The sequence below is a fragment of the Cervus elaphus genome, chromosome 5, assembly GCF_910594005.1.
Source record: "Cervus elaphus chromosome 5, mCerEla1.1, whole genome shotgun sequence".
NCBI lineage: Eukaryota > Metazoa > Chordata > Mammalia > Artiodactyla > Cervidae > Cervus > Cervus elaphus.
Window position 1 is genome coordinate 36,377,620 of NC_057819.1, and position 72,089 is coordinate 36,449,708.

The 72,089-nt window shown below is 39.4% G+C and overlaps 2 protein-coding genes across 2 annotated transcripts; one reads left to right on the forward strand and one right to left on the reverse strand.

The window, feature by feature from the left end:
- Nucleotides 1-12,500: 12,500 nt before the first annotated feature.
- Nucleotides 12,501-26,193, forward strand: LOC122694071 (calmodulin-1-like). Its single transcript, XM_043902349.1, has 3 exons — nt 12,501-13,122; nt 24,417-24,420; nt 26,178-26,193. Exon 1 carries the CDS (start codon nt 12,560-12,562, stop codon nt 13,007-13,009), a length of 450 nt encoding a protein of 149 aa, XP_043758284.1. The 5' UTR covers nt 12,501-12,559; the 3' UTR covers nt 13,010-13,122; nt 24,417-24,420; nt 26,178-26,193.
- Nucleotides 26,194-60,842: 34,649 nt separating this feature from the next.
- Nucleotides 60,843-68,146, reverse strand: IL21 (interleukin 21). The gene is made up of 5 exons (XM_043902351.1): nt 67,936-68,146; nt 67,792-67,827; nt 63,039-63,194; nt 61,127-61,204; nt 60,843-61,036 (listed from the first exon to the last, which is right to left on the reverse strand). The coding sequence occupies exons 1-5, from the start codon at nt 68,101-68,103 to the stop codon at nt 61,013-61,015; spliced, it is 462 nt and encodes a 153-aa protein (XP_043758286.1). The 5' UTR covers nt 68,104-68,146; the 3' UTR covers nt 60,843-61,012.
- Between the last annotated feature and the right edge of the window lie 3,943 nt (nt 68,147-72,089).

Sequence of the window (72,089 nt, forward strand, 5' to 3'; positions counted from 1 at the left end):
CTTATACTCTGCTTTAAGGGGCTTCCCTGGTGGTTCAGTGGTAAAGAATCCCCCTGCAATTCAGGAAACACAGGTTCAATCCCTGAGTGGGAAAGATCCCCTGGAGGAGGGCATAGCAACCCACTCCAGTATTCTTGCCTGGAGAATCCCATGGACAGAGGAGCCTGGCGGGCTGCAGTCCATAGTCTCGCAAACAGTTGGACACAAGTGAAGTGACTACAAATGCACGCGCTCTGCTTTGTATAGATTATTTGCTTCTTCTACATAGAAATGTCGCTGAGAATAGCTTTCAACCCAGGGTTGTTCCGGTTTCTCTGTGGATGTAACAATTGGTAAACATAATGCCGCTTTCAGGAAGCCAGTGAAAGACCTCCTTCTGCCCAGAGTTTGAGGTGGGGGAAATGGAACTGGATCCTCTCATGCTCTTCAGTCCCATCTTCCTCTCTGATGTAATCTCTTCCTTGTGCGGGCAGAACAGGATAAGGCAGCTGGGACCAACCAACTGCAGTGTGGCCAGGCTGGAGCAGGTTGGTGAGGTAAGTGGGACTGGGAGCTCCTGAGAGAGGACGCCACTGGAAGGTAAAAGACCTGAAACAAGGTAGACTCAGGGGACAGTGAAATGAGGAGGACACCTTGGATGCACAGAGATAGCATCTCAGGAGTTCACATTTAGGCTGGGTTTAAAGCAAAGTGTTGCCAGTAGCACTGTCTTATAGCAATTGGACAGGAGCTAGACTTGAACATTTTCCTTAAACCGGTCACCTTTCCATAAAGAAAATGCTTAGGTGGAGCAGAGGCTGGGGGCCTCATCCATCTCTCAAACTTAAAGGGAGCCAGTCCTGTAGGGATTTGCTTTGCCTCTATATCAGGACTGCGTTCTTCCTCATGTATTACTTGTAAGACAGACAGTGCAGCTCTGAACATCACATTCATGTTCATTCAAAACAGTAGGAGAGGGATTGGGAGAAGGGGCGGGTAATGTTAACAGATTTTCTCTAATGTCTAGTTGCCAGAATGGTATCACTTGGTAACACTTGGGGATTCTAGCAAGAAAGACTGGGAAATAAACTGTTTAACTTTTGTATCCTGTCAGATAGAGTCAGTAGAGATCTGGATCTGGGTGTTGGGGAACCAACATACAGTGTCTATCCGTGGCTCTGAAACACTCCTTACCACTTGCTGCCTTACTTCTCCCTCCCTCATTCCAATATATTTTTAAGTAGAGAACATTTATGAATGTTTCTAGTGGACATAGTCATCAGACTCACACAAGTCTTCATCTTGCATCCTCCCAGTCTGCTCAAGTATCAAGGAAACCTGTTTCTGTTATCACCTTTCAGTCTACCTCAGACACCCACCATAAACCTCTCTTCTTTCCTGCCCCTGAATTTACAGCAAACCCACAGTAGTTCATTGACCCACACATGTAAGCATACCAGAAGTACAGGAGGGTTTATTTTCCTGGTGATAACACTTCTCCAGGGGTAGACAGGAGTCAGTGTATCAATGCTCTGACCTTCTTCACTGAACCAGTCTTGATGGGTGTTTTACATGCTTCTTTAGAGTTAGGTGCTCACAGTGGAAACCACTCCAACAAATCCCTCTTTCCTGGCTTTTCTTCCTCTGCCTTACTCTCCCTTCTCCTTAACTCCTGCTTCCTGAGATCAACACATGAGTAGGTGATGAGACCTGTATCTGTGTCTTTGTCCCAGGTCCTGCTTTGGAGGCAGGCTAAGGCAGATCTCTTCATTGGGACTTCTTGACAGTTTTTACCTCTTGGCATTTCCACCATATCCTTCTCTTGACATACTCCCTTTTGAAGAGAAATAAAGCATAAAATATGTTTTATTTTTCTATAGAAACTAAAAATTTAGGTGTGTGATTAATAATCCATTATACAAATATAGATGTGTTTTTCTGTTGGGAGAAACAAATATTTCAGGGAATATTCTTCTCTCGGAATTTTTGGTAGAACCCAGGTATTAACTGATTACTGTGTATGTGTGCATGCCTAGGAGAATCAGCAACATGGAATTTTACAAAGCAGCCAGTGTGCCAAGTACCAGGTCCAGTGGTACAAGCTAAGGATCCACAATCAAGCAGAGACAGTTTCTGTTCTCAGATCACCAGGGAGTAGAGGTGGGGTATGAGGAAGGTCAGATCAGTGATAATCTGTGTGGTATGTGCTGTAAGAATCCACAGATTTTGGTGACCAATGAAATGGGGAATGGAAATGAAAAAGATGTAAGGATTTTGGATGACTCCAAGCTTCCCATGCTGGCCGACTTGCGGGGGAGGGGGGGCATCGTTAACCAAGACAGAAAATGTAAGCAAGTGTGAAAGTCATTAATCATGTGTGACTATTTATGACCTGTGGACTGTAACCCTGCCAGCCTCCTCTGTCCATGGGATTCTCCCACTGGAGTGGGTGGTAACCCACTTTTCCTACTCCAGGGGATCTTCCTACTTCCCACCCCATTTCCTAGTCCAGGGGATCTTCCTGACCCAGGGATCGAACCCAGGACTCCTGCGTTGCAGGCAGAGTCTTTACCGTCTGAGCCACATAAATTTGAAGAGAAAGACAATATATTGAGTTTTAAATATCTGTAAGTTGTTCAGGTGGAGATGTCTAGTAGACAGAAATATGCATCGAGAGTTAAAGAAGTCAGGGTTGAATGTAGATTTGGAAGTCATCAAGGCATAAAGGTAACACTTTACGATCAATATGAATAACTTGTTGTTGTGTTAGTCACTCAGTCGTGTCTGACTCTTTATGACCCATGGACTGGGGGCTGCCAGGCTTCTCTGTCCGTGGGATTTTCCAGGCAAGAATACAGGAGTGGGTTGCCATTTCCTTCTCTAAATGAATAACTTAGATCAACAGAAAAAGAAAAGAGAAAAGCAAGTGGAAGATGAACCCCAGGAAATAGCAAGACTCATAAATGGGTTAAGGAATAAGAACCAGCAAAGAGACTGAGGAGGACTGACCACAGAGATAGGAGAAGAATAAAATGAGAGTGTTTCTCAGTAGAAGGCGAAGCATCATTTTATCCTGATTTCTGTGTTATGGAGTGTTCAGGGAGAATGGATAAAGACAAAAACCTTCAGCATTAAGGACTTTAGAGATAGCAGTTTCAGTAGAAGGGTGGATGAAATATCTGCTACATTTTCCTCACCTCAACCTGTGTCTCCTTAGCAGGCATAAAGTAGGGCACCTACTAGCACCTCTATTTATAGTATCAGTTTCTACTGACAATCAGAAGCAGATTTCTTCACTTTCCCTTTTTCCTTCTTCCTTCTCCCCAAGCATATTGAGATTAATCTTCCTCCTATGTGAAGTATTATTCTCTTCTCCCCTACATATCCTATAGAAGATAACTACTGTTTCTTGGCTTTTTTTGCACAACAAATTCTAGTTTAAAAAAAAAAAAGTAAACACCTTTCTATTCTTACCTGAACAGAAGCTCTCTGAACAGCTTCATTGTATTAGTGAACTTTGCAAATAACATTCCTATTGCACCCTCCCTCCATCATCAAGACTGTGTGCACACGTCAGATGATCTGGTTAAAGACAATTTGATTTTTAAAAATTTGATTGAAAAGACAAATTGGTAGACACACAGAACTGGTTGTAAACTCATATTTCCAGTTACTTGTTTTGCATCCTTTGTATTTTGATGTTTATTTTACTTTATAATGCCAAGTCACATAAGGAAACAGTAACAGACCATAACGCCTGTGCCGCCCTTAGCACACCCCTGTTGCTGTTGTCCCACACCCCGTTACCAGGCAATATTTATTACTTGGAGACCACTAATGGTTGCTCGGCCATTGGTTGGTGCCACAATGTGCCCCTCCCCCAAGTGAGCAACTGCCAATGAGTGACCGTTAGTGGTCCTGCTCAGCCATTGGTTGCTGCTGCAGTGGGCCCCTCCCCCAAGCGACCAACTGTCAATGAGTGACTGTTAGTGGTTCAGCGGTCAGCCAACTTTCAGTGGAGTGGTGGTCACCAGGCAGGCATAGAGTGAGGTGAGAGACAGATCCCAGCCTTCTTCCTGGGCCCTCCAGCTCACCAGGCTTCTGGATGGGGGAGCAGGCAGGGGACTGTGTCCTGTAGGGCTCCAGAGCCCTCGCCAAGGCCCCCTACTGGCCCGGCCCAGGCTTTGAGGTGACGGTGAACCTCTCCCCCATCCCTGCCTGTGTAACCTAAGGGCAGCGACGTCTCTCTCTGGCTCACAGTCTGCAGGACCTGGCCCTCACCACCTGGGTGGCCTGAGGAGCCCAGGGCCACTTGGATCCTCCGCACCTGGTTTCCTCAGCGATGACAACTGGCCCTGAGGAAGTCACCAGCTGAGATCTGCTCCTTAGCTAGGACCTGGACCTTGGAGGGTGAAAGTTGTGTCTGAGGATCTGGCCTTTTCTTGTCAGAATAGAGAATGACATTCATTTGGTGAGATTTACGAGAACGCCATTACTGACCATGACCTGACCTTTAGAACAAAGGATTTGACACCCAAGAAAAACTAACCACAAAAGCTAACCACACCCTTTGCAAAAACTAACCACACCCTTCCCTCCCCTTTTCCTAAAAAAAGGGCTTTGCTGAAAACTTTTCAAGGAGTTTGGGATTTTTTAGAGCTTGAGCAGCCCATCTCATTGCATGGCCCTCAAACCTTTCTCTGTTCCGAACTCCGACATTTTGGTATTATTCAGCCTCAGTGTGTGTCCGGCACATGGAATTGTGTTTAGGTAACAGGACTAGTCCTGCATATATCAGAGGCTTTCTAAGTGCAGAAAAATTACAACAGCAATGGCAAAAAAAGAAAAACCTGAAATTTTTTCTTTTATAAAATGGTTATAGGAATCACATAAGATCAGAAATAAATTGTGATGTGAAGCATAATACAGGTCACAGCAATCTGTTTAGCCCTAAGGCAGTAAACACTAACAGAGACTGGAGAACTGCTTCTTAAGATATGAGCTGGTTGTGTGAATGTAAGCTTTAAGCTTCAGAGAACTATGTGGAAGCTGGTTTGGGGATTTAGCAAGTTGATTACAAAGTTGGTCCTAGACGTATTGAATTTAAGGTTCTAATCTAGAGAGAGGTCTGGATGGAAAAGCCAACCAGGAATGTGTAAATGTGAAAGGGAAATCTGAACATTGAGGCTGGAGTAGATTTGAGAGTCCATCCATGAAACTGTGGGGCTGGTTAAGATTAGCAAGGTAGAATACAGGCTGAGATAAAAGAAGATTTGATAATACCCATTTCCCAATCTTCTGCAATATAGAATGTGAACTTTTAGCTAGGCACATTACCTCCTGAAATCAAAGACCACACTTCTCAGCTCACCATAGAGCTGTTAACCACATGATCAAGTTCTTTTTGAATTATGTGTTATCAGGAATGTTTATAGAATGTCTAGGACAGAGCATGCCCTCTTTCTCCTTCCTGGTGCTTGGAATGCAGAGGCAGTGGCTGACTCTAGGCATCATGTTGGCATGGGGTGGCCTTGAGGAAGTCACATGCAGTGGGCCAAGTAGTAGAAGGACCTGTGTTTCTGTTGAAATTATAAACCAGTTATGTACCTACTCTGGACATTCTGTAAACTAGATTTTCTTTTACTGGAAAGAATAAACCCTTGTGTGTGGAAGCCAAAGTCTTCATTACTTTTAACTGAACGTAATCTAATATAGATTCAGGGTGTTAAAAAGGAAGAGGTACTAAAGAAAACGACAAAGAAGGCAAAATCAGAGAGGTAAAAATAGAAGGATTAGGACAGGGTATATCAGAGAACCAATGGGAAAAAACTTGGAAGGATATGAAGGTTTAATACCTTATGGAGGTTTTAAATACTGGAGAGAATGATCATATTTCTTTGTAATTATATTAAAGTTGTGAGAAAAAAATTATTAATCATAACTGATTGTGCATCATTTATTTAGTGTTGCAAAACACCTAGAGCTTACAATTTTCCATTATTCTAAAAGACTTTATAATTTACTTTATAATGCATTTCTTAACTCTCTTTCAATTGAGGCTAACCTGAGCCAGAAATCCTCATAAATTGTATTTCATGTTTCAATTTGACTATAATGACTGTATTACATAATGGATAGTGGCAGAGAAGCAACAAAAAATCTGTATGTGTTTGTATTTTGGATATAAACTCTTTATTGGTCATATCATTTGCAAATATTTTCTCCCATTTACTAGGTTGTCTTTATATTTTGTTGATGGTTTCCTTTGCTGTGCAAAAGCTTTTAAGTTCAAATTATGTCCCATTTGTTTATTTTTGCTTTTGCTTCTTTCACCTTGTTTATACTTGGTGTAAGAAAATGTTCTAATTCTTTTTTTTTTAACATGTAGATGTCCAGTTTCCCTAACATCATATGTCTTTTCCTCATTGTATATTCCTGCCTCCCTTGTCATAGATCAATTGTCCATGAATGCGGATTTGTTTCCAGGCACTCTATTCTGTTTCATTTACTTATGTTTCTGTTTTTGTGTCAATACTATACTGTTTTTATTACTGTAGCCTTGTATAGTCTGAATTCAGGCAGCATGACACCTCAAGCTTTGTTGTTCTTTCTCAAGATTTCTTTGGCTAAACATAGTCTTTTGCAGTTCCATATAAACTTAAAGATTACTCTAGTTCTGTAAAAAATGTCATGGGTATTTTCATAGCGATTGTAGTAAAGCTGTAGATTTCTTTGGGACAGCTCTTACAACTCAACATCAAAAAAAACACAAAACACCTGATTAAAAATGTACAGAAAGCCTGAATAGAAATTCTTCCAAAAAAGACATACAGATGGCCAACAGGCACATGAAAAGATGCTCAACATTGCTAGTCATCAGAGAAATACAAAATAAAATCACAATGAGATATCACCTCATACCTGTCAGAAAGGCTGTCATCAAAAAGACCACAAATAACAAAAACTGACAAGGATATGGGGGAAAGAGAACCCTCATACATCATTGGCAGGAAGGTAAATTGGTGCAGCATCTATGGAAAACAGTATGAAGGTTTCTCAAAACTAAAAACAGAACTACTATATGATCCAGCAGTTCCTTTCCTGAGTATATATCCAAAGAAAACAAAAACACTATTTGGAAAAGATCTATGCACCCAGTATTCATAGCAACATTATTTACAATAGCCACGATACGGAAGCAACCTGTGTCCATCGGTAAATGAATTACGAAGATGTGACATAAACACATACACACAGGAATATTAATCAGCCATAAAAAAGAATGAAATTTTGCCATTTGTAACAGTATAGGTGGACCTGGAGGGTATTATACTTAATGAAATAAGTCAGACAAAAAGACAAATAAAAATAACATATAATTTTGTGTTATCACTTATATATGGAATCTAAAAATTAAACAAATGAATATAACAACAAAAAAAGACTCACCGATACAGAGTCCAAACTAGTGATTACCAGTGGGGAGAGGGGAGTAGGGGAGGGACAAGATAGGGATAGGGAATTAAGAGGTACAGCTTCTCTGTATAAAGATAAGTAAGCTACAAGGTTGTATTGCATAGCACAGGTAATATAACCAATATTTTATAACTTTAAATGGAGTATAATATATTAAAATATCAAATCACCATATACCTGAAGCTAACATAATATTTTAATTCAACTATACTTTAATAAAAAGAAATCTCTGTGCAAAATGAAATTTATAAGCCTCAGAAAAGTTAATGGTAGTGAATACCTTAGGTATTCTGAATGATACAATTGTAGTGGATTTTTTGTGTAGAGTTTAGTATCTTTGTTCTGAGCCAGGAAATTTATATCTATCTTATTGATAATGTTCATCTCATAAAATGAGGACACTGATGAATATAATTTTATTAAAAGAGAGTTTCATATCAGTTCAGTCGCTCACTTGTGTCTGACTCTTTGCGACCCCATGGACTGCAGCATGCAAGGGTTCCCTGTCCATTACCAACTCCTGGAGCTTACTCAAACTCATGTCCATCAAGTCGGTGATGCCATCCAACCATCTCATCTTCTGTCATTCCCTTCTCCTCCTGCCCTCAATCTTTCCCAGCATCAGGGTCTTTTCCAATGAGTCAGTTCTTCACATCAGGTAGCCACAGTATTGAGTTTCAACTTCAGCATCAGTCCTGCCAATGAATATTCAGGACTGATCTCCTTTAGGATTGACTGGTTGGATCTCCTTGCAGTTAAAGGGACTTTCAAGAGTCTTCTCCAACACCACAGTTCAAAAGCATCAGGTCTTCGGCACTCAGCTTTCTTTATAGTCCAACTCTCACTCCATACCTGACTACTGAAAAACCATAGCTTTGACTAGATGGACCTTTGTCTCTGCTTTTTAATATGCTGTCTAGGTTGGTCATAGCTTTTCTTCCAAGGAGCAAGCATCTTTTAATTTCATGGCTGCAGTCACCATCTGCAATGATTTTAGAGGCCCCCCCCCAAAAAAAAAAGTTGGCTTAAAACTCAACATTCAGAAAACTAAGATCATGGCATCCAGTCCCATCACTTCATGGCAAATAGATGGGAAACAATGGAAACAGTGAGAAAAGAGAGTTTACAATCACTTAAAATCCAAAGTTGGATAAAATTTTCATGCAGGCAGAAACATAAAGTTTGAAAGGTTTTCCAAATCTGTAAGAATATTCTACAAAAGCATAATTTCATATTATCATTTGCTTTCTTCTTTTTACTGAAATATAGTTGACTTACAATATTGTATTAGTTTCAAGTATACAGCATACTCATTTGATATTTCTATATATTATGCACATAAAAAGTTACTACAATATTATTGACTGTATTTGCAGTATATTGACTATGTGTGTGTGTGTTCAATCACTCAGGGGACTTCCCTGGTGGTCTGGTGGTTAAGAATTCACCTTATAATGCAGGGGATGCAGGTTTGAACCCTGGTCAGGGAACCAAGATCCCACATGCTGCAGGGTAACTGAACCCATGCCCATGTGACACAACTAGAGAGCCTGTGTGCCACAACTAAAACCCAATGCAGCCAAGAAAATAAATAAACAAATATTTAAAAAAAAAAAATCACTCAGTAGCATCTGATTCTTTGTGACCCCATGGACTGTAGTCCACCAGGCTCCTCTGCCCATGGAATTTTCCAGGCAAGAATATTACAGTGGGGTGCCATTTCCTCTTCCAGGGCATCTTTCAAACTCAGGGATCAAACCTGAGTCTTTTGCATCTCCTGCTTTGGCAGGTAGATTCTTTACCACTAGTGCCACCATATTATTGACTATAATGCTGTACATTGTATTCTTACAACTTAGAATATAATGGTAGTTTGTGCCTCTGACTCCCCTTCACCTATTTTGCCCATCTGACTTATTCTTTATATTAACTTGGAGTTACCATATTTTAAATCCATTATAATAGTAATGACCTACTTCTGATAGTATATTAAACTTAGAGTATCTAATTAAGAAGAAATTAAGAAAATATCTAATTAGGAAGAAAGAAAGAATAGGATATTTTTTTTTTTGAAAGAATAGGATATTATAGTCAACTGAATTTTCTGGACAATCCACAATTAAAGAAAATGCTTTTAGTTTCAATTACTACATTTGAGAGAGTCACTTTATAATATATTCTTTCCAGTCTTTGTAATTAAGGTACAATATACTACAACTATAATTGCATATTTTGATGCTTAATTTTCAGTGTCTTGAGAACAGTTTGGAACTATAGCTATAGAAAGAATGGGGATTATATCCTGGGATTCAACTCTTGATATTATAGATAAGGAACTGAGGCTCTGAAAAGTCAAAGGCATATACACATGCATGCATCCACATATGCATTCATAATAGAATGCAGATTTATCCAAGTATCAAGCTAAACAACTGTTATTTTTATAAGATCTCAAGGTGAGTTTAGTAAAACACAAGAATTTTAATTTTTAACAAACATGATCATCATGAATTTTCCTCTACTCATACATACAAACAAAATTCATATTCATTCTCTTTCACATAATATAGCCAAAACTACCCATGGGTTGATGATTGTAGAGCTGGATGTTTGAACCTGTAGTATTTTGAAGTCTCTAAATAACCTTCTAGGGAAAGTCAGAATTATTTTTAATGAGCAGAGTAAGAGAAAAAAGAGAAGACAGTCGTGTGCTAATAATATTGATGCCTTCCAAGCTGAATTCACAACCTATGCGTTTGACAGGGAGGCTTCTCTGGCAGGGGTTTATACTTCACCTTTGTGGTAGGTTTCTGGAGCAGCCCTGTTTTGGTTAAATAGCATAATCAGTAGACGCTCTATAACTACCCAATTCATAGAATGTTAGGTCTGCACCTTGAGTTTTTTGATCTGCTATTGTTTCTGCCTCAGAATACACAATGCTGTGGTATGTTGATTTATATTTATGATAAAACTGTTACTGATTTCTTTAGCAGGTGAAACAGCATTGTTCTTCTTCCATTATTGCCCCAAAACACCATATTGGCCCTCCATCCCCCATGTCTGGATAATATGAGGCAGATTCCACTGTTTTCAAGTTATTTGGGGACATCAAAACATGCTATTTTCAGCTATAGAAGGACAGTCAATCTAATATCAAAATTTAAATCTTTCATCCAATTAAAGCTTCTCTATTCCCCTGCCGTACAGCTTGAAGGCATTAACTTATGGCTTTAAACCTGCTTTTGGGAGAGTGTGGTCTCCTTTCTCTTTCCCTGCAAACACACCTCTTTCTTACATTTGACTCCTTCTAGATCAGTGGCAGAGAAGAGATAAGAAGTAAAGGGTAGTGCTTTAACTGGTTGGTGCTGTTGACTCCACTTTCTCACACTGGGATTCAAATGATGGCTCTTTCCTGGTACATACTGGTGAATTCTCAGAGATGTTTGTCCACTTGCCCTGGCTCTTGACTTAGGCAATTCCTTCCCCAGATGACCTCTTGTGATACCCCGTCAGCTCCTACCCCTGGAGGTAACCCCATACAGCATTGTTCTGCCAGGATTCCCTCACCCCAGTGGACAGCCTTTGGGCCAGAGCCTTTCAAGGGTGGCTCTCACTTGGTCACATCACTGCCTGTTCACTGGAAATTGACAACCTGAGGGACATTTGGCATCCTTGCCCTGCTCCATCCTACTGCTGCCTTGCCTTGAGCTACTCTGATTTCTTCTTTGGATGTACCCTAAGCTCCTGGGATTTGACCCCCAAACTCATCTATGTGCTCTCTGGTGGTGGAGCACATAGTAGGGATGTTGACTCAGCCCCTGTTCTAGCTGACAACTGCAGTCTCTTGGAGAATTTCACCTGGTGTTTCCCTCACGCACTTAGGGGGCATGTAGCCTGAATCTTCCCTCACAGGGAGGATAGGGGAAATACCTTTTCTACTGTGAACTCTTCCCAGGGAATCCTTAGTTTGCTCTAATACAGTGTGTGTGGGTAAAGGTCACCAAACTAGACTGGATACTTCCCAGCAAGTCATGACTCTTTAGAATGTAGACGAATTCCCCATTATTTTCAGCTTTGTGCTTTAGTTGAAATTTTAAGACAATAGAAGAAGTTCTATTCCACTTGTGTTTGATTATGTGCAGTAATTTTCATGGGTTGTGTATAAAATGAAAAAGTTGATTAGCTCATTGTTCTGAAGTCACTGCTATTAATTTAAAAAAAAAATCCTAGTACTTATACTGAATTCCTTTCTTTGATAGTCTAGCTTCTTGAGAAAATAAATCAGGAAATAACCCCCTAAAGTCCTCAGAACAAATAGAAATAATATTTAAACCTCCCCTCTCCCCAGCACACACAAGCCTGAGTACTTACTTAGCAGGAAATTCCCCTGGGTCTTTCCTCAGTCCCTATTTACTCTGCCTTTCATATACTGCTCATATTTAAGTCTCTGAATACTACAAAGTTAGTGTTCTTTTGTTTGCAAATGACAGAATTCACCCCAAAAAATGCTTATCAGTTAGGATTCTGTTAGTTGTAAGCATTCAAAAACCCAAGTCAAAATGCCCTTTAAAAGTAAAGGAAATGTTTCATCCATGTAAGTGACATAGCTAGAGGCTTCCAGCAAAGTTGGATTCAGATTCTCACCAAGAACGCATTTTTTTTTTCTGCATGGTTTTGACTTTATCTTAAATATAACTTCCCTTTAGTTGTAAGGTGTCTGTCAGAAGCACCTGACACTTAATGTCTCCTCCATTATGTCCATTGAATATCTTTTTTTGCTAACTCCTAAGAATGACAAAGGGAACTTTCTCAGAAGTTTCCAGAAAAAAATCTCTTAATAGGTCATGTGTTCATTTCTGCATCAATAACCCTATCCAGGATAATGAGGCATGCTAACTGACTTCAGTCTGGATGCACTGTAGAACTGAGATTTAGGATCAGTTCTACTCAAAACATAGGATTGGAAGTAAGGCAAACTGTTAGGAAGGAGGAAGTAAAGAATGGACACTGGGGAAGCATCAAGAAATCAACATATAAGTCCAAGTGGAGCGAGTGAGCTGAGTGGTTGTGTGGTTGCGTCCCGGAGAATGGTAGCGCTTGCAGCATGGCTGACCAACTCACTGAAGAGCCGATTGCAGAATTCAAAGAAGCTTTTTCACTATTTGACAAGGATGGTGATGGAACTATAACAACAAAGGAATTGGGAACTGTAATGAGGTCTCTTGGGCAGAACCCCACAGAAGCAGAGTTACAGGACATGATTAATGAAGTAGATGCTGATGGTAATGGCACAATTGACTTCCCGGAATTTCTGACAATGATGGCAAGAAAAATGAAAAACACAGACAGTGAAGAAGAAATTAGAGAAGCATTCCATGTGTTTGATAAGGATGGTAATGGCTATATTAGTGCAGCAGAGCTCCTCCATGTGATGACAAACCTTGGAGAGAAGTTAACAGATGAAGAAGTTGATGAAATGATTAGGGAAGCAGATATTGATGGAGATGGTCAAGTAAACTATGAAGAGTTTGTACAAATGATGACAGCAAAGTGAAGACATTGTACAGAATGTGTTAAATTTCTTGTACAAAATTGTTAATTTGCCTTTTTTTTTGTTTGTAACTTATCTGTAAAAGGTTTCCCCCTACTGTCAAAAAAAATATGCATGTATAGTAATTCGGACTTCATTCCTCCATGTTTTCTTCCCTTATCTTACTGTCATTGTCCTGAAACCTTATTTTAGAAAATCGATTAAGTAACATGTTGCATGTGGCTTACTGTGGGTATATCTAAGCCCTTCTGCACATCTAAACTTAGATGGAGTTGGTCAAATGAGGGAACATCTGGGTTATGCCTTTTTTTTTTTTTTTTGAGTAGTTTTCTTTAGGAATTGTCAGCATGTTGTTCTTGAAGTGTGGAGTTGTAACTCTGCGTAGACTACGGACAGTCAACAATATGTACTTAAAAGTTGCACTATTGCAAAATGGGTGTTTTATCCAGGAACTCGTACACTATTTTTTTGTACTGCTGGTCCTATACCAGAAACATTTTCTTTTATTGTTAACTTGCTTTTTAAACTTTGTTTTAGCCACTTAAAGAAAATCTGCTTATGGCACAATTTGCCTCAAATCCATTCCAAGTTGTATATTTGTTTTCCAATAAAAAAATTACAATTTACCCCCCCCCAAAAAAAAAAGAAATCAACATATAACATCAATCAAGAAATCAACATCATGAAGAAATCAACAATCAGCAACAATCCACTACATCAACATAAGGGATAAAGCAGGACTTATTATCAGAATATGGAGATGTCTTAGAGAATCTGAGGACAGAAGTGTTCTGGGCCTGAAGAAGGAATTGAATTGGAAATAAGAAGTCCATTGTGAATCCTTGCACTTTTTTATTGCCTCATAATGACCCAGATAACCACGATGGTGTGATCATCCATCTAGAGCCAGACATCCTGGAATGTGAAGTTAAGTGGGCCTTAGGAAGCACCACTACAAAGAAAGCTAGTGGAGGTGATGAAATTCCAGTTGAGCTATTTCAGTCCTAAAAGATGATGCTGTTGAAGTGCTGCACTGAATATGCCAGCAAATTTGGAAAGCTCAGCAGTGGCCACAGGACTGGAAAAGGTCAGTTTTCATTCCAACCCCAAAGAAGGGCAATGCCAAAGAATGATCAAACTGCCACAGAATTGTACTCATCTCACACGCCAGCAAATTAATGCCCAGATTTCTCCAAACTATGCTTCAACAGTACATAAACAGAAAACTTCCAGATTTTCAAGCTGGATTTAGAAAAGGCAGAGGAACCAGAGATCAAATTGCCAACATCCGTTGTATCATGAAAAAACCAAAGAATTCCAGAAAAACATCTACTTCTGCTTCATTAACTATGTTAAAGCCTTTGACTGTGTGGATCATAACAAACTGTGGAAAATTCTTAAAGAGATAGGAATACCAGACCACCTTACCTGCCTCCTGAGAAACCTGTATACATGTCAAGAAGTAACAGTTAGAACCGGACGTGGAACAATAGACTGGTTCAAAATGGGGGAGGGAAGGAGTACATCAAGGCCGTATATTGTCACCCTGCTTATTTAACTTCTATGTAGTGAACATCATGTGAAATATCGGACTGACTGAAGCAGAAGCTGGAATCAAGTTGCCGGGCAAAATATCTACAACCTCAGATATGCAGATGACACCACCCTTATGGCAGAAAGCAAAGAGGAACTAAAGAACCTCTTGATGAAGATGAAAGAGAAGAGAGAAAAAGCTGGCTTAAAATACAACATTCAAAAAACTAAGATCATAGCATCTGGTCCTGTCACTTCATGACAAATAGATGGGGAAACAATGGAAAAAGTGACAGACTTTATTTTCTTGGGCTCCAAAATCACTGTAGATGGTGACTGCAGCCATTAAATTAAAAGACGCTTGCTCCTTGGAAGAAAAGCTATGACAAACCTAGACATTGTATTAAAAAGCAGAGACATTGCTTTCCCGACAGTCAAAACTATGGTTTTTCCGGTAGTCATGTACGGATGTGAGAGGTGGACCATAAAGAAGGCTGAACACTGACAAACTGATGCTTTTTAACTGTGGTATTGGGAAAGACTCTTGAGAGTCCCTTCGACTGCAAGGAGATCCAACCAGTCAATCCTAAAGGAAATCAACCCTGAATATTCTTTGGAAGTACTGATGCTGAAGCTCCAACACTTTGGCCACCTGATGCTAAGAGCTGGCTCATTGGAAAAGACCTTGATGCTGGGAAAGAGTGAAGTCAGGAGGAGAAGGGGACAACAGAAGCAGAGATGGTTGGATGGCATCACCGACTCAATGGACATGAGTTTTAGCAAGCTCCAGGAGATGTTGAAGGACAGGGGATCCTGATGTGCTACACTTCGTGGGGTCACAAAGAGTCAGGCACAACTGAGCGACTGAACAACAGTTCTTCCTTCTTATTAAGTGTCTGCTTTATAAAAGGCAGGCCATGTGATGGGCTTATATGGTAGCTTCTCAGTTCATGTATCACAGTTATAGACACACCGAGAATTTAACACTCTCTGTAGCTCCAGAATCCACATTACCCAAGAAGGACCCCTGGTTAACCTAATCAGAGGCACAGATCACCATTAAAAAACTTGCTTTTTTCTAGGAATCTGTGTATCAGGAAGTGTTGAGGGGACCTCAGGGATCTTGGCAGCTTTGACACGAAATGCCTGCCCAGCAGTAACCACCTGAGACTGACGCATCACTGTACCCTGTCTGCAGTAAGAGAAAGAAAAGGCATTTACAGATCAGACACAAGAATCTAAGAGTATGGCAAAGCATCAGAACAGACAGTTCCACGTAACACAATGGATCGTATTCATGATGATAATTCTGGGTCATTGTACTGGGTTCACTCTATTCTAGTTAAATTGAAATTTTACTCTTGTGGAATAAGATATGGCCATTATTATACTAGTTAGTATAACCTACAGCCTCCCTATTTGATTATTTCCTTAATCACTATACATTGTCCAGATTGATTGTTAAGATTCCCTTCATTATGTATATCTGCAGTTATTTCTGACACTGATTCTGAATCACTACAACTGTTTCTAACATGAATCCTTTCAACAAATATTTCCTTCTTACTAAACACTGTGCTTGCTTTCTCCCATAATGTATGCAGTTTTATCTATGTAATTTTGACTGGCTGATGAAGGTGTGTGTGTTATTTATCTTAGTTCCCAGAGATAGATTTGTTGTCAAACTGTTTATAGATTTCCTTATTCCCAGGTTCTGGTTACAAAACTCAATATATCTGCTGAATGATTTGTCTGTGTTGAAGTCTGATTCACTTGAGAAGTAATGTTGTGTCTATGCTGAAGGACCCTCAAGCACACAGTGCTGGAATAAACAAACAGACTTATTACCAGAGAAATTAAAATAAATTATTCTCATCTATCAGTGTGGCAGGAATGCTGATAAGCTAGACACAGGATTGCCTCCCTTGAGGCTTTGTTCTGCCTTTCCTTAGCTTGGCCTAGATTCACAGACCTTTCTGGAGAGAGGACAGCAGGGTGGGTAAGAATGCAGACTCTAGTGTCAGGATACTTGGTAGCAATCAAAAACATGAGCTGGCTTAGAATTTCACTTGTTTCTCTGAGAAAGTCTGGGAAAAGTATTTGCCTTTTTCTCACTCAATTTGTTCCTTTATACAAGGGTAATAATAATAGCGAGCTTCCCATCTGACTCAGTGGTAAAGTATCCCCCTGCCAATGCAGGAGATGTGGGTTCAATCCCTGGGTTGGGAAGATCCCCTGGAAAAGAAAATGGCAACCTACTCCAGTATTCTTGCCAGAATAATCCCATGGACAGAGGGGCCTGGAGGGCTATAGTCCATGGGGTCACAAAAGTCAGACACAACTTGGCAACTAAACAACAACAACAATTATAATACCACCTACCTCCTAGGGCAGTTGCGTGCATATTTGTGTGTGCTCAGTCATGTCTGACTCTTTGTGCCCCCTGGACTGTAGCCCACCAGGCTCCTCTGTCAATGGAATTCTCTAGGCAAGAATACTGGAGTGGGTTGTCATTTGCTTTTCCAGGGAATCTTCCCAACCCAAGGATCAAACCCACATCTCTTGCATCTCCTGTATTGTCAGATGGATTCTTTACCACTGTGCCACCTGGGAAGCCCAGGAAACCCTAGGGCAGTTTTAAAAATCCAAATTAAGAGCTTAGTATAGTGCCTATATTCAGTACATGGTGCTCTATAAATTTCTCTTCCTTTCATCCTCCTTCCTAACCTGTTTTCTTTTCTATTAGAAAAAGGAAACTTTTATTTTTGAATAGGCATGAAACCTGAATTTGATGCACATCACAGCTAGACTGCTAAAAGATTGCAAAGAGGTCAAGAAATCTCATCCCACTATATGGACATGCAGATACAACCAATTATATACAGGTTTTCAAGATAAACAATAACTAGTCCAGGTAAGATGATTTGATAGCATAACTGATTCACTTTACTATACCCCTGAAGCTAACACAACATTCACTGTAAATCTACTATACTCTAATCAAAATTTTAAAGCAAACAAACAGAAAACAGTTTCAGATGTACAACATAATGATTTGATATTTGTATATATTGCAGAGTAATCACCACGGTAAGTCTAATTCTTTTCAGTCTTAATGAATCTTTGTAAACCAGTGTAAGATATCTGCGGAATTTCACTATTCTTACACTTTTCTGGGAATCACCTCTGTTAGTGAAATCCTAAGTCTCTTGGTCAGTTCAGGTTCCTTTCTAAAGAGCAAAGGCCAAATTCCTTAGTGGCGACTGTTGCTTTCTTCTGATCTAGAGATGAGATTGCAGGCCTGTTCTTCCTCTCTGTTTTCTGGAAAATGCCCAGTAACCCTCTGATGCTAATTAAGAGTTAAATAGTAATCACAGCTTGAATTAAAGACTGAACTCTATGTGTCATAATACTTACCCTCCTTTGGCGTTACCTTTATTTATAGTGACAAGCGCTTATCATCAAAGTAGAGCAAATACTATATCCACATAATAAAAGCAAGTACTTAGGGATAATGGGATAAAAAAAAAAGCAGCTGCCCCTGAGACAGGGCCCGGGAGTCACCACGCTCCACATAGCCACCAGAGCCTGTTGGAGCTGACTTCAGGAATCCGACTCAAACTAACCAAACTCACAGTACACAGATCAAATGCCCAAGAACCTTTGTTTGTAATAAAGAGGAAAGTCACTCAGCAGACTGGATATTGTAGTTAAGTAATTCTTAGCTTCCTTTCAAGTTCAGAGACCCCCTTTACCCTGCAGCACTCTCACAGTACTCTCTGAAGGGATTTAGTTCTAAGAAATACCTCTCCATCATAACTTTGTGATTTGTATCCAAAGGAGGCCCTGATATAATGTAATGATCTCTGGGTCTCTATTTTATTTACATATCAGATCACAACGTGTTAAGTGGCATCTTAAGGTATAAAGGACTTTGATAGAATTCAAGACAATCCATATATAAAAACATTGATGTGAATATAGATTTACAATGTGCATCTCACCAGAATGTGAGTTTAAGGGTGGAAAGGGGGAAAAAAATCAAAGAGAAAGACAAGTTTCTGAAGCAAAATGTATGGAATGATTTTATGACTAAAACTTCTTAGTCCTAAGCGGCAAGGCCAGTTGGGTCCATAGTTTCTGTGATTGCACTGCCCCCTTGTGGTAAAATGGCTTAATTTGTTGGCTGAAAGGCTGGTTGGAAGAGGACAGAGGCTGGAACAAAAAGCAAGGGCAGTAGGTCAGATGAGAAATTAAAATAGAGAAGAAGCTCCCTGGAAGAGTGCCGGGAGATTCTGCCGTTGAGAATGTTGGGGAAGCTCCTGGCACCTGCAGGGACTGCTTTTATTGCCTATCTATGATGGCCAGCTGTCTCGAATTCCTTAGGACAGAAAAGATTTGACTTTGTTTTGCTTTGCTTTGAAGCCCCGTATAGGGTGGGTATTGTAATTCTGAGTCACGTTGCTCATCCACCACCATCTCCTACACTCATCATCTTGGAGAAACGTAGCCTAGGAAGTTAAATGACGCTAGACCAGAAGCATACGCTTGGCAGAGGAGATGGCATAGGAGCTCAATAGCCCAGAGGAAGGCCCTGTGCAGGGCATTTTACCCTTTTTAACTCTCTTGGAGGCTTGCAGCCAAGGAGGGGCTTGGCGCCTGTTTATAATTTATGCTCATCTAATTCTAGTGAGGTGAGGAGGCCTACAATGTATATGTCCTTCAGAGAGATGTTTGCAAAGTAAAGAAGACTAGAAGCAGTTGCGGAAGGAGCAGAGGATGCAGTGACTGTGGTACCAGGTGACTTCCACACTAACCGTTACATTTAGTTATAAATTTCTTCATAATCAAGCAAAAACTGGAAATGCAGAGTTATATAGTTTACATTGCCTGGAAAGAAAATATAACCCTCCTTCAGGGAGGCACATGATGGGATGGAGGTGTCAACTTCAGCTATGGTAGTAATCATTTTGCAGTATATAAGCATGTTATGCTATGTCTCAGAAGGTAAAGAATCTATCTGTAATGGGGGAGACCCCGGTTTGATCCCTGGGTTGGGAAGATCCTCTGGAGAAGGGCATGGTAACCCACTCCAGTATTCTTGCCTGGAAAATCCCATGGACAGGGGAACTTGGTGGACTACAGTCCACAGGATCACAAAGAGTCAGACATGACTGACCAGCTAACACACATACACCTTAAACTTACAGAATGTTGTATGTCTATTATATCTCAATGAAGCTGGACAAATTTTTTAATCATTTTAAAGAGAGAGAGATGTGTATTCTGGCATTACATTCCAAGAGGAAATAATCCAGTAATTTTAAACCTGTAAATAAACACTGAACTGAAGGACATCCAAATACACAGTCGATTTTCTTCCAAGGAAGCTTGCAGATCTGTTAAGTATTAGACATGCTGAGTAGTTCTTATTTACCTGCAGTTCCCAACCTCTAGTGGGACCTCTAGTGGGCCATGTAGTTATTGCAAAGTGTCCCTGAATCTAGATGCATAATTTCAGGAGTGAAAATGTTTTGTGCAAATGTACTAACACTTTTCATAAATACGAGGACAACCAGAACCAGAAAAATATAAAGGTATGTAGAAGAACTACTGAACTCACACTAGCTTTTAATTATTATTGTATTAACATATTTTCTTAATTTGGTTTACTAACAGTACAATTATTTAAAAGTTGATATTACCAGTAGGTCCTTGTGCTTTAAATTGCTGTGACCCATTACTGGCACAGACTATCTAGATGGTGTTACTGATCTGAGCAAAGAAGTCAGACCCCTCCCTACCCTCGCCCTAAACCACCCCCACACCCCTCCCCAGTCACTGCTCTCAACAACAGGTTTTTCATTTTCTGAGATGAAGTCCAAGGAAGGCACTCCTGTGCTCGGATGCTTGGGGGCTTTGTTCGGTAATCAGCTTTGTGGTTTCAGGAGGCCCAAAAGTACTTCAGGGCTTTCCACCCCGAGCACTTTGTTCAGGAAGCTTGAGAGACTTGTTGTGGTTTCAGAAATGACACATTTGAAGTTCTGGAGTTGGCATAAACTACTGCTCCTGCTTGCTCAAAGGTAGGAAGAGAGGCAGCCAGAGGGGCTGGTAGCCTGAAAACCGAAGCTGTGGTTGTCTCCACAAACAACTGCTCTTCGGCAAGCTTGCAATTGCTCCACACCCCTTTCATGTGGGCAAAGAAAGAACTTTATCAGACATTAAGTCTCTCTCCTCTTGAAATATCGGGGTGAGAGGAGAGGAAGTTGGGCAGTAAATCGGGGCAGAATTTACAACAGTGAAAATCACGTTTTTGGTGAGTTCTCCCCTTTCACACAGGAGACTCCAGCTGCTCTAGATGTTGATGTGCTAGCCCCCAGACTGTGACATAAGGCCCCCAAAGAGGGGAAGGCAGTGCTCCCTGCAGCGTGCCTAAGGTTTAAGCCTCTGTGCTCTGGGTTATTTGGCTTAGCTTGACTGTTTGAGGACATAGGACAATGGCAACAAGATCCCAGCCCTAAAATGGGCAACCAGAGCCTTGTGAGAGAAGAAAAGATGCACAGTATCTTGGCCTCTCTTATTGCAACAATGCCAATAAGCAAGCTAACCCATCACCACCCCAGGGATAGTCTGGAACATTTGTTAAGGAAAGAACAGGTCACAGATTGTTTTTAGTTGCAACTCTAGGGTACATATATATGTGTGTGTGTGCGCAGACTTGTCGCTCAGTTGTTTCCGACTCCCTGCGACCCCATGGACTATAGCCCGCCAGGTATATGTTTTGATTAATGGCCCCCATGGAACTAAAAAGAAATAGTATTTTTTGCTCTTTCTCACAAGTTAATGTGAGGGGTGGATGTGGTCTTTCTTGCGAAACCTTGGCCGTATAGATGGGTAGGCAGTAAAATTTCATGGATTTTTTCCTAGAGGACCTACTATCTGTTGAATGAGGTTCAAATGATTCCAATAACATCCCAATAGCTTCCTGCACTACAGACTCATGAGACCCTTTTCCTAGAGGCACAATGTTATAATATTGGGTTCTGTTATTGGAAAGCTATTTCATATCATTAAAATGGCTTCCCAGGTGGTGGCCAATGGTAAAGAATCCACCTGCCACCTCAGAGGACTTGGGTCCAATCCCTGGGTCAGGAAGATTCCCTGGAGTAGGAAATGGCCACCAACTCCAGTAATCTTGCCTGGAAAATTCTATGGACAAGGAGTCCTGGTGGGCTGCAGTCCATCAGATTGCAAAGAGTCAGACATGACTGAGCCCACATGCACATACACACACATATCTCATTAAAATGCCCTGATCATTAAAAATGAAAATATGTCTTTACAAATATTAAAAGTAAGCACAATGTAAAATGATGTTTTATATATATATGTGTTTATGTTGTTGTTCAGTCGCTAAGTTGTATCCAACTCTGTGACTCCATGGACTGCAGCATGCCAGGCTCCTCTGTCCTTCACTCTCTCCCACAGTTTGCTCAAATTCATGTCCATTGAATCAGTGATTGTCCTTTTTCTATGGCGTATTTAGGAAAAGAAAAATGTTTTCTATCAATATCTTGTTGGATTCGTATTTTAAGCAATCCAGATCATGTAGAAAAGTTCCTACATTTGCAGCCAACGAACAGGGATTCAACAAATTTTTATTGAATAACTACTCTGTGTAAGGTTCTATACAGCATCAGATCTGCAAGGGAGAATACATGCTCTTACAATTGGTAAGAACATGAGCTAGAAATTCACAAAAGAAAATTTCAAATAGTCCATAAACATTTAAATGTGTAATTCACTAGCAATCAAATATAAGTTAAAATGAGAAGCCTTTTTTTTTTGCTCTATTTGACAAATGTTAAAAACAATGGCTATTCCCAGTGTTAGACGGTATGGGTGACTTTTCTGTACTAATAATGAAATGTCATCTTTCTAGAGGAATTTGACAATATGTATCAAAATAAAAATGCTCATGTTTAACCTAGAGAGTCCCATTTTAGGAATTTAAACAAATAATAGAAAAGGGGCTCAAAGATGTGCATACTGAGATTTTCATTGAAGTGTTATTCATAATAATGGCTTCATATAGGTGTCACTTAACAGCATTGTTAAATAATCTATAGTAAATCCTTTCAGTACAGTTGATGATATGTGCCTATGTTAGTATAGCCATCCACAACATTTCATCAAGTGGAAATAGCTGAATGTTATATACACTTTAATTGTATTTGTTTTTTTAGAAAAAGTATACATACTTATATACATAGAAAGAAATTAAGAATGATCTTCCAAGATGACTAGCATGAACTGATCTTTCATTTTTTTATATGTACTTCTCTGTATTACTGTAATGGGCTTTAATTACTTTTTTTGCAGTGAACTTTAATTACTTTTATTATTTGAGAAAGAATATTAAAATATAAATACCAAGTACTGTGTCCTCAAGGATATCCCATTTGTATAATGAGCATATTTTTCCAAGCTGGCATGCGAGTTGCCTACTAATTCTAGAATTTAAGGAATTGGCAAAGCTTAGAAAGTTTTGAGTTCATCTGTTTTTCAAGCTCAAAACCTGGTTTCAGGAAGAGGGCAGAGAATTCAGACAAGTCCTGCTTCCCCATCCTCCAGTGAACCAGCCACTCCAGTCCTTTCCTCAGCAATTTTCTGCTTGTGTTAAATCAGATTCAGGTGATGTCATCTCTCTTGAGCAGGAAGGAACTAGTTTCTCAGAAGGTCCCTAAGTTCTAGGCACTCTGGTGGATGCACACATATCCTCCACTGATGACGTGGGTATTTTTAGACAAAGTAACTGGCCTCAAAATTAGCAGGGCCATGATTCAAATCTAGTCCTCTGATTCCAAAACCCATGCTGCTTCCATGGGTTCCTTAGTGTCTGCTTTTGTGTGTTTGTGTGTTCCTTCTTTAGTAGGAAATAGTTTGTGCCCTCAAATTTTCACTTAATTGGGCCTTTCTTACATTTGGCGCTGTTACCAAAAGAGTGTGTGTGTGTGGAATGTGGCTGCTCAATGCTCAAAAGCCAAAAAAAAAGGCCAGTATGGTGGAAAGGAAAGTTTGCTTTATTTCAGATGCTGGCAACTTGTGGGGAGGGTGGCAGACATCTGTTCAAAGGCCGACTCCCCACCCTGACAAGCAGGGGGGTGAGAGCTTCTATAGACAGAGTCAGGGGTGGGGGGCGACATGCAGAAACAGCACAGTCATCTCTAACAGTCATCCTCAGCTGGTCATCAGTGGCCTCACTAGCATCATCTTGGTTGTTTTAGGAACAGTTTATCTTCAGTTCCGGGGTGTGCTTGTTCCCATTTCTTTGCGGTCAATTCTCAGAATTGTGGCAGCTCAAGTCCTGGGTGCAGTCTGGTCATCATATAGTTAACTTTTCCACCTGGTGTTTTGGTATCTATAAGGCAGCTCACAGGCTATGGCTCAGAATATTATCTATAGCCCTTGAGAAAAAACTAAAGGTCCTTGACTATGCTTAATGACTACATTATTATTATTTAGTCTCCTTTGACTGCTTTCCTTTGTTTCAGCATTTTTCACTTTTCTGATTAAACTTATTCTTTGACTAAAGTTTTCCACAGCCAAAAGGCAAGCAGAGGACATGCTGCGGGGAGGCGGGGGGCAGGGGGGTTGGTGGAGCAAGGACCATATCATTCTACTCCGATTCAGCGCTAGTTGTGAAGGACCCACCTGCCAGTGCAGGAGATGGGTTCGATCCCTGGGTCACGAAGATCCCCTGGAGAGGGAAATAGCAATCCCCTCCGTTATTCTTGTCTGGAGAATCACATGGACAGAGGAGCCTGGTGGGCTACGGTCCATGGGGTCGCAGAGTCGGACATGACTGAAGCAGCAGGCATGTACAAGAGGCCTACAGTGGGCACGTTTTTCTCATGCCTTAGCCTTTAACTGTCTAGAGACATGCACAGTCATCCATTCATCCTTACATGGAGCACCACCGTTCATTCATCCTTTCATCTGGTATTTAAAAGCAACATGGTTTAGTTAAGAAACATGATCTGTAGAACCAAACTGGCCAGGTGTAAACCATGGCCCCACTGCTTACTCACTATGAGACCATGGACATAAATGAGACCAAGTTATATAAATACCTTTTGCTTCCTTTTTCTGTAAAATGGGAATAATAACAGCTCTTACCTCATGATGTCATGAACATTAAATGAATGAACCATTGTGAAGTACTTAGAGTAGTACATAGAATGTGATAAGTCCATCTCTATCATGATTAATATTGTGTGCCAGGCACTAGACTAGATGCTAAAATTTCAAAATGGAACAAAATAAGGTTTCTGCCCTCAAGGAGCTTACAGTCTAGTGAAAGGGACAGACACTCTCGTGACTGTGAGTACAGCATGCTGTGTGGGCAGCACTAGGGAGGATGGAGTCAAGGAGGCTTTCCAAGGAAGAGATTGTCTGCTTGAACCAAACCAGCCGACGGTGAGAAGAGCAGGGATGAAGACCTGGAGGCAACAGTGTGTGTGTCAAGTTTGAGGCCCTGGAGTGGTTCTGAATGATTGGGACATGAGTGCCAGAGGGGTTTGAGATTGAAGAGGTGAGGTCAGCTGCCTCTTTTTCTTTGGCAACTTTTACAAAAACCCCTTAAATTTAGTGGACTATGTTCCCCCCACCCGTTTACGTACATTTAAACTTTCCTTACTCTGTGTGTGTGTGTGTGTGTGTGTGTGTGTGTGTGTGTGTGTGTGTGTGTGTGTGTGTGTGTGTGTGTGTGTGCGCGCACGCGCGCACTCAGTCATGTCTGACTCTTTGCGACTTCATGGGCTGTAGCCCACCAGGCTCCTCTGCCCATGGAACTTCCCAGAATACTGGAGTGGGATGCCATTTCCTACTCCAGAGGATTGTACTGACCCAGACAGGGATCCAATCTGCGTCTCTTGCATCTCCTGCATTGGCAGGCAGGTTCTTTACCACTAGTGCCACCTGGGAAGCCCTTAACCCCAATAATTACCCTTAATTAATAACAACACATCAACCTAAAAGATAAGGTTGAAAGTCATGGGTAAAATCTCTTCTTTCATTATGCTTGTTGTGTCTGGGGTAGACTGACGGTGTTTCAGCTGTGTCTGTGTCTGGAAACCTTGCTGTATTTAGGCTCTCAGACTGTGTACCCAACTTTGGGGAAAACTGACTCTCCCAGCCATCTGGGTGTGACAGGCTCCTCTGGTGAGACCAGCTGCCTCCCAGCTCAGAGAATCAGACACGCCCCTGCCTTCAGTGGAAATCACAGCGTGCCTTTGGGGCAGGCTAAGCAGCCCAGGAAGGCAGTCATTTACAGTTCTTGTACTGTCCTTCTCAAAAATAATTATGTTCCAAGGATAGGACTTGAATGCCGCAACCCCCACTGACTAGGAGTTTTACGAGTGTCTTGACTCTTCTCAAGAACTACTCTGCCTCTAATTCTTTGTTCGCCTTTAAAGTATCAAGTTTTGAAGTGTCTTTTGATTAGTGAGCTTTAACCAGTGTCTCATTCATTACAAAAATCATTCATTCTTCTTTTTTGCCCTCAGTTGATCCATTCCATAAGTTTTCTTTATGAAATATGTATCTTTGGACCAAAACATTCTCATTCTATTTTGAGATTTCTTTTGACAGTAAAGGAAGGATGCTTGCCAAACTTGTTGTTATTTTCCAGAGGAGGTTCAAACTCTGTTACCTATATTTATCTTCAAAAGTATTTTTGTAGGTCTGTCATAACACCATCTGTGTTTCTCTTGTTGGCTTCTGCCTATTTTCTGGTTTTTTGTGTGTAACATCCTCCATAGGTTATTTTTGGCAACAGAGCTTACCTGAATCAGTCTCCTTTTCATTTCTGAGGCAAACTGGTGATTCATCTTTAGTATAGGAGGATTTTCACAAACACAGTTACACTGTTTTGTATCATTGGGGTTTGAGTTTGGGAGACAGATCAAATAAAGTTGTCTAAAGGGTATTCAGCTTTGCAATTAGTTCTTCACAGTTGCGCCTCTCAACAGCACCAGCAAGAATGTAAGTGCAGGGTAAAGTCTCCTTGGGCTTTGACACCACCCCTGCTGGGGAGATGGGTGGGATGGGTGGGATGGGTGGAGGGAGGAAGGCTGGGAGCTGAAGCTGTAGGTGCATTAAAGAGTAATCAAATCATGTGTTTCCTGATGTGTTCTACAGAGAAGGGCCTAGCATCACCTATATTGTATTCCTGCCAAAAACATTTAATTTGAATCTAACAATGAGAAAACAATTAGGTACATGCAAATTGTGAGATGCTTTGCAATACAATCAGCTTGGGCTCTTCAAAAATCTCAGTGTAGTTTCTTTAAAAAAAGATTGGGGAGTTATTCTAGATTAATTTTTTCAAAACCTGGTCCCAAGACCATCAACATCAGCATCACCTAGGAGCCTCACTGGAAATGCAGAAGCTTGGACCCACCCCAGACTCAGAATCTACATTTTAACAAGTTCCCTGGGGTGATTTCTATGTGCATTCAATTTTGAGAAGTCCTGATTTCATGTACAATTCACATTCAAATTTCCCAAACTGTCCCAGTAACATCCTGTTTTTCTGTTCCCCATTCCATCCCCACCTCAAATTTAAATCTAGTTAAGTATCATACGTAGCATTTAGTTGTGAAGTCTCTCAAATCTCTTTTAATCTAGAATTTTAGCCCTCAAATTTTATCAGGAACAGAAACATTTTGAAGGTTTGTTAAAACACAAATTTCTGTACCCCCCTCCCGCCCCCATCCAGTGCACACACCATCTGAGAGTTCCTAGAGATGAAATCAGATGCTGCTGGCCCTTAGACCACACTATGAGTAGCATGGTATTAAATAAGAGTATTAATTCAGTGTTAAACTTCTAAGTGTGATCATCATGTTTGTATAGGAAAAAAACCTTTGTTTTCAGAGTCTTAATGAACTACTTAGCAATGAAGTATCATGATATCCAAAGTAACTCTCAAATGATTCAGTAAAATAAATAAATGGCCAGATGAATGAACATGGATGATGGATGGATAGATGAATGGATAGAGAAAACCTCAAAATGTTACTTCACAATCAGTGAACACAGGTGAACATGGTGAACAAAAAAAATAATGAAGTAACACATAAACAAACAAACTGTAAAGGAGGAAAATTTCCTCTACCCTCTTGGGTTCATTTCCTGGGGCCTTGCAAATTAGATGGATTAGAGAGATTAAAAGAAGAAAAAGCATGCAAATTTTACTTGATGTTAATGTTTATAATAAATGGGGAGCCTTCCTAGAAAAGAAATGAAGACCCAAAGAGAACTTACATAGCATTTTTGTTAGAGAATAGCAAATTATGGATATGTGACAAGACAAAGGAAAAGAGTTTTGGGCTTTGAAGTGTGGAAAACTATGGAAAGATAAATATATGGAGAAAACTAAGAGACAATAAGGGCTATTTTAGCAAGGTTTGCCTGTGCTGGTCAATCTCCATACCAACTTTCCATCTTCTTAATGGCCATAATACCCCCCTTGGATAAGGGATTTATGGCAGTCCGTAATTCTCAGGAGTTTCTGCTTTTAGTCCAATAGGGAAAAATCTGTGATAGCTTCTTTCTACAGCTGTTGAATCTCAAGTATATTTAGCTCAAAATGATCTTTATGCCAAAGTGGAAAAAGAGCTCAGGACACATTACCCCAGAATATGGCACCTTGGCATATTGAATATTTTAAGATGAAGGACTCTGAGAAATGGCAGGTGCCTGAAGGACTCTCTGGCCTCCTCTCTCTCCCCTAAAGCAGGTTTTAAGACCCTCATGTGAGTGCTGCCCACCCTGTATCTGGAAAAAAAGGAATATGTGTATCTCTGAGGACAGAGGAATACCAAGAGGAACCCAAACCAACAGGCCTTGCCAAGTTTCCTCCAGCTTACCATCCTTAGCTCATACCCAGTATCCTATCACACTTTCCTGTGACTTTTACACTTGATCGGATCTAGTGTGAAAATGCTCAGGCTTAACCACTTCAGATCTTCATTTCCTTCTGAAGGGTCTCTTGTTACGTAAAACCTATATAGCATCATAAGTTTATATAATATGCTTTTCTCTTGTTAAGCTGCCTTTTGTCAGTCTAATTTATAAGGTCCTAGCCAGTGAACCTATTATAAAAAAGTACATTCTTTTCCTCTTCTATAGTGGCATATTTTGGGGTGGCACATTGTGATCTCCTTCAAAACAAACTGAGTGCCTACCTAGAGACTGTAGCTTCTATAGTCCCTATTAACGCCCCTGTAGAGCCATCCTGGAACAGACAACCTTGCCCATGTCCTCTGCCTGCCTCTTGTTTATAGAAAAACTTTGGCCTCCTAGGCCTGTCCATCACGCAACCCCCACAGATCCAGATGCTTTCTTAGCAGCACTCCTGCCACAGTGGACTGTCCCTTCAGACGGGCCCAGGTCTGCAGGCTGTCTCCCTGTCACAGAAGGTGATGGCAATGCTGGCTAACTTTCATCAGGGTCAGCATCTGCCCCTGCCACATACACACAAGCACCATTACTGGCTAATGGTTAGTTACCAAGGCAGAAATCTTAGGCTATTCCATTGAACACTGAAAAAAATATATCAAATTTCCTACTGTTTCAGCTTTACTTCAGCAGTTCAGGTTTTACCACTTCAGGCATAGGAAATAAACTCTTAACATGTTTGACCCACAGTCTCAAATGCTACATTAGGCAAGAGCTTGGTTATTTAAAGGAAAAAAAAAAAAACCACAAAAACAATCATGTTAAAGATTTCTTCTGGATTTGCATCTACCCTCACTTCTGCACTTTTTCTGGTTAACACTGACCAGTACAGTCTAGCATAAGTCACTGAGCCTTCCTGAGTCTTAGTTTCCCTATTTATAGGGATATATGGCCAGCTCTAGCATCCTAATTTACCATACCTTCTGTGGCTTGATTCTATGCTGTGGCCTCTGCCTAGACCAGCTAGGGGGTGATTTTGCCCTCAGGAGACATGTGGCAATGTCTGGAGACTGTTTTGGTTGTCACAACTTGGGGTTATGAATGCAACTGGTATCTAAGTGATATAAACCAGAGATACTACTAAATATCCTATAATTCACAAGAGAAGTCCACACAAAAAATTGTGCAGTGGTGTGTCACTAGTGGCCAGGTTGAAAAACTTTCTTCTAGACCTAGTAATTCCTACACATCACTAGCCTGCAATTTAAATTTCACTTCCCCCAGGATACCATGTCTAATGCCCTAAAATCAAACATAAAGTTATCAGAACATTTACTATATGCTATTCAGTTCAGTTCAGTTCAGTTGCTCAGTTCTGTCCAACTCTGCAACACCATGGACTGCAGCACGCCAGGCCTCCCTGTCTATCACCAACTCCCAAAGTTTACTCAAACTCCTACCCATTGAGTCGGTGATGTCATCCAACCATTTCATCCTCTGTCGTCCCCTTCTCCTCCTACCTTCAATCTTTCCCAACATCAGGGTCTTTTCTAATGAGTCAGTTCTTTGCATCAGGTGGCCAAAGTATTAGAGTTTCAGCTTCAGCATCAGTCCTTCCAGTGAATATTCAGGATTGATTTCCTTTAGGATGGACTGATTGGATCTCCTTGCAGTCCAAGGGACTCTCAAGAGTCTTCTTCAACACCACAGTTCAAAAGCATCAGTTCTTCGGCACTCAGCTTTCTTTATAGTCCAACTCTCACATCCACACATGACCACTGGAAAAACCATAGCCTTGACGAGATGGATCATTGTTGACAGAGTAATGTGTCTGCTTTTTCATATGCTGTCTAGATTGGTCATAACTTTCCTTCCAAGGAGTAAGCGTCTTTTCATTTCATGGCTGTAGTCACCATCTACAGTGATTTTGGAGCCCAAAATAATAAAGTCAGCCACTGTTTCCACTGTTTCTCTGTCTATTTGCCATGAAGTGATGGGGCTGGATGCAATGATCTTAGTTTTCTGAATGTTGAGCTTTTTTTTTTTTTTTTTGAATGTTGAGCTTTAAGCCAACTTTTTCACTCTCCTCTTTCACTTTCATCAAGAGGCTCTTGAGTTCTTCTTTACTTTCTGCCATAAGGGTGGTGTCATCTGCATATCTGGAGTTATTGATCGTTCTCCTGGCAATCTTGATTCCAGCTTGTGCTTCCTCCAGCCCAGCGTTTCTCATGATGTACTCTGCATATTATATGCTATATGTTATAGTTATTCTTCACCCATTTTTCTCTTTAGGAGATAAGGATATATTTCTTATTGAATGTTTTATATATCTCTTGAGCTTAGCATATATTATAGAATAAAGAGATGGATGGATGGATGGGTTGATGAGATGATCACTTTGTTAGAGATGGCATAGCAGAGTACCATAGTCTGGATGACTTACACAACAGAAATTAATTTTCTCAAAGTTTTTGAAGTTGGAAGTCCAATCAAGTGTCAGTAGGTTTGGTATCTTCTGAGGCCTCTCCATAGCTTGCAGATCGCTAAACTCTTCTTATAAAGACACCAATCAGATTGGATTAAGGCCCACTATAACCTTAAACTTCTCCAAATGGCAACCCACTCCAGTATTCTTGCCTGGAAAACCCCATGGATGGAGGAGCCTGGTGGGCTACCGTCCATGAGGTCGCAAAGAGTTGGACACGACTGAGTGACTTCACCAACCTTAAACTTACCACCTCTTTTAATTTAATCACCTTTTTGAAGGCCCTGTCTCCAAATGTAGTCACACCCTGGGGTGCTAGGATGGTTAGGGTTTCAACATATGAATTTGGCAGGGAGGACACAATTTAATACCTGTTAAGGCAGATTTTTATTATATATAACATTCCAAAATCAAACTCCAGAGGAATATGTTTCAGTTGGAGAAGATGATTCTCCTGATCCTTTTCCAGTTCTGGCTTCTGTTGAACAATCTTTCCACCTTATACCTCCAAATCACTGAGGGCTGTGAAATCAGAAATGAAAATCGCCTAATGTACCCTTGGTGCTTATACAGGTTTCCACAGTCAAATATCCATGTGGTCTTGGGTCTTGCCTCCATCACTAGTGAGCTAAGTGGTCTTAGGCAACCTCAGTACTTGCTCTGAAAAATGGGACTGTGGTAATATCAACCTCTTAGGATCTGATGCCGAGACCTATCAAGATAATGCATAAAATGTGGCTAACATAGTGCTTGGCACGTAGTAAGTATAATGTTAGCTTGATTCAACTTTTTTCTTTATTACACTTTGTTTTTTAGTCACAGTAAAGTTTTTCTTTTACCTTGGTAAAAACTTTGAACTTTGGAAGGCAAAACATATTTTTCTCTATGTCTTTCCCCTTAGCTGACATGTCAGATAAATTGAGAAACCCGCTTGTCATCCAGTTTTTACTCACAACTCCTACCCTGGTACCCTGTGTGCCACCAACTCTCAAAAGCTGATGACAGGCTAATGGGAAAACAAGAGGAATGGAGACTCTTGGGAGTCGTATTTCCTCTGACAATCTTTTTCTCTCCCTCTCACCATTCTAGCATCCACTCTTGCATTAAGCACGTAGATTCTACTTCCTTAGTCTCTTAAAGATTTCTCTGTCCCTACAGACCTCTCTCTGCCTTGGCTGAGCTCTCACCACTTCTTGTGTGGAGCCTCGTTAGAGCCTGACTTCCCTGACCCTGAATAATATCCCTTCACATCCACTCCCTACTCTGCCCTTAGTCTGATCTTGCAAACATAAAATGCCTCAGTGGCTTCCTCTGGCTTTCAGCATGAACTTCAAACTTCTTGATTCATGAGCATCTCTCCAGTTTGGCCCTCTTTCTCTTCTAGCCTCCTCTCTCCAAGACCCTCCTCCTGAGGGCACTGTGCTATTTCATGATTCTATGCTTTGCCACATTTCATACTCTCTACTTCAAGTTCCCTTCCTCCATCCTTCAGCTTACCAACTCGCACTTGCTTTTCAAACATCTACCTCTTCCAGGAAACCTTTTCTTCCTAGGCTTCAACTGTTCAGTTCTGTTCAGTCACTGAGTCGTGTCCAACTCTTTGCCACCCCATGGACTGCAGCACACCAGGCTTCCCTGTCCATCACCAACTCCTGGAGCTTGTTCAAACTCATGTCCATCCAGTCGGTGATGCCATCCAACCATCTCATCCTCTGTCATCCCTTTCTCCCCCTGCCTTCAATCTTTCCAGCATTAGGGTCTTTTCTAATGAGTCAGTTCTTCACATCATGTGGCCAAAGTATTGTAGTTTCAGCTTCAGCATCAGTCCTTCCAATGAATATTCAAGATTGATTTCTTTAGGATTGACTGATTTGATCCCCTTACAGTCCAAGGGACTCTCAAGAGTCTTCTCAAGCATAACAGTTCAAAAGCATAAATTCTTTGGCATTCAGCTTTTTTTATGGTCCAACTCTCACATCCATACGTGACTACAGGATAGCTTTGATTATGTGGACCTTTGTCGGCAAAGTAATGTCTCTACTTTTTAATATGCTGTCCGGTTTGTCATAACTTTTCTTCTAAGGAGCAAGCATCTTTTAATTTCATGGCTGCAGTCATCATCTGCAGTGATTTCGGAGCCCACAACAATAAAGTCTGTCACTGTTTTCATTGTTTCCCCATCTATTTGCCATGAAGTGATGGGACCAGATGCCATGACCTTAGTTTTGTGAATGTTGAGTTTTAAGCCAGCTTTTTCATTCTCCTCTTTCACTTTCATCAAGAGGCTCTTTAGTTCCTCTTCGCTTTCTGCCATAAGGGTAGTGTCATCTGCATATACAAAGTTATTGATATTTCTTCCTGTAATCTTGATTCCAGCTTGTGATTCATTCAGTCCAGCATTTCACATGATGTTCTCTACATATAAGTTAAATAAGCAGGGTGACAATATATAGCCTTGATGTACTCCTTTCCCAATTTGGAACCAGTCTGTTGTTCCGTGTCTGGTGATAACTCTTGCTTCTTGGCCTGCATACAGGTCTCTTAGGAGGCAGAAGAGGTAGTCTGGTATTCCCATCTGTTTAAGAATTTTCCACAATTTGTTTTGATCCACACAGTCAAAAGCTTTAGTGTAGTCAATGTAGCTACATTGCTATAGCTAAGAAGTAGATGTTTTTCTGGAATTCCCTTGCTCTTTTGATGATCCGACGTATGTTGGCAATTTGATCTCTGGTTCTTCTGTCCTTTCTAAATCCAGCTTGAACATCTGGAAGTTCTTGGTTCATATGCTATTGAAGCCTAGCTTGGAGAATTTTGAGCATTAATTTGCTAGCATGTGAAGTGAGTACAATTGTGCAGTGGTTTGAACATTCTTTGGCATTGCCTTTCTTTGGTATTGCAATGAAAACTGACCATTTCGAGTCCTGTGGCCACGGCTGAGTTTTCCAAATTTGCTGGCCTGTTGAGTGCAGCACTTTCACAGCATCATCTTTTAAGATTTGAAATACCTCAGCTGGAATTCCATCACCTCCACTAGCTTTGCTCATAGTGATGTTTCCTAAGGCCCGCTTGACTTCACACTCCAAGATGTTTGGCTCTAGGTGAATGATCACACCATCATGGTTATCTGGGTCATTAAGATTTTTTTGTATAGTTCTTCTGTGTATTCATGCCACCTCTTCTTAACATCTTCTGTTTCTGTCAGGTCCATACCATTTCTGTCCTTTGTTTTGCCTATCTTTGCCTAAAACATTCCCTTGGTATCTCTAATTTTCTTGAAGAGATGTCTAATCTTTCTCCTATTGTTTTCCTCGATTTCTTTGCATTGATCCCTTAGGAAGGCTTTCTTATCTCTCCTTGCTATTCTTTGGAATGCTGTTCCAAAGTATATCTTTGGATATACTTTGCTATTCTTTGGGACTCTGTTCCGAAATATATCATTGTATATATCCAAAGTATATCTGTTCCAAAATATATCTTTACTTTTCTCCCTTTCCCTTTTGCTTCTCTCCTTTTCTCAGCTATTTGTAAGGCCTCCTCAGACAACCATTTTGCCTTTTTGCGCTTCTTTTTCTTGGGTATGGTTTTGATCACAGCCTCCTATATGATGTTACGGACCTCCATCCATAGGCTTCAACTGTAGTTTTCATTTATTCAGGAAAATTTGCATGCAGTGTAATGCACAGATTTTAAATGTAGGACTCAAGGAGTTTTAATAACATATACACATCCATGGAAACTTTTCTGCAATCAAGATATAGATAATTCCCTTTTTCTCCCTCCCAGTTCATTTCTACTTGCCCCTCCCCCAACCAAATAGGCAACTATCTTAATTTCTGTCACCACAGATTATTATTGCCTATTCTTGAATTCCATATAAATGGAATCATATGGTATATACTCTTTTGTCCATATATGAGTGGGGCTATTTTCGGACTCTAGTCTGTTCCTTTCATCTATTTGTCTATTTTTATGCTAATATTGTATTGTCTTAATTATCATCAGTTCAGTTCAGTTCAGTCGCTCAGTTGTGTTCGACTCTTTGCGACCCCATGAATCGCAGCATGCCAGGCCTCCCTGTCCATCACCAACTCGCAGAGTTTACTCAAACTCATGTCCATCGAGTCGGTGATGCCATCCAGCCATCTCATCCTATGTAATTCTTGAATTCAAATTATATGATACTTTAAACACGGTTTTTCAAGAATATTTTGGCTAAGCTAAGTATTTTGCATTTCCATATGAATTTTAGGTTCTATCTAGTCAAAGCTATAGTTTTTCCAGTAGTCATGCATGGATGTGAGAATTGGACTATAAAGAAAGCTGAGCGCCGAAGAATTGATACTTTTGAACTGTAGTGTTGGAGAAGACTCTTGAGAGTCCCTTGGACTGCAAGGAGAGCCAACCAGTCCATCCTAAAGGAAATCAGTCCTGAATATTCATTGGAAGGACTGATGCTGAAGCTGAAACTCCAGTACTTTGGCCACCTGATGCAAAGAACTGACTCAGAAGACCCTGATGCTGGGAAAGATTGAAGGCAGGAGTAGAAGGGGACGACAGAGGATGAGATGGCTGGATCGCATCTTCAGCTCAGTGGACATGAGTATGAGTAAACTCTGGGAGTTGATGATAGACAGGGAGGCCTGGCGTGCTGCAGTGCATGGGTTTGTAGGGAGTCGAACACGACTGAGCGACTGAACTGCCTGACTGACTGCCGTCTTCTACCAAAGAAGTGTCTGTTGAGATTATTAATGTAATATAATTGCATTGAATTTATCGATCAGTTTTGGGTAAAATTGACCCTATGCAATATTCAGTCTTCCAATCCATGAACATAATATAGTTTTCCATTTATAGAGATCTTAAATTTCTCTCAACAATGTTTTTTATAGTTTTCAGTTCAGAGGTTTTACATGTCTTTTATTAAATATGTTGCTAAGCATTTTATACTTTTGATACTATTATGAATGAGGTTTAAAACTTTTCATTTCTCAGCTTTTGATGCTGGTATATATATATATAGAATTGATTTTGTATATTGACCTTATATATTGAGACCTTGATAGATTTACTTATTAGCTCTAATAGATTTTTTTATATTCCATGGGATTTTCCATGTTATCAGTCATGTCAGTCTGTAAATAGAAACACCTTTGTTTTCCCTTTCCAATGTTCATACTTTCTGTTGTCTCATTACACTTCTTGGATTTCTAAAACAGCTTTGAATAAAAGACAGCAGACATTCTTGCTTCACTCCTTCTCTGAAATGTAAAGAGTTTAATAGTTGACCTGTAAGTTTGTTCTTAGCAGTAGATTTTTGAAAACTGCCCTTTATCAGAAAAAGGAAGTTTTCTTCTGTTTCAATTTGCAGAGATTTTGTTGTTGTTGTTTTTAAATCAGAAAAAAATTTGAATTTATCAAATGCTTTTTATGTATCCATTGAAATAATAATTTACTTTTTCTCATCTATCAATATGATGAATTACATTGATTGATTTTTGAATGTTAAACAATTCTTGCATTCTTTGCATGAAGTACGGTTGGTCATAATCTATGTGTGTTAGTCACTCAGTCCTGTCTGACTCTTTGCAACCCCAAGAACTGTAGCCCACCAGGCTTCTGTGTCCATGGAATTCTCCAGGCAAGAATACTGAAGTGGATTGCCATTCCCTTCTCCAGAGGATCTTCCTGACCCAGGGATCGAACCCTGGTTTCCTGCATCACAGGCCAATTCCTTACCATTTGAGCTACAGGGAAGTCCCCAAAGTGAAAGTGAAACTCGCTCAGTCGTTTCAGACTCTTTGTAACCCCATGAACTATACAGCCCATGGAATTCTCCAGGCCAGAATACTGAAGTGGGTAGCCTTTCCCTCCTCCCGGGATCTTCCCAACCCAGAGATCGAACTCAGGTCTCCCGCATTGCAGGTGGATTCTTTACCAGCTGAGCCACAAGGGAAGCCCAAGAATACTGGAGTGAGTAGCCTATCCCTTCTCTAGTGGATCTTCCCCACCCAAGAATTGAACCAGGGTCTCCTGCATTGCAAGTGTTTTCTTTACCAACTAAGCTATCAGGGAAGCCTTGATATGGCTTATTTATTATCAAAATCTAATGAACATATATATTGCTAGATAAGATGTCAATTTTAAAGTATTTTTGCATTTATGTTTATGAAGACTATTGATTTTAGCAGTAGAATATTGCTAAGAATATTGATTTTATTTTTTCAAATGATATCTCTTAGGTCTTGATATCAGAATTATGCTGACCTCATAAAATGAGTTTGGAATTATTCTTTCATTCTCTGTTTTCTGAAAGAGTTTGTATAAACGATATAGCTTCTATGAAAGGTGGATTGGATTCACTAGGGAAGCCATCTGGGCCTGGAATGTTCCTCATGAGACAATTTTTTAAAATTATGGACTCTATTTCATTAATAGATATAGAGTTTGTCAATAGTCTATGCCTTTTTGTCGATTTTATGTTGCTTTTGATAAATTCATCTTTTAAGGTCTCATTTCACCTCATTTTTAAAAATTTATTGATATAAAATTTTTAAAATAATATTTACTTGTTATAATATCTGTAGAATCTATAGTGATGTCTCCACTTTTATTCAAATTGGCTACTCTTCTCCCTTTTCTGTTCATCAGCTTTGCCAGGGATTTGTCTATTTTATTGCTCTTTACAAGGAACAAATTTTTGGCTTTTCTTGGTATTCTCTATTTGTCTAATGTCAAAATACAAAGTCAGTTCTATATATACCACCAGCAAAAACAGAGAAATTATAGGTTCTAGTGTTTCATGCAAAATAAATCCAAAGTAGAATGATGAAAATAGTAATTACTGCTTACTTTGTATTATTATTATTAATTCAAAATATTTTCCAATATCTCTTGTGGTTTCTTCCTTGACTCATGGATTATTTAGAAGTCTCTTTTTGATTTCCAGATATTTGGGGCTTATCTAGATATCTTAGTAGTAATAATTTCTAATTTAATTTCATTGTGATTATATATATATATATATATATATATATACTCCAAGGTTTCGAGATTTATTTCTTTTGAAGTTTATTGAGATTTATTTTGAGGCTGAGGACATGGCCTATCTTGGTGACTGTTTCCTGCACACTTAAATAGAATATGTACTTTGAAGTTCTTAGATGTATGTTCTGTAAATAGAAGTCAGATCATGTTGGTTGATAGTGTTGTTCACATCTTTTATATACTCAGTGTTCTTCCAGTTACTGAGAGAGGCATGTTAAATATCTGTGGATTTGTCTATTTGTTCCTTTAGTTTTGTCCATATTTGCTTCATCTGTTTTGAAGCTTTATGTTAAGTAAATACACATTTCTATTTTTTTGATACAATTATTTAATGACACATGAAAATAACATGTTATGAAACAAGCTGGTTACAAGTAATGGATAAAGAGGATGACTTCCTTTTAATAAAAAAAAATTTAAGTACATATACAAAACACTAAAAGATTATACTGTTCATATTGTTCAACTCATGGATTGTATGAAAAGGCAAAAAGATATGACATTGAAAGATGAACTCCCCAAGTTGGTAGATGCCCAGTATGCTACTGGAGAAGAGCAGACAAATATTTCCAGAAGGAATGAAGAGGCTGAGACAAAGCAAAAACAACCCCGAGTTGTGGATATGTCTGGTGGTGGAAGTAAAGTCCTGTGCTGTAAAGAACAATATAGCATAGAAGCCTGGAATGTTCCATAAATCAAGTGAAATTCAGTTCAGTTCAGTTGCTCAATCATGTCCAACTCTTTGTGACCCCATGAACTGCACACGCCAGGCCTCCCTGTCCATCACCAACTCCTAGAGTCCACCCAAACCCATGTCCATTGAGTTGGTGATGCCATCCAGCCATCTCATCTTCTGTCGTCCCCTTCTCTGCTTGCCCTCAATCTTTCCCAGCATCAGGGTCTTCTCAAATGAGTCAGCTCTTCGAATCAGGTGGCCGAAGTATCGGAGTTTCAGCTTGAACATCAGTCCTTCCAGTGAACGCCCAGGACTGATCTCCTTTAGGATGGACTGGTTGGATCTCCTTGCAGTTCAAGGGACTCTCAAGAGTCTTCTCCAACATCACAGTTCAAAAGCATCAATCCTTTGGTGCTCAGCTTTCTTTATAGTCCAACTCTCACATCCATACATGACTACTGGAAAAACCATAGCCTTGACTAGACAGACTTTTGTTGACAAAGTAATGTCTCTGCTTTTTCATATGCTGTCTAGTTTGGTCATAACTTTCCTTCCAAAGCATAAGCGTCTTTTAATTTCATGGCTGCAATCACCATCTACAGTGATTTTGGAGCCCAAAATAATAAAGTCTGTCACTGTTTCCATTGTTTCCCCATCTATTTGCCATGAAGTGATGGGACCAGATGCCATGATTTTAGTTTGCTGAATGTTGAGCTTTAAGCCAACTTTTTCACTGTCCTCTTTCACTTTCATCAAGAGGCTCTTTAGTTCTTCTTCACTTTCTGCCATAAGGGTGGTGTCATCTGCATATCTGAGGTTATTGATATTTCTCCCAGCAATCTTGATTCCAGCTTGTGCTTCCTCCAGCCCAGCGTTTCTCATGATGTACTCTGTGTATAAGTTAAATAAGCAGGGTGACAATATACAGCCTTGAGGTGCTCCTTTTCTTATTTGGACCAGTCTGTTGTTCCATGTCCAGTTCTAACTGTTGCTTCCTGACCTGCACACAGGTTTCTCAAAAGGCAGGTCAAGTGGTTTGATATTCCCATCTTCTTCAGAATTTTCCACAGTTTATTGTGATCCACACAGTCAAAGGCTTTGGCATAGTCAATAAAGCAGAAATAAATGTTTTTCTGGAACTCTCTTGCTTTTTTGATGATCCAGCAGATGTTGGAAATTTGATCTCTGGTTCCTCTGCCTTTTCTAAAACCAGCTTGAACATCTGGAATTAGAAGTGGTTAAACAGGAGATGGCAAGAGTTAACATCAACCTTTTAGGAATCAGTGAATTAAAATGGACTGGAATGGGTGAATTTAATTCTGATGACCATTATATCTAACTACTGTTGGTAAGAATCCCTTAGAAGAAAGGGAGTAGCTCTCATAGTCAACGAAAGTCTGAAATGAAGTACTTGGGTGCAATCTCAAAAATGACAGAATGGTCTCTGTTCATTTCCAAGGCAAGCCATTCAAAATCATAGTAACCCAAGTCCATACCCCAAACATTAATGCCAAAGAAGCTGAAGTTGACAGTTCTCTGAAGATCTACAAGACCTTCTAGAACTAACACCAAAAAAAAAAAAAAAAAAAAGATGTCCTTTTCATCATCAGGGACTGGAATGCAAAAGCAGGAAATCAAGAGATAACCTGGAGTAACAACCAAGTTTGGCCTTGGAGTACAAAATGAAACAGGGCAAAGGCTAACAGTGTTTTGCCAAGAGAATGCATGGGTTATAACAAACACCGTCTTCCAACAACACAAGAGCCACTCTACACGTGGACACCACCAGATGGTCAATACCGAAATCAGATTGATTATTTTCTTTGCAGCTGAAGATGGAGAAGCTCTATACAGTCAGGTTAAAAAAAAAAAAAAAAAAAAGACTGGGAGCTGACTGTAGCCCAGATCATGAACTCTTTATTGCCAAATTCAAACGTATATTGAAGAAAGTAGGGAAAACCACTAGGCCATTCAGGTATGACTGAAATCAAATCCCTTACGATTACACAGTGGAAGAGACAAATAGATTCAAGGCATTAGATCTGATAGACAGAGTGCCTGAAGAATTATGGACAGAGGTTCATAACATTGTATAGGAGGCTGTGATCAAAACCATCTCCAAGAAAAAGAAACGCAAAAAGACAAAATGGTTGTCTGAGGAGGCCTTATAAAGCTGAGAAAAGAGAAGCAAAAGGCAAAGGAGAAAAGGAAAGATATACCCATCTGAATGCAGAGTTCCAAAGAATAGCAAGAAGAGATAAGAAAGCCTTCCTAAGGGATCAATGCAAAGAAATAGAGGGAAATAATAGGATGGGAAAGACTAGAGATCTCTTCAAGAAAAGTAGAGATACCAAGGGAACATTTCATGCAAAGATGGGCTCAATAAAGGACAGAAATGGTATGGACCTAACAGAAACAGAAGATGTTAAGAAGAGGTGGCAAGAATACACAGAAGAACTGTGACTCAGATAACCACGATGGTGTGATCACTCACATAGAGCCAGACATCCTGAAATGCAAAGTCAAGTGGGCCATAGAAAACATCACAAGAAAAAGCAAAGCTAGTGGAGGTGATGGAATTCCAGCTGAGTTATTTCAAATCCTAAAAGATGATGCTGTGAAAGTGCTGCACTCAATATGCCAGCAAGTTTGGAAAACTCAGCCGTGGCCACAGGACTGGAAAAGTCAGTTTTCATTGCTATCCCAAAGCCAAAGAATATTCAAACCACTGCACAATTGCACTCACTTCACATGCTAGCAAATTAATGCTCAAAATTCTCCAAACTAGGCTTCAACAGTACATCAATCGAGAATTTCCAGATGTTCAAGCTGGATTTAGAAAGGGCAGAGGAACCAGAGATCAAATTACCAACATTGGTTGGATCATAGACAAAGCAGGAGAATTCCAGAAAAACATCTACCTCTGCTTCATTGACTATGCTAAAGCCTTTGACTGTGTGGATCAAAACAAATTGTGGAAAATTCTTAAACAGATGGGAATACCAGACCATCTTACCTGCCTCCTGAGAAACCTGTTTGCAGGTCAAGAAGCAAGAGTTATCACCAGACAAGAAACAACAGACTGATTCCAAATTGGGAAAGGAGTACATCAAGGCAGTGTATTGTCACCCTGCTTATTTAATTTATACAAAGAGTACATCATGTCAAATCCTGGGCTGGATGAATCACAAGCTGGAATCAAGATTACAGGGAGAAATATCAATAGCCTCAGATACGCAGATGACACTACCCTTATGGCAGAAAGCAAAGAGGAACTAAAGAGCCTCTTGATGAAAGTGAAAGAGGAGAATGAAAAAGCTGGCTTAAAACTCAACATTCAAAAAACCAAGATCATGGCATCTGGTCTCATCACTTCATGGCAAATAGATGGGGAAACAGTGGAAACAATGACAGACTCTATTTTATTGGGCTCCAAAATCACTGCAGGTGGTGACTGCAGTCATGAAATTAAAAGACGCTTGCTCCTTGGAAAAAAATCTATGACAAACCTAGACAACATATTAAAAAGAAGAGACGTTACTTTGCCAACAAAGGTCCATATCATCAAAGCTATGGTTTTTTAAGTAGTCATGTATGGATATGGGAGATGGACCATAAAGAAGCCAAATGTGGAAGAATTGATGCTTTTTTAATTGATGTTGGAGAAGACTCTTGAGAGTCTCTTGGACTGCAAGGGGATCAGAGCAGTCAATCCTGAAGAAATCAATCCAGAGTATTCATTGGAAGGACTGATGCTGAAGCTGAAGTTCCAGTACTTTGGCCACCTAATGGGAAAAACTGACTGATTAAAAAAGACCCTTATGCTGGGAAAGATTGAAGGCTGGAGGAGAAGGGGACGACTGAGGATGAGATTATTGGATGGCAGTATGGACTCAATGGACATGAGTTTTAGCAAGCTCCAGGAGATGATGAAGGACAGAGAAGCCTGGACTGCTGCTCTCTAGGTAGTCTTTAAGAGTGGACACAGTTGAGCGACTGAACAACAAAAGATTATACATCAAAATATCAGCTATTGATGAATACACATTTCTAAGTGTTATGTCTCCTTGGTGAAGTGATCTTTTTATTGTTATGAAATGTTGATCTGTTTCACTGGTAATACTTGTTTTAAAATCTTTTTTTATATTAAAGAGACCCAACACCTTCCTATACATACTGTTTTTGTCACATATCTTTTTCTATTCCTTTACTTCAAACCTGTTTTTGTATATACAGTATCTCTTATAGAAGCATATAGTTGTGTCTTATTTTTTAATGCAGCCTCGCAGTTTCTGCTTTAAAATAGAGAGTTTGTTCCATTTTCATTTAGTGTAATCAGTTACACGTTGGTGGATTTACATCTGTCATTTTCCAGGGTGTTTTCTCTCTGTCCCATCTGCGCTTTGTTCTTATGTTCCTTCTTTCTGGCCTTTTCTTAGGTTAATTCAATATTTTTATTATTCCATTTTAATTCTCCCAATTTTAGTGATTTTTAATCCTTTTTAGTTGTTACTAAGATTACAGCATGCATCCTCAAATTTATAATCTCTGTAGAGTTAATATCATATTATGTTTAAGAACCCTGAAACAGTGTAATTCCAGTTTACCACTATGCCATCCTGTGTGCTCTTGTTGTTATTTATTTTTAATAATTTCCACCATAAGATGTTACAATTTTTGTATGAAACAGGTATTTGTCTTTGAAAACAATTATAAGAAAGAAAAAAATTCTATTTTATATTTCCTCACTTATCTTCCATTTCCAGTGGTCTTTATTCCTTCTTATATATCTGAATTTCTGTCTGCTACTATTGCCTTGAGTTTAAATAACTTCTTTTAATAGTTCTTATAGGAATTCTACACGCTTTTGTTTATTTTATCTTCATTTTTGATAAAACATGGAAAACCACTATTTATAGTTTGCTGAAAATCAAAAACAGGCAAAATTGAAGAGGTTTGACTCTTGAGAGAAGAAAACTACCCTGAGTGAGAGCTATATTTACATGACCAGTGCCTCGAGGACACCTTGTATCCACAGGTGTGGTGCGACCAGAACTCAAAAAGAAGGCTTTAGTCTATTGATCTGAGTTGTCAGAAGACAGTTTAGGGTGTTAGAGTAGCTGGGAATTGAGTTAGAGAAGACCAAAACTGGGCAAGGCACAAGTAGGAAACCTCTAAATTGGCACAGAGACTGCCTCAACTCTTTGGATGGCCTCTGACACACCAACTAGACTCCTTGGTCCCCACTGTGTTTACCCAGTTCAGGGGTCTTCCAAAGATTTGAGACAGTTTGTCTTTGGGAGGATTGGTCGAATAAAAACTACTCTGCCATTCTCAGAGTCAGAGCTTTCCCACTGTATTTTGAACATTCATGCATCACAGAATATATCATGTAATAATATAATATGAATTTAATTATATGTATCTCCCCAAGACTTTAGGGTAAGATCTACTTAGTCAGCTATCCTTAATGTCTATTGTATTGTCTGGCATATTGTGCTCAATAAATGTTCATTGAGTAAATAAACCTAATAAGACTAGTAAGTTTGACAACCAGGGTGGAAGGTCCTGCCTCTTTAGTAGTTCTTATGTGGAATATTGATTTTCTCAGGCCCAGTTATCTCAAGAGTGTCCTGAGGATTATAGAAAAAATTATCCTCCTCTTTTCTCTAGCCTTGATGATTTTACCATTAATTTATATTGATGTCAATAATAAAAACCTGTCCTTTGGCAATTAGCCCCAGATTATGGATTAACGTAGTAAATAGGATGCAATGATACATTGTTTCTTATTTTATTTTGTTTTATTTTTTAAATGATTAGACTAAACCTCTGACTTGAAACAGTAGATGTGGTGGCCATGGCGCTCCTCACACTTGCAGGAAAGAATAAGGAGAAATAATATTCTTCCAGCCCAAATGGATTTCCTGGCTCTATGGAACAACGATGGACTCCTGATCAGAAAAAAATGGAAGGTTATAATCCCAGATTCTATTTGTTGTAATATGGTGCTGACCAGTGCTTGACAAAGTAGGGTTTCCTGATTGTTGAAGGAAACATAAACAGTGCAAATAATTGTGGAATCTCTGAACCTTTTACTCAGTGTAACCCTTCTCTATGATTGTGATCCTATCTGCTGTTTACATCATGATGTAACATTTACTAAAGGCATGTGTGGGTTGGGGACTGGGAACAGACTTCACATAGGGCTCTGTATCCTGCAAGGAGCCATCTTACTGTCAAGAGCTAATGCTGACTGGTAGTCTTCATAACCTGACCAGGTGTGTTTTTCAAAGGTAGGAGAAGGGGATTCTTTTTGTTTACCACAGATGGTTAGCCAGAGGGAGTATTGTTGGAGGGAGTTTCACATCTCAATTTCATTTAACTAGGGACTTGGTGAGGATCAGGATACTATCATCTTTCTTTTATAAAGGTCATTTTTAAGGTAATTTAAACTGGTGGAATTGAGGAGTCTACTAAAGCTCTCTTGGTCATAAGTGACAAAAATACAACTGAAATTAAACATAAAGGGGGCGTTGTATTGTTCAGTTGCTAGGTATGTTTGACTCTTTGCAATCCCATGGACTGACTGCACTCAAGCTTCCCTGTCCTTCACCATCTCCCAGAGCTTGCTGAAACTCGTGTCCATTGAGTCAGTGACGCCATCCAACCATCTCATCCTCTGCCCTCTATCTTACCCAGCAGCAGGGTCTTTTCTAATGAGTAGGCTCTTCACATCAGGTGGCCAAAGTATTGGCACTTCAGCTTCACCATCAGCCCTTCCAATGAGCATTCAGGATTGATTTCCTTTCGGATTGACAGGTTTGATCTCCTTGCAGTCCAAGGTAGTCTCAAGAGTCTTCTCCAACTCCACAGTTGGAAAGTATCAATTCTTTGACTCTCAGCCTTCTTTATGGTCCAGCTCTCACATCCATACATGACTACTGGAAAAAACGTAGCTTTCACTAGATGGAACATTGTCGGAAAAGTAATGTCTCTGCTTTTTAATATGTTGTCTAGGTTGGTCATAGCTTTTCTTCTAAGGAACAAGTGTCTTTTAGTTTCATGGCTGCCGTCATCATCTGCAGTGATTCTGGAGCCCAATAAAATGAAGTCTGTCACTGTTTCCATTGTTTCTCCATCTATTTGCCTTGAAGCGATGGGACCAAATGCTGTGATCTTAGTTTTGTGAATGTTGAGTTTTAAGCCAGCTTTTTTACTCTCCCATTTCACCTTCATCAACAGCCTCTTTATTTCCCCTTTGCTTTCTACCATAAGGGTGGTGTCATCTGCATACCTGAGGTTATTGATATTTCTCTGGACAATTTTGATTCAAGCTTGTGCTTCATCCAGCCCAGCATTTCACATCATGTACTCTGCATATCAGTTAAATAGGCCTGGTGACAATACACTGCCTTGATGTACTCCTTTCCCAATTTGGAACCAGTCTGTTGTTCCATGTCTGGTTATAACAGTTGCTTCTTGACCTGCATACAGGTTTCTCAGGAGGCAGGTAAGATGGTCTGGTATTCCCATCTGTTTAAGAATTTTCCACAATTTGTTTTGATCCACACAGTCAAAGGCTTTAGCATAGTCAATGAAGCAGAGGTAGATGTTTTTCTGGAATTCTCCTGCTTTGTCTATGATCCAACCAATGTTGGTAATTTGATCTCTGGTTCTTCTGTCCTTTCTAAATCCAGCTTGAACATCTGGGAGTTCTCGATTGATGTACTGTTGAAGCCTAGTTTGGAGAATTTTGAGCATTAATTTGCTAGCATGTGAAGTGAGTGCAATTGTGCAGTGGTTTGAATATTCTTTGGCATTGTCTTTCTTTGGGATAGCAATGAAAACTGACCTTTTCCAGTCCTGTGGCCACGGCTGAGTTTTCCAAACTTGCTGGCATATTGAGTGCAGCACTTTCACAGCATCATCTTTTAGGATTTGAAATAACTCAGCTGGAATTCCATCACCTCCACTAGCTTTGCTCATAGTGATGCTTCCTAAGGCCCACTTGACTTTGCATTTCAGGATGTCTGGCTCTATGTGAGTGATCACACCATCGTGGTTATCTGAGTCATAAGGTCTTTTTTGTATAGTTCTTCTGTGTATTCTTGCCACCTCTTCTTAACATCTTCTGTTTCTGTTAGGTCCATACCATCTCTGTCCTTTATTGTGCCCATCTTTGCATGAAATGTTCCCTTGGTATCTCTAATTTTCTTGAAGAGATCTCTAGTCTTTCCCATCCTATTATTTCCCTCTATTTCTTTGCATTGATCCCTTAGGAAGGCTTTCTTATCTCTCCCTTGCTATTCTTTGGAACTCTGAATTCAGATGGGTATATATCTCCTTTTCTCTTTTGCCTTTTGCTTCTCTTCTTTTCTCAGCTTTATAAGGCCTCCTCAGACAACCATTTTGTCTTTTGCATTTCTTTTTCTTGGGAATGGTTTTGATCACAGCCTCCTGTATAATGTTACGAACCTCCGTCCATAGTTCTTCAGGCACTTTAATCAAATCTAGTCCCTTGATCTATTTGTCACTTTCACTGTGTAATCATAGGGATTTGTTTAAGTCATACCTGAATGGCCTAGTGGTTTTCCCTACTTTCTTCAATATAAGTCTGGATTTGGCAATAAGAAGTTCACCATCTGAGCCACAGCCAGATCTGAGTCATCTTGTTTTGCTGACAGTATAGAGCTTCTCCATCTTCGGCTGCAAAGAATACAATCAATCTGATTTCAGAATTGACCATCTGGTGATGTCCATGTGTAGAGTTGTCTCTTGTGTTGTTGAAAGTTGGTGCTTTTATGACCAATGCATTCTCTTGGCAAAACTGTTAGCCTTTGCCCTGCTTCATTTTGTAATCCAAGGCCAAACTTTCTTGTTAGTCCCGGTATCTCTTGACTTCCTACTTTCACATTTCAGTCCACTATGTTGAAAAAGACATCTTTTTTTGATGTCTTTTTTAGATGGTCTTGTAGGTCTTCATAGAACCATTGAACTTCAGCTTCTTTGGCCCTAATAGTTGGGGCATAGACTTGGATTACTGTGATATTGAGTGTGTTAGTAGCTTACATAACTAGGTTTCATGGTGACTCTTCAGGCACAGTCTGTCTCTCTCACTCTGCTTCTCGCTGTGCTCAGAAAGTACTCCCCAGAGTGGCAAAGAGGACAGTTGACAACTCCAGCCTAAATCCTGTCAGCTTAACAACCTCAGTAGAAAGAGAACATTTCTCTCTAAATAATTACAACAAAAATCACAAGGAAGGCTTCTCCATGCTCTAACTTATATGACGTTCCCACTCATGGAGCAGGGGAAGAGGTGAGACCAACCCCAGTTGACAATAAGGACTGTGGGTTGGTCAAGGACAAATTCACAAAGAAAAAGAATGATTCTAATGCCGGAGGAAGGAGAAAAGATACTAGGCTGACAGAAGCAATGGTTGGGGTTCTTTCTTGGTTGGATTGTTGCTCCTCAAAAGGAAGAAGGAAATTTCAGCATTAAAAGTAGAAGCAACAGAGGCTAGAATGTCTGAGCCTTTACTAGACTAGACCTCATGAGAAGAGCAGAAATAGGAGATGAGAAAATACCACCGAATTGGTTACAACACTGAGACTCTATTGAGGAGGGCTATGTTACACAGAAAAACATGGAAAACTTTTGAAAGGAGAAGGCATGACCAGAGGCAGCTAAAAAGGATGAGTTAACTGATGTGTTTAATTAATGTCTTGCAATCTCAAATCTTTCTTCTGTGGCAACTACTGGGAACAGTGCTTGCCCTGTGAGAAACTGTGTATTAAAATACAGTTCAGTGATGCCAAGGTTGTGGAAGAGTTTCCCAGATGAGCTATTCATCAGGAGAGAAATCCTCTAAAAGCAGATAGCAAATGGGAATTCAGCACTAATTGTCACTAGTGGTAGAATAAGTCAGAAAACAAGGTTCTACATTGTCAAATGTGTACACACTTTACAAGGCACTTTCCTGTGCCTTGTTTTATTCCATTTTTGTGAGCAGCCTGTGATGTCAGAGATGCTGGAACGATTACAACTGTTTCACAGCTGAGGAAACCTGCAGTGTGTTTCTAGCTTCATCCTAAATGAGGGAAAGAGGATACCAATGTCCTGGTTAAAGGACCCATAAAGAGGACCCCTGCTCGATTAAGGTAACTTTCCTGGGAGCCAGTGGCCAGGCATTCTGCCTGTTTAAGAATGTGGTGTGCTCTCCTCTCAGCTGCTCCTGTGTGGGCAGGACAGGAGCTAATGGTACCAGTGCTTGCTAAGTTGCTTCACATGTGTCTGATTCTTTGTGACCCTGTGGACTGTAGCCCTCCAGGCTCCTCTGTCCTTGGGATTTTCCAGGCAAGAATACTGGAGTGGGTTGCCACTCCCACCTCCAGGGCATCTTCCCGACCCAGGGATTGAACCTGCATCTCTTATGTCTGCTGCATGGGCAAGCAGATTCTTTACCATTAGCCCTACCTGGGAAGCCCCAGAGCTGTTTTCAAACACTCCTTTTCTTGTTCACTCTGAGATCTGTAGGTCCAAGAAGAAATGCTGTTCCTGATCCTGAAGCTCCTTTTAGAAATGATCTCACTTTACAAAGTGAGTATCTTTGTGAAATCCAGGACTGAAAGAGCTGAGAAAATGTTTCAGAGTTCACACCATTTGCTTTTGTGTGGGGTGGGGCAACACAGTCCTGACTTTTTAGAATTTGGGTGTTTTGTATGTATCAGTAATTGCATTGTTTCAATAGGTGGCAGTATGTCCTCTCCTTTAAAAGGTTATCTTTTTGGGGAATAAGTGTAAATCTATGGCTGATTCATATCAATGTATGACAAAACCCACTGAAATGTTGTGAAGCAATTAGCCTCCAACTAATAAAAAAATTAAAAAAAATAAAAAAATAAAAGGTTATCTTTTTAAAAGGGCACATTCAGTGAAAAGCTCTGTCAGGAAAGGAAGAAGTGCTAATGATAATAAAAGCAAATAGAAAATGTTCCCAACGACCCACATGGTTCATGGTCACAACTCAAGTCACTCAATCAGTTCAGTCACTCAGTTGTGACCCCATGTGACCCCATGTGACCCCATGAATCACAGCACACCAGGCCTCGCTGTCATTGATCAGGCTTTAATCCACCAGTAATAACTTCAGACCAAAAGTTGTATCATGACACTTTTACTTCAAATTCTAATGCTATTTATTTCTATTCTCATCAGGGATGTAGGAATAGCATATTGGAAAGGCTTTGTCAGATGATACTGAGCTTTTTCCCACCCACCATGTTCTGGCCACATCTGTCCTGCTCCACCATTCTTTTTTTTTCCCCCATTTATTTTTATTAGTTGGAGGCTAATTACTTTACAATATTGTAGTGGTTTTTGCCATACATTGACATGAATCAGCCATGGATTTACATGTGTTCCCCATCCCGATCCCACCTCCCACCTCCCTCTCCATCCCATCCCTCTGGGTCTTCCCAGTGCACCAGCCCTGAGCACTTGTCTCATGCATCCAACCTGGGCTGGTGATCTGTTTCACCCTTGATAGTGTACTTGTTTCAATGCTGTTCTCTCAGAACATCCCACCCTCGCCTTCTCCCAGAGTCCCAAAGTCTGTTCTGTACATCTGTGTCTCTTTTTCTGTTTTGCATATAGGGTTGTCATTACCATCTTTTAAAATTCCATATATATGCGTTAGTATACTGTATTGGTCTTTATCTTTCTGGCTTACTTCACTCTGTATAATGGGCTCCAGTTTCATCCATCTCATTAGAACTGATTCAAATGAATTCTTTTTAATGGCTGAGTAATATTCCATGGTGTATATGTACCATAGCTTCCTTATCCATTCGTCTGCTGATGGGCATCTAGGTTGCTTCCATGTCCTGGCTATTATAAACAGTGCTGTGATGAACATTGGGGTGCACATGTCTCTTTTAGATCTGGTTTCCTCGGTGTGTATGCCCAGAAGTGGGATTGCTGGGTCATATGTCAGTTCTATTTCCAGTTTTTAAAGAAATCTCCACACTGTTTTCCATAGCGGCTGTACTAGTTTGCATTCCCACCAACAGTGTAAGAGGGTTCCCTTTTCTCCACACCCTCTCCAGCATTTATTGCTTGTAGACTTTTGGATAGCAGCCATCCTGACTGGCGTGTAATGGTACCTCATTGTGGTTTTGATTTGCATTTCTCTAATAATGAGTGATGTTGCTGCTCCACAAATCTGAGTGACCAGCTCCAAACTCTTCTCTCTCTTTAAGATTGATTTCTCCATCAACTGATATAAATGTTTTAATTCCATTCACAATGGCATTTCTCCCAAGGGAGCATCCAAGGAATGGTTGATTTCAACTGAGTCATAAAAGGAAGGGAGAGGCTTACTAAAAGCTTGGAATGTACATACTACCCTACATTTTAAGAATAAGAATATCCTTATCAGAGAAGGGCTATTCTGTTTGTGGCATGGAGCGATGATGGCCACCATGGGGTGGAGTAGTTTGTTAAGGAGGGGTAACAGGCCCTTCTGGTATGTAGGACTTGTGGGTACTCATGTTGAACTTGAGAAGTCACTCTTTGTGCTAAAACTGATTTAGCTCCAAAACTGGGCTTTTGAGAATTAGATTGTAGCCCCCAAAAGAAGATAACCTATATAAAATACATATAATAAATATATGTATATAATTATATTTGAACAAATATATCCTGAAACTGCCTCATTTTTATAATAAAGTTAATCTTTGCCCTAAGCCTTCTTCTTAGTTAAAAAATAAACTTTTAAATGAAAAGAACATCACTCTTACTGTAGTAGATACAGGTGGTGCCTGCCCAGATGCCTTTGGATCCTTCTCATCAATTCTGTGTACCCATCTAGTCTGTACCCTTTGGTGATGTTAGACACTCCAAGGATGGCACTTGGGCATGGAGCAGCCTCACCTGTGTCTTAAAGCTCCACAGACATGTAAGTGGTTGTGAAAGTACAAAAACTCAGTCCCTTGCATTCCAGGCAGAACTGACAACTCTGAGGTGTAATTTTTGCTCCAGGGCACCCTGTAGGATTAAGATGAATCTGGGGCTTCACCTGAACCCAGGCCTGAATTTCCCTTTCCCAATCCTTCTTTCCTCAATCCCTTCCAGGTTTTTCTCCCATTACTTAGTAAACCACTTGCACTGGAATCCTTGACACAGGTTCTACTGCTAGGAAAACTTGATCAGGAATACTAATTGTTCTCTCTCTTTCTATATTTCTCTCTCTATTCTCTCTCATTCTTTTTCCTTTTATATGTTAAATTTGGATATGTTCTTGAATTAAAGATTATGTAGAAAAAACAGATAACAAACTTTTCTCCTCCAAATCGACCATCTCTCAGCCTGATAGAGGTTAGTTAAAAAGACAGCTTTAAAGATGCTTTTTTAAGATGTTATTTAAAGATGTTACTTTTAACTAAGGTACCACAACCTAGAATCTTCTTTGGTAGCAATTGGGAAAAACCTCACTCTCCTCCCTGTTTAAAATTGACTCCCTCATCTGCCGCACACATGCCCTCTCCCTAGCCCCCATCTCTGTTTGTATTCCTCTATAGCAGTTCTCCATAGCACTTGACCATCTCATTTAAATGAGTGAAGGAAAACTAAAGAAAGTGAAAAAAATAAAATAATTTGTAGCATTCAAGGAAGGCTTCTTAAAAAGAATATTTCATTATGAATGGGAAGGTAGAGAAAGACATATTTAGGGATTCATAAGTGGGTGTATGATACTTTGAATTTTCTATTTTTGTAAGGGTAGAAGAGATAATCATATGGAAGAGTTTCAGTTGTATGACTGGAAATCATCGAGATGTTTTATCTACCAGCAAAAGAACTCTAGACAATAAAACCCCAGAAGTTTTCTTTAGAAAAATATTTTTGCTAAAATTTTAACGATAAGTGGAATTTGTGTTTCCATTTTTAATCTTCCAATTTTTGGATTTCGGAAGGCCAATTGCAAAAATAAAGAAGAGGTGTGGTTACATCTGATAAGAGGATGGGGGAAATTTGCAGAAAATGCATGATACCCAAAAGTCAAGGAATAGCTATAAGGGAAAAAAAAAATTAGTATACTACTTGCATAAAAACAAGAAAGCAACCTGTGCATTGGGGATTAAAACCCAATGGCTCAGGAAACTCAAACACTGGCTCTGTATCAGCCTAGAGGAGTGGGATGGGGAGGGAGATGGGAGGGAGTTTCAAGAGGAAGGGAATATATATATACCTATGGCTGATTCATGTTGAGGTTTGACAGAAAACAACAGAAATCTGTAAAGCAATTAAATAAAAAATTTTTTTGAAAAGGGAAATGAGGAGATCAATTTAAAAAAATTACAAGAATGTTTCCTCAGGCTTTCCCACACTAAGAAGTGTCTGACTGGATTTCATTTAGAATTGCCTAAAATGAGCTCCTTCCCATGATGAAGGGGTTATCCTGTTTCCAGATGCCTTTTGAAGGTTTTTTTAGGGATGCCTCAAAAAGGTCTACATTAGCTCTTCTCTTTTTATTTTTAACTCTTCTCTTTATTATTTATTTTTGACAATTTGAGTCGCTTTGTGCTGCCTGAGAAAACTCAGATGGCATCTGTCATGGCTGAAGCTGGGAGTGGGGGCAGAATACCCCTTCTTGTAGGAAGGTGATCTCAAGAAAATGCTTCAGGAAAATAAAAAGTCATTTCCTAGAAATAAAACAAACAAAAAAACCTAATGGCAGAAATTCAATGCCAACCGTCACAGAACCCACCAGTAGTTTCCACGAATATCTGAGTTCTTTACATGTTCGAGGCATCACTCTAGATGCCAGATATACAGCAGTAAACAAAAAAGACCAAATCTCTGTAGAATTAAGCTTACATTCTACACATAAATTATTAAAATATTTTTGTCCAGAGTGGAAGTACTATGGAGAAAAATAAAGCAGGGGGTATATATGGAGGGGGTTGCAATTTAAAATTCAACCTTAGTCAGAGAAGACCTGGTGGAGAGATGACAACTGAACATGGTAATGAAGGAGGTGAGGCAATGGGCCACATGGACATTTGGCAGGACAACATCCCAAAGGAATGCAAATAGGTGGGGTAAAAGTAGAAACAGTGACAAGTTTTATTTTCTTGGGCTCCATAATCACTGCAGATGGTGACTACAGCCATGAAATTCAAAGACCCTTGCTCCTTGGAAGAAAAGCTATGATGAACTTAGACAATGTATTAAAAAGCAGAGACATCATTTTGCCAACAAACATCCGTACAGTCAAAGCTATGGTTTTTCCAGTAGTCGGATGTGAGCGTTGGACCATAAAGAAGGCTGAGCAATGGAGAACTGATGTTTTCAAACTGTGGTGCTGGACAAGACTTCAGAGTCCCTTGGACAACAAGGAGATCAAACCAGTCAATCTTGATGGAAATCAACCCTGATTATTCATTGAATGCTCATTGGAAGGACTGATGGTGAAGCTGAAGCTCCAATACTTTGTCCACCTAATGTGAAGAGCCAATTCATTGGAAAAGACCTTGATGCTGGGAAAGATTGAGAGCAAGAGAAGGGGTGACAGAGGATGAGAAAGTTTGATGGCCTCACCAACTCAGTGAGCTTGCATTTTGGACAAACTCAGGGAGATAGCGAAGGACAGGAAAGCCTAGCAGGCTGCAGTCCCTGGGATTGCAAAGGGTTGGACACAACTTAGCAAATAAACAACAATAATATGTCCAGAATGGTAAGTACTATGGGGAAAAATAAAGCAGGGGTGTTGAGGGATTGCAATTTAAAATACAGCCATAGTCAGAGAAGACCTGGTAGAGAGAAGATGACAACTGAACCTGGTAATGAAGGAGACTATAGACCACATGGACATTTGTGGGAAAGCATCCCAAAGGGAGAAAAAAGTCCAGATGACTTAGGTAGGAATGTGGCTAGAGTGTTGGAAAACAATGACAGTGTGGCTGGAGTTGAGTAAGAAGCGTGAAAATTAGGTTAGAGAGATGAGGGTAGATGGGACATGGCCTTGTAGCCCCTGTTGTGGGGCTTTGGCTTTACATGAGTGAGGTGTGAGCCTTTGGAAGGTTTTCAGCCAAAAGATGTCATATTCTGATTAGTTTTTAAAGGATCATTCAGGTTGCTTTATTGCAAATAGATTTTGGTGAAAGTCAAGAACCAAAGCAGGAAAACTATTTAAGAAGATATTACGATCATCTGGGTGAAATCTGTAGTGGCCTGGATAAAGTGGGAGCTGGATTCTAGAGATATTTTTTGAAAACAGTTGTCAATTATCACTGGCTTTAGTGATAATTCAATGTGAAAGAGAAAAGTGTCAAGGGAAATTTCAATGCATAATCATGTATTTGTGTTTTGTTGTCATTTCAACAACTTAGTTGCTAAATCATGTCAGGCTCTTTGCGACTCCAAGGATCATAGCCCGCCAGGCTCCTCTGTCCATGGGATTCTCCAGGCAATAATACTGGAGTGGGTTGCCATTTCCTTCTCCAAGGGATCTTTGTGACCCAGGGATCAACCCCACAACTCCTGCATTGCAGGTGTATTCTTTACCACTGAGCCAGTTGGGTGTGTTTTGTTCAACTCAATTATGTAAACATCTGTTTTCTACTGTGGGTTATCTAACTTATAAAAGGCACTGTGCTAGTGAAATGCAGTTTCTTGTGCCAAAGAGCTTATATTCTTGGAAGGGAAGCAGAAAAATAAATCAATAAATTTGTGTATTATTTGTATATACCACATTAAGTCTAGTAACCAAAGTATGCTCAATTTCTGAAAGTGGGGAGAGATCAACACTGTCACAGAGATAGAATAAGGCAATGATGGAAATCCTTCTAGAGGAAGTGATGACTATGTTGAATATTGATGGACACTTAAGGGGTTTTCTGGGTGCTAAAGAGACAGTGGAAAAATAATAGAGGAGAGGTCACTGCAAGTAAAAACACACAGAGGGATAAAACAAATGTGGTATGTCTAGGAAAAAAGAAAGATTAGGTTGCCTGGAATGTGAAGTTCAAAGTAGGAGCTGAGTGGAGCAGATAAAGGATTTTCTATCCCCTGCTCCATGCATGGGCTATACAAGGGAGTGGAGAAGGAAATGGCAATCCACTCTAGTATTCTTGCCTGGAGAGTCCCATGAACAGAAGAGCCTGGCAGGCTACAGTCCATGGGATCGCAAGATTTAGACACAACTTAGCAACTCAACCACTACCACCGTACAAGGGAGAGCCAGTGAAAAGTGTTAAGTATGGGAGAATTTGATCATACTTAAGTTTTCTAAAACATCACTCTGGTGGCCATGCAGAGATAGATTGGAAAGAGGAGGAGACAAGAAGCTAGAAACCCAACAAAATTTATCTCAGCCATTGCTGAGAACCTGAATTAAGGCAATGGCAGAGGAAATAGAAATGATAGGATGGACTTAAAAGTTAGAAATAGCAAAGCCCAGTGGCGAATTGGATATAGTGTATGAGAGAGAAGGGGAGAGTCCTGGAGGCTGGGAGATGCGTTCCCATCAATTAAGATTAGAGAACACTGCCATCATAGCATTATTTATAATAGCCAAGATATGGGTGTAACCTAAGTGCCCATGAAACAGAGGCACAGATAAAGAAGATATAATATACAATGGAATGCTACTCAGCCTATAAAGGATGCAATCTTTTTTTTTTCAGCAACCTGCATAAACTTTGAGAGTATTATGCTAAGTAATATAAGTTTGACAGAGAAAGTCAAATACCATATGATTTCCCTCAGATGTACTATAAATAGACAAAGAAGCAAACCAAAGCCAAAATAAATGATCAAATAAAACCAAACTAAAACAGAAACGTAGGTATAGAGGAAGGAGCAGTGGTACTTGAATGGAAAAGGCAGGAGGGGGAGGGTGAAATGGGTAATGGGGATCAAATGTATGGTGACAGATGCAAACTAAATTTTTGGTGGTGAGCAAACTACAGGTTATACATAAGTCAAAGTATATTATTGTACACATGAAATATAAAATGTTATAAACCTGTGTTACTTCAATAAAAATAAATAAAAAAAAGAAAATTAAAAAAAAACTAGAAATGACAAAGATCAGGGAGAGCTGGAAAACAAAGAAGGTCGTGGAAGTTGGGGAAAGTGATGAGATCCATTTTGGCATGTGAGATAAAGGTGAACGTCTCCCATACGGACCTGGAAATTAGTAGAGAGGAATAACCTTTATCTGTAGATTTAGGGGTCAATGACATGTACAGGGGTATCTAAAACAATAGGAACTTATTTGACTGTTGAAGGAAAAGATTTACAGTGAAAAGGTGCCCAGGGATAGAATCCTCAAGAACATCATCTTCCAAGCAGAGCCACGGGAAAGCAAACCAACTGCTGACACTGAGAATATATGGTCAGAGAGGTAAATAAGCAGGAAGATGAAGAGCAGCCTCCACGGTCAAAGAGGGAAAGGAGAGAGTAATCAAAGGTAGCAAAGGGCACAGTGAGATCAAGTAAAATAAGGATTTAGACACGTTTGTGAGCTGGGTGATTTGGAGGTCACTGTTGATCAGAGAAAGGACAATTTTCATGATACACTGGTAATGTGTGGTTTGGGTGGAAATCAGATGATAATGGTTTGAAGTGGATAGGAGGTGAGATTATCTAGACACATGTGTAGACTACTCTTTCAGGGAGCTTGACTTCACGTGAATACCCAAACCTCCCTTTTCCACATGAGGTGAGGCCATGCCCACACTAACCTGTGGACTAGAGTAGATGGATGTAGATGTTGAAAGCAGGTGAGTGTTTTGAGCTGAGAGTAGAGAAGTGACTCCAGTAAGCCAGATAGGGGGGTTTATGAGGGTCTCCAAAGGTAAGGGACCAGAGCCAGTGTCTGAAGCTGGATTAGGGAAGCAAGACAGACATCCAGGTAGGGAGTTTGTAGTCAAGTCCTTGAGAAGAATGAGATCGTGTGTGCTGCTGGGTCTGAAGTTCAAGGGTTTGATCAGGTGCCCAGGCTCGGTGGGGAAAGAGGGGAACTAATAAACCGAGAGAATCAATAGGGTAAAAGCCTGGCTATCATGTTAAGTCTTAGGACACATTAGTAGAAGGAGGGCAGTTTGAGAGCAAGGAGACTGTAGGTGATGAGGTTTTATATATAAAGATTTCAGACAGAGACTGGTTCTAAGTGCTATAGTCTGGTACATGGCCATGGTAGTGATCTGATGATAGGGTAAAAGAGGCCCATATTTGAAACTGAGGCACTCAAGTTTCTGGGAAGCTATAGTGTTGGTGGAATCCTCTTCATAGTCACTGAAGTCACCCCGGGTGATGGAATAAATTTGATTCAGGAAAAGAACATGCCTGAGTCCTCAGTGAACATGGAGGAGTGTTCAGGAGATGACAATCATCAATAAAAAGTAAGGGGACAGCAAAGCTAGATGGGACAAACTTCAAAGGAGAAATGAGTTTTGTGCAAGAATATGCATGCAGTAGGTGTTAGGAAGGATATCTTCAATTGCTCTTGGACCTGCCATACCATCTGGGAGAGCTGCGCAGAAGTGGTGTCCTTGAACTAGAGGCAGGAAGTGGAAAGTCCTATTTCAGTGAAAGTATGTAAGGAGAAAAGATTGTCTTTATTATATACATGTAAAAATTTCATGTTCTCAGAAACTAAGGATCATCTTTTATTTTCTACTGAGATTGTTAAATTACAGGTTTCCAGGGAATCACAAAAGACAGTTGTACTGACTGGGTAGTATTTAATATGACCAGGTCTTAAATAAGAAGCCATGAACATAAACATTTAAAACCAAATATATAATAAATAATCATTAAGTTATAAAGTACATAATTCATATTAAAGCTAAATTTTCAGATGCAAATGTAATAATACAATAGAGAAATAATATAGAATAATAATGCTATAATTTTATGTGTCCAAAGAAGACACTTTCAGCTAAAATCGTAAAAGTCATGATTAATTTTCCCTGAACCCCCATGACCTAGAGAAACCTCTTTCTTTTTTCTTCCTGCCTTCTTTCTTTCCTTCCTTTCTTTCTTTCTCCCTTCTTTCTTTTTTCCTTCTTTCCCAATTTTTTTTTTAACATATCCCTTGTTCCTGCAGCAAGTGTTGCTAAAAACGCTGTTGAAATAATGTTGAACAAATGATGGTTCAGTAGAAAGTTTTACTCAGAGTTGTGGTCAGATGTTCCTGTGAGAGTATCCAGAACTTTAGAGACTCATAGACATATAAAGCTCAAAAAAGATATAATATTCCTTAGAGACTAAGTCCAACACCCTCATTCTATAGATAAAAAAAATTTAAGTAAGTGACCATAACTTCATATCCAGTGAGATTTCAGGTCTCCTGTATCACTATCCATAGGTGAACAGCAATTGTGATAGGTCAGCCCCAGATCCTTTTGGAGGTCTGGTCTTGAACACAAAGTAGTGAAGATGGAGCAGTTTGAGTCTCACTTCTTCATCTTGTATATGCTGATGCATTGCTTTCCTTGGGATGTTGCCAGGATCTTTACCTGAGTCTTTAAACTCAGTTTAAAACTCGCCCCATTAAATTATTTTTACTTTTAAGGTAGAATTTCTGGTCAAAAGGATTAAAACAGAGATTTTCAACAGTAAACACACCAAAATAAATACATTGTTTTAAATATAAAATCACAGTGTCAAAGAAACCAACAATTATAAATATAGCCAGAAATGAGAAATAAGGACTCCATCTTTCCCAAGTCAAATTCATGCTCACTTTCCACTTTTTCCCAATAACCTGGCCTGATGCTGAGGCAGGCTTTAGATGTGTATTATGATCACAATGCATATGATTTCTTTGTGATAACATTTTAAAAATTTAAAAGAGAACACCCTGTTTCTGATGATAACACATCTCCTTGAGAGTTGATGAAATACTGATTCCTAACATATGTTTTAGAACCATAAATTATCTATACTTGTTAAAAAAATATTTTTAAGTAGATCATTTTCTTCTTAAGAGTATAAAGCGTTTTCCATACAACATCCTCTTGCACACTCACAGCTACTTTAACAATAAGAGATTTTCAAATAGCTTATAACATTCTAGTGAAAACTTAATTTTTCTAGCGTTTTTAACTTTATATTTAAATAAACTGCTGGACTGATATGAAATGGCAGTTAGAGCAGGTTGCTTGTTTTTACTACCCATGATTGATAGTAAAGATTGGGATGCTTATGCAAAAGTCTGTTTTCTACTAGGAGTCCTGGACTCCTGATTTGTCTTCTGACCTTGACTTTGTATAAGTGACTGAATTTGCCTTATGCAGAGCATACAAACATGAAATGTCTGTCTGTTTAAAAAGCAGAAAAGAAGAAGGAAACAGACATTTGGTATTATAAGCTCACTCCCATACAGTCTTTCTAACAATTTAAGAAAAGAGCTGCAAGATTTTTTAAAATTCTGTTTAGTTCCAGAAGACCATCTAAAGTATGTCCCTCTACTGATTTTAATTGCCTTTTCCAAAGGCTTAGAATGTTAACTTATAAAGGGACTTGAGTTGGGGAAGGTACTATTATACCCATTTAGAGGAAAAAAGTCCAGAAGAGTCTATTCCGTAAATACATTCATATGTATAGCATTAAAATACTTTTGACAGATTCCAATAAAGAAGTCAAAATTTTGGGAGCCATCTGGTAAAGCTATCCGCCAGGTACATAAATAAATCATATATTTATATGTTAGACATTCTGAGATTAAAAAAAAAACCTCTTCAGATATCGATTTTAAACACTTAGTTTTCATTTCCTTAAAAGTACAAAGACTTCAACTTTTATTTTCACCCTATGCTTCTATATTTTTCAGATTGAGTGAAGGCATTACACCTTTTAAGTTCTGATCATCAGAAACCTCATTCTTTTTGCAATCAAGATCAAGGTTAATATAAGATCAACAAATTCCCAAACTGAATTTTTGGTTAAAAATTTTTAAGCTTCTCCAAGAAGTGTCATAGGTGAGCAGTAAGATAAAGTAAAAACTTTAGAAGCCATAGAAATCTATAACATAGGAAATCAGACTCAAATTGAGTAGAAAATTTTTTCAAGTTGACTAAACAGAGCGTGTAGATCAAACCAAAGTACTGCATAGTGATTTTGGAGAAATAATCCTGACCTTGAACACTCATCTGAGTGTTCCCCCATCACTAATACATTGTACTCGTCCACTTGGAATACCAAGAAGTGAGTTTCACTGCTGTTTTAAAGTATGCAATATAGTGTCCGGCTTCAAGTGAGATCTTCAGGAACCTTCGTATCCCATGTGTTCTAGGACAGATGCTGATGAATCATCTGTGAAAATAGAATATCATGAGTAACCTCAACTTAGGAAGTCATCTGGGTAAGGAAGAAATAGAAAATCAAATGTAATTTGTTATATACCTTTTGGATGAGTGATTTCAGTCTTTCTAGGTATTCCTTGGGTGGTTTTTTCTCATAAGAATCACAAGAAGGACATGTCTAGAAATCAATGAAAGAGTAATAATTTTCTCTAAAACATTTTTCCTACTCAATAAAATGTTCATTCAAATTTTATGTTTTCCAATTAGAGATATAAATCATGTTCACTGAAAAAAAATTTGAGAAACACGTGAAATAGTTCAGAAAATAACAGTGAGAAAAATCACTTGACATCCTTATCTCGGAGATAATAACTGCAATATTTTAACATATGTCCTCTTGATAATTTTTTTCTTCACATTTATGTTTACACTGGTTATTAATTTGCCTTTTTTACACTTAACATATCACAAGCATTTCCTACATATTAAATATTCTTCAAAAATATAGCCCATAATGGTTGCTTTGTATTCATACGTAGGATTGAAGTGTTACTATTTTTGGACACATAGATTGCTCCTGACTTTTCACTATTGTATATAGTGCTGCAGAGAACATCTCTGAGTAATTTCTCATAAACTTCTTTATTTTGTTTAATAAACTACTAAAAGTAGAATTAATAAATTAAGTTAAAAGGATAAAATATTTTAAGGCTTTTGAGGTACATTATTAAACTATTTTATCTCTATTCACATAGAACATTCTTACCATTATTGGGCATTGTTAAAAATTTTTAATTGGAAAAAAATAGGATTTCTTTTCTTAACTTGCATTTATTTGTTCATGAGGAGATTAAACAATTCTTTATATGTGTATTGCCCAGTTATATTTCTTTTTTAAAAAAATCTTTTTTATGTTTTTTATCCTATTCCTATTGGAATTCCAGACACCAGACCATTGCTTGCTATTTAGCATCTCTAATGCCAGTTTGAAGTTGTGGTGAGAGATATTTGAAAGATAAGAGATTTAAGTTCTAATTCTCATTCTGGCACTTAATATTTGTGGGGCTTGGGACAAGTCACTTAACATCCTTGGTCTCACTTTCCCATCTATCAAATGAAGGTGCCTCACTGAATAGTTCTAAGGTCACTGCCAGTACTACCGTTTTGTATCTTTGATATTTGTTTCAGAGACAGGCTCAGCTCTTTTCTTCCTGAGAAAAGTTTTGGAGAGATACTTTTCACATTCTAACCTTGCCAAGCAATCAAAGGAAATAAAAATTATTTTGATATTGTAATTAAGAGTTCATTTGCTCATATGTGCAATCCCTTAGAAGAGGGAGACAAAAAAAATTTTAGTAATTTATCTTAAGTGTTCATCCACTGGTTTTGATTAGTGCTTGAATTACTCATGAGATTATCAGCATTGCTCATGAGTTGGCATAAGAGGAAATATACAAAAGGTTCTCAGGACCCCCAAAACTAGGGAATATTGAAATTCCCTAGCCAAATAATGGGGTCTATCACTTCAAAGGTAGCACTGACTCTGCAATTATATAGGATGGTAATATTCTTTAAAAGAGGAAGGCAGAGATTGAGATTTATCCTGGTGTCTTGAAGGCTATTTCTTTTCTTGTAGGAAAGCTAGGGTCTAGGTCTTGTTAATAAAATTGCAAGTTATATATGATCATATAATGAGAGGAGAATATTTTTTAATTCTTAAGTCACAATTGGATCCTCTGCCTAATGACTTCCTCACCTCAGAAAGCTGTATTAACTTATTTCAGCTACCAGAGACCATTAGCAAATTCTAATTGGCTGTTAGTACTTTCAAGTCTGTAGACTAAAAAGAGGTGATTTCACTTCTCAAAACACTCTATATGATAAAGGTATAACATGTAACTGGAAGGAAGGCACTGGAGGCTCTGGCTGCATGTGTGTGTGTATGAAATTACGTAAAGTAATAGATATAGTTAATAAGTACAAATAAGACAGATGACAAACAACAGTCTTACTAGTTCATGTTTCTGTCTTCTCCCTGCATTTGTGGGAGGTAGTTTCCTCTTCAGCTGTTTAGCTAATATGTTGATTATCTTTTCATTGTCTCCATTATTTGCTGACTTTAGTTGAACCTTCTGGAAACATGAAAAAGCTGACCGCTCACAGTGTCTCTGAAAGAGAAATTATTTGTGTGCAGGTTAATAAAAGTAATTCAGAAAGTAAAAATTGCCTTCCCAATCCTTTTTTCCAGCAGTGCCTTGGATCATGTTCATTTCAGCAGGAAAATAAGGAATGATTCATGTCCTACTTAATCTGGGCTGAAGAGGAGACTCTTATCATGTGAAATTTCCCCATGTTAGGGGTGAGAGGACGTTTTCCTGTCTCACAGACAAGAAGATAGAGCCTCACTTTGCCACAGTTCTATCTTTCTAATGTCATTTTGAGGTATGTGTGTTGGGCAGAACTTTTGGTGTTTCTGGGAGGGTTAGTTTGGTTGCAGAACACACTTTATAAATTATGACACTCTAAGAGTTACATTATGGCTTGTGGCAGCTTTAGGTGAGTTATGCTATGGTGTGTTAGTCATTCAGTCATGTCCGACTCTTTGTGACCCCATGGACTGTAGCCCACCAGGCTCCTCTGTTCGTGGAATTCTCCAGGCAAGAATACTGGAGTGGTTGCCATTTCCTTCTCTAGGGGATCTTCCCAACCCAGGAATCAAACCTGGGTCTCCTGCATTACAAATTCTTTACGATCTGAGCCACCAGGGAAGCCCCTATGCTGTGGTAGTCTGCTTAAAAATTGTTTCATTGGTCGGTTTCTCTCCTCAGTGTACACAGGAGTTTCTAATAGTGACACATGTCTTGAACAGCACCTTTCCTGTACAATGCCTGGTATAGTGAATGCTAGTGAATGCTCAACAAATATTTGCAGAGTGGACAAATGAATTAAGTGAGTTTAACACCCCTTCTTTGGGGAAATGAAGTGGGTGCCTACCTCGGATGGTACATTCCACATCTAAGATAGAGTCCACCTGCCACAGACCATGTGTGACTTTTCTAAAATCCCATTCACACTCTCAAGCCAGTCAGGGTGGAATCTGCCTGAATCAAGTGGTTGAGGAAAAGAATTTGAGATGCGCCCTCCCCACCCCCACACCCACAAGGGAGGGAAGACTGTCCCTTATAAAGTAAGAGTAATGTCTCAGAGCATGGAGAATTGAGCAGATCATGGATCAAAACCTTGATTCTTGGTTTAGTCAAATAACCAGTGGCTCGTGAATAAATCAGAATCTTAGAAATTGAACTGAAAATGAAATGGAATTTACTGGAAGAACAAAATGTATACTGACTTGTTGGAATCGTTTTCATGCTGACCTGGGAACCTGTATTCAGGGTAATTTTTTCTTTCAGCACATGTTTGTATATGATGCTATTCTCCCCCACCCCCGACAAAGTTGCTATATCTTCATTTCACCAATGTGCGTGAAGCTGCTGCCGGGTATCCAGAAGCTGCAACTTCTCTCAGCTCCTACAAGGCCCATCATTTATGCAACAATATTACCTGAATCTTCCCATGGACAATCAGCTGAAAATAGCATCTGGCCTGCTTTGCATTTTCCAGCCTATATGCTTACCCAATATGAATGTTGGTTAATAACATGCACCTTTAAGACACAACCCCATCAGATTTGCTTTGCATACGTAGCCACAAGCCGAGAACCAGCTTATCTGGTTTCCTTATATCAGAGCGGCTTGCCTGTCATAAGGGTGAAATAATGTCCTTTACATATGTTTGCCAAAATGCTTATTTAATAGAAACTATTTATAAATGTTAATTATAGCACTTTTTTTTCCTTGAAAACCACATGTTCATGTTTGTTGAAGTTTTTTCTTTTCTCTTCTTTTTGACCACAACCGGCTTAACTTACTGGAAAAAAATAATATTCATATTTAAAGAGGTAAATTTTCCAGCTGAAACTGAAAACACTAACTGCTTCATCCGTGATGATCTGAGAAACCAGCATTTCTCACAGAGGCCCATTTTGCTGAGTTAACATTAACATGTGTATGTTGAAAGAAAATTAGGTTCCAAAGAAGTGTAGGGGCCTACGAAATGAACTCCCTCAAGACAGTATTGCCAAGAGTGGTCAAGACAAGTGAGCAAAGATTTTGCACCTGAGAAAGACTTTCTGAATACCTCAGAATGGCATCTGGACACCGATGCCCCTACTGATGCGGCTGTGCTGTCTCTGCTGCGCCTCCTTGCTCACCTGTGTCAGTACACAGTGGAATTTTGCTTTATGCTTTCTGCAAGCAGCACAGCTGTCCCTGGCAGTCTGTGGTCCAGGACAAACAGCTGTTGGATTCTGCTTCAGATGCACATCAAAGGCAGCCTCACACAGGAAAAGAAGCAGGGAGGCTGCCCTGCTAGCTGCTTTAAGGACGCACTGAGGCGGGGAGTAGAGAGGCTAATCTTGATTCAGGCTGCTGCAGACGCCCTGTCACTCAGGATGACCCTGAGTTCATGTGCAGCACCCCCATCTGGGAGCAGAACCACTGCTTTCTTTTGCTGGGCCTTGCAGACTCAGAGGGCAAGGCTTTGCTTCCCTCATCCTTTAACACCTGGAAGCATTAGTTTTGCAGAATAGAGGAAGCAGTGAGGAAATCAAAAGCAAGAGTAACCACTCTTCTCTTTAGCCAGAGAACAGTCAAGTGCTGCCTTTGCAAGTAGATGCACTTGACTTTGTTGACTGCATTTGAATATTTGAAAATACTTGCCTCCTTACAGTTTCCTTTTGACCTATGTAGTTTTTTTTTTTTCCCAAAGAAAGCCCTGGCCATTCACACTAGGAAGTTTTGCCAATGGGGTAAAATTACCTTTGTCCCGCTTACAAACTAGGTTTATATCAGGGTTTCTCCGCAGTATCACTGTTGATATTTGGGGATGGATAATTCTTTGTTGTTAGGGCTATCCTGTGCATTCTAGAATGTTTAGTAGCATCCCTGGCCTCTACCTATTAGATGCCAATAGAAACCTACACACACACAATTGTGGCAACCAGAAATTTTTCCAGATAATGCCAGATGTTCTCAGAGGGCAAAGTCACCACCAGATGAGGACCACTGGTTATATAATTAGAAAGAGAAAGAAAGATACCTGGTGAAGCCAATTAGCAACCTTAGATAATCACTGTCAACATTTATATGCAACATTTTAATGAATTTATTTTCATTGAACTTTTTAATCTTTTAAAATCTCTGATAGACTCTGCTGTGACGCAAGTCCTGAAAAACTTGATATAACGCTGCTATGACCTTGATCTATTTTCTTCTCTCCTGGGTTTGCTTGCCAGCATGGCTTAAAAATCTTAGTTATACCATTATTCAGTTGTATCATAGCTAGCATTGCTTGATCTGATTACTAGATAGATACAATGTCACTGAGACAAAATCCTGTCATTATGATGTAAGATCAAAAACATCTGCTTTAACAAAGCATATAGAGTATCCACTGGAGCAACTCAAGTTAGAAAATGGGATATCTTTCTTATTTTGCAAGTCATAGACTGCAGCTAAGAAACTCCAGAAAGGACTCTAACCGCAGCATTTAGACAAAGGACATGAGATGCTGAAAAACACATGTTTTGATAATTAGGACATTAAGAAACAGTCTTTTTGAAGAAGTCTTTCCAATAAGCTGAATGTGCTACTTTCATTTTAGGTGCTGCTTATTAGAAAAGGACTTAGTAAATGAGAGTGGTTAGGCTCAGAGACAGTGAATTTTAGAGAAAAGCAATAGTTGTGACTCATTCACTTTCTAAACTTTTACACAGTCATTTACGATAATTGTTTTCTTTGCAATGTATCTTCATAAGTCTCCCCTTTGTAGTGTCCTAATTACTGGTAGTACTTTTATAGTTATTCTAATTTATGCAGTTAAAGCTCTGTGACAGTGAAACTGTTTCCCCCAAATGCATTTATATCCTCAGGATACCAAATCTTAAGACTAGATAGAAGTTACCAAGGGAAAGATCAGCACACAGTACTCTTGAACTACATGCTACGCCTCTTCTTCCTGGGACCTCATGGATTCAAATGGCTTAAGAGAACGGAATGAGTTGTTGAAAATTGTCTTTTCAAAAGACCTCACCGAAGGCCAAAGACAAGACCCATTCAGTCCAAGGTATATGGGAATTATATTCTAAAGAATAGCCTTGATTTCCACACCAGTATTCCTCCATGCTGTTCTGTAATCTATTCTTTCTTTCCTTCTCTTTTTATTCCTTCTTTCTCTCTTTCTCTCCCTTTTACCCTTCCTTCCTTTCTAATTATCAAAAACTGAATCCTGCTTCTATAGTTTGTGTCTATGTTTCATAGATTTACAAAGAAGGCTCAAGAACTTTTATGCACAGACTCTTAAAATGTAATTACTTGGTCATTGTTCAGAAAATGATCATAGTATAGATTTATTTTCTAGTTTTGTTTTTCTGTCTCAACAGTACTACTTGGTAGAGATACTTGAAGATAAAAATATATCATATAAGGTATGTAGTGTTTTATAGGTTGGCTTGTTGGTAAATCAATGAATATTTGGGCAAATTAGAAATAACTATATAGTAAATGTATTTATTAAATAACTAATTATTAAACCACAAAATTCATTGATATTAAGTCTATTTCTAAATAATCATGTTAATGCCTTCCTTAGTTGGATTTAAAAACTTTTATCAAATGCATTTTCACAAACAAATTCAACTGGTCTTACCTTTACATCTTCTGGAGCTGGCAGAAATTCAGGATCCTATAGCAAAAGAAAATTAGTTCTGAGTTATTTTTATAAGTCAAAAAGCTCCTTTTATAGTAACTGAAGAATATTATTTGAATTTTGTTGTGCCAAGTATGGCCTTACCAAGTCATTCACATAGTTTTTCAGCTGATCAACAATGTCTATAAGTTGACGCAGTCTAATAAAGAGGCGATCTTGCCCTTGGAAGCTTGACTTATGGGCCACAGTCCCAGAGAAGATGACCATCAGGCAAATGACTATTCTCTCCATGTTGCCAGGAGTGGATCTCATAAGTGCCAGTAGAGCAAGATCTTGGTCTCAGTTTTCACTTCAGTTTGTGAACAGGTTGTCAGAAAAGCTACCTATTTATTCATCCTTCAGGGAGAGGTAAAGCCCTCCCATTGCAGCCTGGAAATCTTTGTAAAATGGATGAATGTGAGTAACTCTTTTTTCTTTTCCACTGGCTAGGTATACGTGTGCATGTGCTAATGCGTGGGGGCAGGGATTGATGGAGTTAACAAAATGTGCCCAATCTGCATCTTAGACAGGAAAAAGAGAGACATGGGTGAATTCCAATTTTCAGCATGAATCAAGAGGTATGCACAGTAAATAGTAAGTACTACAAGATTTCAAAGAAGTAAACAAAACACTTTGATCTCTCTTTCTCTGCCCCCCTAGCATCTTACCTGTTTTCTCTGACAGTCATAAGGGCACTTCAATAATGAGTAAAGTGGCAACATGTGCTTTCTTGCAGGACTTTTTCTTATGGTAATAACTAGGCTTTTTGACTGAGATCATCCAATAATCCATCACAAAGGTAGGAGGGCAGCTACCTTTTAGGAAATTTTAAATATCAAGTGTATTTTCCAAATTAGCAAGAATATTTTAGTTTCTTAATCAGGTTAAACGGTTTAAAGTAGAATGTGCTTCCAACTCTGCTCCCAAGCATCTTTAAGTAACATTAATTTCAGCCTTTAACACTCTACTTAACCATCTGATTTATACATATTATTCCATCCCCAATCAAGACTTCATCCTACCTTCATTAAAAAATAATGCAACAATTAAGTGAATGAAAAGGCTAATACTCATTCCTCTCCAAACCAAAATTTTATTTCAAACAGCAAAATCCAAAAATATCTGCGACTCTTCTTTTCTTTGAGTAGTGTTACTTATTTCTGTTAGATATCATTTTCTCTGGGTATGAACAATACATTTCTAACTATGATCAGATAGAGATTAATGAAAGGCTCAAAGTCCACAAGTGGTTCTGTCATCCTCCTCTCTGCGTCTTCTCCTGTCACTGCTACTCTTTACTCATTTGAGAAAGCTGAATATGATATTATAGAATCATGGAAGTAGTATTGTAGCACAGTCAATTGGGTCTTACAATAAAACTCTTGGCTATGGATTTTTTTTATCCATCTATTCCATCTATTTCATCACATTCTTACAGCTATACTTTTTTCTAAAATGTTATGTGTCTAAGATATATTGGACTTTGGACTTGCTTTGAAGGTTGTTTTTAATCTTTATACTATAGAATATCTATTCAAGAGTATTCAGGTTTGGTCCTACAGAGTAATAAAAATCTTACCATGTGATCAAGAAGTCCCCTCTATAATCATTAAATTCTATATAGTAGGGTTGATGTATAAACCCACGAACTGCATTTGGACTTGGTGTTGCCACTTTGCACCTCAACATTGCCCGCATCAGCTTTGTTCATGCTTTCTTTATTTGTTAAAGAGACGTGAGTCTTCTTGAAGATACTAACCACAGTGGTTAAGAGCCCAATTTCTAAAGCATAGTGCTTGAATTCAGATCCAGGCCCTAACAATGAGTTACATATTAATTGTTGTACATATGACCCTAGATATGTTATTGCACAAGGAAGATAAATATAGAATCTAATCATAGGGTTGTAATGAGGCTTAACTAGACATTTCAGGGGGAAAAGAGCCAAGTACATCACACAATCTCAGAAGATATGTGTGCTGATCATGGATGAGGGTAGAGAGGAAAATTTATAAAAGCCTAGAGAAGATAAGCTGATCCATGGAAGGAAGAGCACAGATAGATCAGCCAAAACTCATGGGTATGGCTGTATTTGCCATAAAAAAGTTTTGAAGTCTTTAGTGCTGCTTAGAGAGAATCACTTGTCCCAACTCTGGAGTGCCTCACCATCGCCCTAGACCTCCTGGCCCTCCACAGTCCATCAACCAGCACGCCAGAATCTGCAAGTCTCACTCTAACATCAAGACCCAAGACCTTTCTGAGAGTCAGATCCCCTGCTTTAAGTAGCGTTTCAGTTGTTAAGCATTTTGAATATCACTGCTGGTATGGTAGGCTGAATAATGGCACCCTAAGATGTCCACATCCTAATCCCTGTGAATATGTTACCATCAAGGTAATCAAAGGGACTTTACATGTGTGATTCAATTAAGGATCTTGGGAGGAAGATTCTCCTGGTTATCCATGTGACCTAGTAATCACAAGGGTCCTTGTAAGAGGAAATGGTGGGGTTGGAGGGGGTGGGTCAGAGTCAAGAAAAATGTGATGACAGAAGCAGAGGTCAGAGTGATATGAGGCTTGAAGCCAAAGACCTCCTGAAGCTGGGAAAGACAAAGAGCAGGTTCTTCCCTAGAACCTCTGGAAGAAATGTGGCCAACACCATGATTTCAGCCCCTTTAAGCTCATTTTGGATTTCTGACATCCAGAACTGTAAAATAATGAATCTGGGTTGCTTTAAGCCACTGAATTTGTGGTAGTTCATTACAGTAGTAATAGGAAAGTAACACACCTATGTGTGGAATTTTTACTTTTGGAAAAGCAGTGAGAAAGGAAGGAAAAGGTGATTAGGAGAGAACTAGTAAAGGCTGGAATTTGGTTTGCTGGGCTGTTGGGGTGCAGATAGAGGGGATCAGGAATCATAAAGATGAAAGGAAAGTAAGATTAGTGTAGCTACCTTTGGGTATGGGATATAAGGGAGAAGAATGTCCGATGAGGACTTTCCAGGAAGTCTGGGTGTCTTTTAACAACTTCTTCCTGGTGCTGAGAGGGCTCACTCAATAGCGACAGTGTGTTTCAAAGCTATGGAGCCCAATTTGCATTGTGCTAGAATTTATCACTGTGTTGAGACAGATCTTAGAATGAAGTAAAGAGACTTAGATTTACATGAGTTATGTATTCTCTGCTTAGAAATACTAACTTATTGCTACCTTTTACAGCATCATTTCATTGTGGTCTTAATGGTTTTTTAACTCTTTAGATTGTAATCTTTTTTTAAAATTTAGATTCAGTCAGTCCTGCCGTAATATTTGTATTGAAAATGAGAATTTATCTCACCGTGACAAATATACCAGGGCACAATTTGAGTATAACCAGAATTTTGTGTTTCCTCATATGTGATTTTGTCTGCAAGAAATGCTAGGTAAATGCAGAATCCAGCTGAACTGGGCCGTTTAAGGATATAAAAAATGCACACACACTTCAAACACTCAGCAGCTAACTGTCCATATCTGCTGTTAAAACAGCTTTCTGTCCTGGGAAGCCTTTGTTGCCATCTCTCAATAGTCTGTAGCTGCGACTCTTCCTGCACTCACCTCCATGAACAAACCTCAGGTCTTTTCCAAGGCAAAATGCCATATTTACTATAGTATTTATGTGTTTCTTAACCATTTAACATGTGTAAGACTGATGTCTTTCTTCCTTAGGTTCCTATCATCTTTTATCACTGACAGAATCTCAGTGTTATGCCCTTAATCCTATTTCCCCCATAAGCTCTGTGGTGTTTATTGTGCGATTTTATATAGTGCACTTGGTTTTTAGAAAAGTGTATGTCCTATTATAGCAGAACTGACTGTATTTTATCTGAAAGTGTCACACTAAGTCTCAACAGCATCTAGTTACATCCAGATGAAGAGCAAGGCTAGGATCAAGGATTCAGTCCTAAGGAGGGAGAGGAAAGAGGTATGATGGAGGAAAGGAGAAAGAATGAAAAACAAATTCTTTCTTTCTCATTTTTACACATATCCCATCTGAGCTCGGCCTCCGTGGTGGCTCAGATGGTAAAGAATCTGCTTGCAATGCAGGAGACCTGGATTCAATCCCTGGGTCAGGAAGATCCCCTGGAGAAGGAAATGGCAACCCACTCTGGTATTCTTGCCTGGAGAATCCCATGGACAGGGGAGCCTGGCGGGCTACAGTCCATGGGGTCGCAAAGAGTGGACACAACTGAGTGACTCACATTTCATCTGAGCTCTGATTTTTAAAAC

What these genes read in the sequence shown, in the direction of transcription:
- LOC122694071 (XM_043902349.1), top strand. Translation starts at nt 12,560, where the DNA reads ATGGCTGACCAACTCACTGAAGAGCCGATTGCAGAATTCAAAGAAGCT.
- IL21 (XM_043902351.1), bottom strand. Translation starts at nt 68,103, where the DNA reads ATGAGATCCACTCCTGGCAACATGGAGAGAATAGTCATTTGCCTGATG. An exon ending in AAAACTATGTGAATGACTTG is followed by an intron (nt 67,828 to 67,935) that starts GTAAGGCCATAC and finishes CTTTTGCTATAG; the next exon opens with GATCCTGAATTTCTGCCAGC. An exon ending in GAAGACAGAAACATGAACTA is followed by an intron (nt 61,205 to 63,038) that starts GTAAGACTGTTG and finishes ATTGATTTCTAG; the next exon opens with ACATGTCCTTCTTGTGATTC.